General features: G+C 38.6%; 1 protein-coding gene and 1 long non-coding RNA gene across 2 annotated transcripts; both read left to right on the plus strand.

Annotated features, from left to right (window-relative positions):
* The first annotated feature begins 23,317 nt into the window (after positions 1–23,317).
* Positions 23,318–25,033, plus strand: LOC112167143 (protein HIGH CHLOROPHYLL FLUORESCENCE PHENOTYPE 173, chloroplastic). Its single transcript, XM_024304111.2, has 6 exons — positions 23,318–23,494; positions 23,665–23,823; positions 24,186–24,281; positions 24,375–24,490; positions 24,594–24,717; positions 24,866–25,033. The coding sequence occupies exons 1-6, from the start codon at positions 23,432–23,434 to the stop codon at positions 25,031–25,033; spliced, it is 726 nt and encodes a 241-aa protein (XP_024159879.2). The 5' UTR covers positions 23,318–23,431.
* Positions 25,034–25,287: 254 nt separating this feature from the next.
* On the plus strand, positions 25,288–26,384 carry LOC121049501. Its single transcript, XR_005800502.1, has 3 exons — positions 25,288–25,436; positions 25,575–25,762; positions 26,014–26,384. It is a non-coding gene; the product is annotated as an uncharacterized LOC121049501 (long non-coding RNA).
* Positions 26,385–72,089: the final 45,705 nt, after the last annotated feature.

A 72,089-nucleotide genomic window follows, 5' to 3' on the forward strand; every position in this document is an offset into this window, starting at 1 on the left:
ATGAGACATTATGCCTTCCCAACTGTTTTTGGAAAATAATATAAATAAAGCAGATCAATCAAAATCTGGGACATCGATTGACTGAGCAAGTTTCTTGTTGCCATTAAAGTCTACAATTGTGAGGTTGACGTCTGGGTCATGGCCTCCTTCTTCCATATAGTGAGCCTCTTGTTCTTTAGACTCCCTATAGCTCTTGTAATTGGCTACTACTCTATTGCTTGCTTGGCAGTTTTTGTACCGATGCCCAATGACTCCACACCTATAGCTTGGTTCATTGCCAACTCTATCCTGTTTGACTGAAGGATTCTTAGGTGTGCTTTGCACTTTGTTTCCATGACCACTAGGGCCAGCATCACCATCTCTGCGCCATACATTGGGAGGGCCTTCACGGCCCATACCACGACCCCCACGTCTCTTGCCACGTGGGTAGGGATCAGCATGTCCAACGCCCTTTGCATTAAGGCTCTTTCCACCTTTCACTTTGCCATGCATAATTAGCCTCGGGAATTTTCTTTGTCCCAAAAGGCCTAACATTGTTGTTCAAAAGAACCTTATTATGCCTCTCAGCCACTTGCAGTAGATTGATTAGCTTATTGAAGGTTGTGATTCTTTTGTTGTCATACTCCAGCCTATACTGGTTTGCGAGTATAAGTGCTGCAGTAGGAAAAGTAGAAAGAGTCTTCTGGATCATATCATCTTCTGTGAGTTCCTTTCCACAGAAAGTTAGACGTGCCTTTAGGCGCAACATATCCTTATTAAAGTCATTGACCATTTTGTAGTCAAGTAAGCGGATTTCATTCCACTGAACGGTCAGTTCTAGGAGCAAGATGTCATGAATGTTCCCAAAATGTCCCTTAAGGGCATCCCACAGTTCTTTGGGTGTCTTCAACTGAAGGTACTCCCAACGTAGGCTAGGATCAATATGTCGTCTCAGAAACATTAAGACATTTTCTTTCACCTTGTCAGACGGTCCATCATCTTTGGGGTCAGTGGGAGTTTTGATGGAGGCAGTGTAGTCTTTTGCCACAAAGGCAATTTCTACATTAGAAACCCAACGGTGGTAGTCAAGTCCTTCTAAGTCAAAATTGTCAAAATCAGGTCGAGTTGGATCAGCCATCTACATAAACAAGAGAAAAGAAATAAATTACGCAGTCATGAAGTCATCCACGTGAATTATTTTCCAAAAATATGAATTAGATTTTAAGACCAAGATTCGTAATGGCCACATTTTTTTCGATGCTATGTGAAAATGCTTCATCACTGTGAGTGTGTATTTATAATGCTCATGAATTTTCATTATCATGATAAAACGGAGTTAATATGTTGCAAAAATAACCATAGCACATGTAATAATAAATAGAACATAGCATATATGAAAATAAAGTATATGGCATGCTCAAATTTCACAAATATTCAACAAAATATATGTTACACATAATAATAGCAATAATATATCATGCTTAAAATTCTACGAATAATAAAACAATGGCATAATATAAAGACAGGCTTAGGAATAATAAAAGCGTACATGAAATAAAACATGCTCATAAACAATATATAACAAAATATATATAATCATACTTAAAGATAATTATATAAAATATAAATAACAAGGCATGCTTAAAAAAAATCAATATTATCTAATTAAACATGCTCAAAAGTTCTAATTATAAACAATTAATTATACGATAGTATGAAATTAAATAAATAAAAGAGAACATACTTGGTTTGGAGAAAATAAAACAATCCCAACACACGCGCTTGTTGATGCAGGCGTGCATAATGATGTTTTTGGGTTTGAGAAAACTGGGCTGCTTCGTCTCTCTTTTCAGCAGTATGCCACAAGGCCTTTTTTTTTTTTCCTTTTTGGGCCGGGTCTTTACTTGGGCCTGGGTCACTATTTTTTTGTTGGTTGTTGTTGGGGTGGGTCCTTTTCTTTGGGCTAGGTAACACCTCTCTCTCTCTCTCTCTCTCTCTCTCTCTCTCTCTCTCTCTCTCTCTCTCTCTCTCTCTCTCTCTCTCTCTCTCTCTCTCTCTCTCTCTCTCTTTGCCTTTTTTGGTTCTCTGGTTTGCAGATGGGTGGTTGACTTAGGTCGTGGGCGATCGCTGGTGTCCAGAGCGGGATCTGGCCTTCTCAGTCAGCGATCGCTGATGTCTGCTACAGCGAGGTTGGGTCAGATGTTGGCCGGACAAGGGACACGGTGGAGGAAGATGAACTGGATAGGGAGAAGAACTAGAGACGCCAGTCTGTCGGACTAGGCGGAGGACGATACCGTGGGGTTCTGTCTGGGGAAGGACCCAGATGGGTACTGCGATGAAGAAGGATCTACGCAGTGTGATTCACAAACCGACAAAGAAGGATCTAGGTTTGGGTTCTGAGGCCGGGTTGATCGATGATGAAGATGGTCTACCGGTGTTCGCTAGAGGAAGATGGGTGCAGAGAGCAAATTAGCTGGGTGCTGAGAACAATTGGCTAGGTGAGGCCGGTCTAGATAGGGCCGGCTATGCGCCTGGAGTGAGGGTCAAGGGTGGAGGCTGCTAAAGGGGAAATTTTTTTTTTGTTTTGTTTTGTTTTTGTTAGTGGCGGCAAAGAAGAAAAAAGTTTTTCTTCTACTAGGGGTTTTGGTTTTGGTTTTTTTTTTTTTTTTTTTTGACGGGAGGAAGAAAGAAACTAGAAAACTAAGTTTTTTTCCTTGGCTATTGGCTCTGAGCGTGCTGATAACGTGTAAACGTAAAATGGAATTGGAATTGGTCTTCTCATTTCATTTCATAGTCTCTTTATATAGGGAGAGAATTACAACGGAAATATCAGTTACAATGATGACATTAAATACTGATTGATCCGTAATTCCTGCTGGTCACTGAGTTATGACCTATTCGACACCTAATTCACTGTATTTTCAACAATATCACTTAACTCACTCACTTTTACATCCGTCTTTCACTTAACTCACTATCGTTAATTCTACCGTTAAAAGCCATTAAAATTGAGGGTATATTTGTCTAAACACTAAAAAAATGCATTTCCAACTTTAAAAAAAATTCAAAAAAAAAAAGACAAATTTTTTTCAAATTATATTTAAATTAAAATAAATCCTTTTTATAAGAAATTTCAGAAATTGAAAAAAAATTTAATAGATTTAGAATTTTTTCAAGTTAAAAATGTATTTTTAAGCGTTTTAACAAAAATACTCTCAATTTTTACGGCTTCTAACCGTAGAATTAACGGCAGTGAGTTAAGTGAAAGACGAATGTAAAAGTGAGTGAGTTAAGTGATATTGTTGAAAATACAATGAATTAAGTGTCGAATGAGTCATAACTGAGTGACTATTTGTGATTTTTTGCCTAACAAATATGTCATATATTTGAATGAAAAGTAAAATAGATGTTCAAGTATATCTAAAATATATGTCTGACCCAGTATATCCAGAATATGTGTCTGACCCAAAATCTCGGTTACTTGTCGAAATTGTAATAGGGTTAATATCAGAGATATCTTCATAGATATCCAATCATTGTACGATTATGTTTCCATGTACAACTCAGATTCTATACTTATAATCCTCTATATAAAGACGCTTCTATTATCAATGAAAGACACAGCAATTTCTCTGCCAAATTTCGATTTCCTTAAACACGTTATCAGCACGAAGCCCTAAAATCGTAGCCTCAACCACAACCGCACATTTTGAAGCCCACGATCCTAGGAGCCCAGAACTGGCTGAAAAATCCCCGAACTGGTCACCAGAAGTCCCTGAACTGGCTTGGTTAGCCTCGCTCCAACCCTGCGCGCACCAGCCTTCTTGGGCCCCTGCGCTGTAATGCCCCGTACCTTAAAGTCTTTACTAGTTACTTTTTACCGTGGTTGACCGAGGAGTGACTTTTTCTTTAGTCCGGTAAATTAGAAAATTTATTTGAGATTGTCGTAGAATACGAAAAATCGAGTTCGTGGACACGTAGTTTGTTTAAATTGGATTTATATCGGAAAAGTTATGACCAAAAATAGAAATTTCTATTTTTGGCATGGTTTTTGTTTGTGAGCTTCTATTTGTAGTAAGGAAGGAATAAAACAGATGGAAGAGAGAGAAAGGGAAAGAATCAGAAAAAAAAAAAAAGGGAAAGAGAGAGAGCACGGGTAGAACCCGAGTCACCCCCCCTTTTCTTTTTTTTTCTTCCGTCGCTGCTCTCCCTCTCTCCGGCGATTCCGTCGCCGTCCGGCCACCCCAGGACGAAAGCTTGGGCACGGCGTGATCCTCGCTTCCTTCTCCTTCTAGCCATGTAAGTACTTCACCTTGGGTAGCTTTGGTTTTGGAGATATGAGGAGAATTGTAGAAATGGAAAAAAATGGATTTTTGCTTTGATGTCCGGTTTCCGGCGATTTCCGGTCGGATTCTTTGGGGGTTTTGGTTGTTGGGGAAGTACTGAACGTATTCCTAACCTTGTTGCAGCTCGTTTTGATCGGTGGAAGAAGATTTGAGGGTGTTTGAGACTGTGAACAATACCGTGAACAGTAACTCTCGAATTCTTGTTTGATTTTTCTGGTTATTTCTACTTGAATTTGGTTGTTGTTGCAGGTATAGGAACTGTTAGTTGTAGTCTATGAATTGTTGTGTTAGATTTAAGGTTGTTGGTTAATGAGTTTCCTTGGAGTTTGATGTTGGTTGTGGTTCTAAGGTGGTTAAGATTATTATCTTGGGTTGAGAATTTGTTGTCATGTTTTTGGTGTTGAGTTGAGAGTGTTGAGAGGTTGAAGAAGTATATTGGGTTTGGAATGTCAAAGAGAAATTTGGAATTTTTGGATGTTTTAAATGTTTTAGTTGATGAATCTTTTGACTTAATCTCTTGGTAATTTATTGTCAATGTTATTGTGGGATTGGTCTATATTGTTGAGGAATTTTGGTGTTGAAATTGTGGTTTGGAAAAGAAAATTTAGAGAGAATTTGAGATTGTTAGAGTTGAAATTGTGATTTTTGCAAAGGAGAAAAATTAAGAAAGAATGTGGAATTGTTGGAAAAGGATTTATATTATAAATTGGTGGTAAATTGTGTTGAAGGAAGTGAATTAAAAATTTGTTAAGTTATCGAACGGTCTTTGTGAAGGTTTAGATTAAGTGAGGTCATGGAATGGTTAAGGAATCGATTTAAGAATCGATTGAGTGGTTATGAGTTGGAGGGCATCGAGGTTGTAAAGGAATGATAGAATTTAATCCCAAATTAAAGGATGGGAGTTTTATAACAATTTGTGAATAACGGATGCTTATTCCGAGGGGAATGAGTTGTTTTTGAGAGTATTTCATTATATGGTTAATTATATCCTATTCAATTGTGACAGGACGTACTGAGCCCTCGAGCGAGGAGGACACAGGCAGGCAGCAGGGTTAGCTCCGGGACTCACTTGTGAGTGGACTTTCATTTTTTTTAAAAATAATGCATGCAGCATGGAAATAAGTTTTCAGTTGATTTATTATTTTGAGAAAATGTGATTTGTGGAAAATAAAGGATTTAAAAAGGAAACAGTTGACAAGGAGGCCAGTTTTGGCGCATGCGTATCTTACCTAGTTGGCAGTCCCTTCTAGGTAATAGTCTGGTCGCCAGTCCCGTCCAGACTACAGCTCGGTTGGCAGTCCCATCTGATGTCTCATCTGGTTGGCAGTCCCTTCCAGATGACTTGAGATAGTTAGTCGGCAGTCCCGTCTACTACTTGTGACTAGTTGGCAGTCCCAACTAATCACCGCCTCCTATTCCGGTTGGCAGTCCCTTCCGGTGCGTCATCGGGTGGCAGTCCCTCCCCGATGGCATGAGATGCCTAGGAAGCAGTCCTTCATAGTCATCAACTGAGTTCTTGGAAAAAGAGTGAGTTGGAAATTTCTTATGAAGTCTCGCTACATGTTTGTTTTGTTGGAAAGAGAAATGGGAAAGCATACCATAAATTGTTTGATTCTTGTTCGGTTTTGTCCACTCACTCTAATGGATTTTATATGTTTTCCCCTGGGCCCTTCGTTTTCAAATGCCCAGATTTCAGATTAGCAGAGATCGCGTCCAGGCTCAAGGACTTGGAAATCAGCGCTTCCGTTTTTTTGTCCGTAGGTTATTACTTAACCTACCTTGTATGATATCGGCTTAGTTTAGTGTTGCTCTGATAAACCTTTTCTTTTAAGTTTGATGGATGTTGTCGCTTACGGAGGATTATGTTGGGATTTGAACTTTCCGGATGTGATATATGTGCTTGGATTGTAAATTTGATATAGTAGGTTGAGTAGAAGTTATAGTTGAAAGCATGTCCAGGTTTGTGAAATTTTGGGTAGCTCATATTTAGGGGAGGTTCTGCCGAATTTTCGGTAGGATTTCGCTTAATGTGGGCCTGCAGGCTCGTATCCAGGTAATTGGGGTGATTCCTGGGTCGGGTCCTGTCATGCGCCCTCGTCGACCCCCACTTCTCGCACGCCTGCTCAAGCTTCTGTTGACAGCTCCTCGACAGATCTCGGCAGCCCTCGCTCATAGCTCTGCGAGCTAGCCTCGCTAGCCCTCGACAGGTCTTGGCAGCCCCACGCCCTACCTCACTCAGCCCCGTGCAGCCCTGCAGCAGCTTCAACGAACCCCCGTCGACCCACCACCGTCGGCCACAACCAAATTCCGACGACTTTCCGGCAATTTTTTAGGTATGTTTAATAACTTCCCGTTTTTGAAGTTTCTATTATGTTTCTCGGGGACTTGCAACCTCCCTTCTTCTATCCCCCATTCTTCTTCAAATGGGAGACCTAAGCTGAACTGTGGGGGTTGAGCTCACTCAAAGCTTTGAACTTGTAGAGTCCTCCAAACTTAAAGTTTATTGAGAAGATATGATCGACCACAAACACATCATTATTTCGATCTAATCCAACCCCTCTTGGAATTGAATTTCTTGGGAGGGACTACATTCAAAATTAGTTATTGTTTTCGGGGTAGCCTTTTGCTCTGAAACTAACCAACTTTTCTTGTTGTTTTTCAGGATGAGTAACCTGAACAAGTTGAACTTTGCTCTACTGGAGACAACATGTGCAGGATATCACAAATGGGTTCGTGATGTGCGCCAACATCTTAAGGCTGAAGGGATTTTGAGTACGATCCTTGAGCCAAGTCATAATGTGCTTACTCCTCAACAAGCTAATGTTTTGGAAGCGAATAGAGCTAATTTGGAGGCAAACTAGGCCAATGCCATTATTCTCATGACATGCCACATGAATTACGCTCTCCAAAATGAATACCTTAATGAAGAGGACCCTAGAAAGCTATAGGTAGAACTCGAAGAGCGATTTGGCAACATTCGTGTCTCCCTGCTTCCTAATTTAGAAATGAGATGGCACAGCCTCCGCTTATGTCATTTCAAGTTTGTACCTGACTGCAACTCGGAAACCCTTCGTATCAAGTCTTTGATGAAATTCTGTGGAAAGAACATCACTAATACGATGTTGATCGAGAAGACTCTCTTTACCTTCCCCGTCTCTGCATTGATGATTGCTAAGAATTATCGGATTGATGTTAATGCCGAACACATCACAAGGTTTCATGAGCTTATTGGAGCCATGAACGTGGCTGAAAAGCACGACAACATACTTGTAAGGAACTATAACTCTAGACCCGTGGGAACCATATCTATTCCGGAGTCTAACTATAGTAGCGCCCTTAAGAGAGGACGCAAGGAGCAAAACCCTAAGGAAAGGGATAATTATGGACGTTTTGGTCCATATTCTCACCCCAAAGAGGAAGAAAACTGCCAAGATAGGTGTGTACAAAACCTTGGAGGTCAACGAGTGAAGAGAGAAGGAGGCCGAGCCTCCAGCTATGGTGGTGACGCCACCAAGGTCAATAGTAGTCCTAATCGTGCCCCTAAAGCGCCTCGCTAAGAAAGCCTGACCATAAAGATGTTTGTCTTCGGTGTGGAATGTCCGAACATTGGGCCAAAGCTTGTAAAGCATCCTAGAATGTTGCAAACGCTTACAAGATTTATCATGAAGTAAGGGAAGCAAATTACATGGAACAAGAAGATCAAGATGGCAATCTCGATTTGAGGGTGGAAGACTTTAAAGGCCAAGATTAAGAGAGTGGCTATTTTGTTTAAGTCTTTTATATTTTCCAAGAGATGTAGGCAATTGCCATATTATTTTTGTAGTAAATGCCAATGATTTAGTCTTTCTTCAAACTAGGCTCATCCAAAGTAAGTGTGATATTTAGGAAGATTTTGAGATAAGTGGTACTTCAGCGAACCTTACTCCACCGACATTTCTCTACTCACCTGGTCACATTTATTTTGGAGTTACCGAAAGAAGTTAGACGACTACCATTGTTTTACATTAGCTAGTTCATTGGATTAGATTTTCTTTGGCTAAAGAGACAACGATGTAATGCTGTTGGCTTATTAATAAAAGTTGAGTTCTTTTCATTATGACTCATTTTTAATTATGAGTTTTCTTTTTAGGAATGGATTCTGGAGAACTGCAATGTCTTGCGGATAGTGCGACTACGCACATCATTTTTCGCCATAGACAATTATTCTTGGAGATGTTGCCTACATGTTCCTCTATGACAATTATCAGGATTAGTTCAAGGACATGGAGTCGCCCAATTCCTCTTGCCAAATGGTACCTTGATAAATGTTGCAGAAGCTCTCTACGCTCTTAAGGCAAACCGTACCTTATTGAGCTTTAAAGATATCAGAGCCAACGGATTCTAAGTGGAAACGCATATTGAGAACGAAAAAGAGTTTCTTTGTATTACCTATAATAATTATGGATGAAAGCGCATCTTAAAGAAGCTTATGTGTCAATCTAGTGGACTTTATGTCACTACCATTCGACCTATTGAATCCAACAATGTGATAAGAGAAGATCTCTTGGATTCAGATACATATTGGTTTTGGCATGACCGACTATGACATCCTGGTCATGATATGATGATCCATATACTAAAGACTTCACACAGACATCCATTCTTTCAAGCGAAAAGAAGCAAGAATCAGAGATTGATTCCGAGACCAAGTGTGACCACCGCCACTGCCACCACTGACGCTGCCGCCGTCCACCGCCGGCCTAGGGCCATCGTCGTCCCTCCTCCTGAAGCCATGGTAGGCATCTCCCATGGCCATGACACCATGGATGCCAATTCCCATGGCCATGACGCTATGATCGGTGATGTAGTTACCAATTTTGCTTTGAATATCACTTCAGACGATTATGCCCAACCAAAATCCATATTGGTTACTTCTAAGGCCCCTCGCTCATTTTACAAAGCCTGTTTCTTAGGAAAATTAGGACTGAGACTGTTCTATGCAAAGGATCCCAAAATACTCATTCCGTTCTTGCAGAGAATCCAAGGGGATATCTGTGGACCTATTCAACCACTGCCTTTTAAATACTTTATGGTGTTGGTTGATGTGTCGACACGTCAGTCACATGTCGCGCTGTTGTCCACTCAAAATGCTGCTTATGCTAAACTCCTAGGCCAGATTATTCACCTATGGGCTCACTACCCGGACCATCCTATTAAGTCAATTCGACTTGATAATGCTGGGGAGTTTACTTCGAAAACATTTGATGACTATTGCATATCATTGGGGATTGATGTAGAGCATCCAGCTCCTCATGTTCATACCCAAAATAGTCTCACGGAAGTCGCCATTAAGCGACTACAAATGATAGCTCAGACATTGTTTATGCGCACCAATCTCTCTATTTTCGCTTGGGGATATGCAATACTGCATGCAACCACGCTAATTCGTCTACGACCTACTACCACCCAACCTTATTCTGTGTTACAGCTAGTAACTGGGTACGAGCCTGACATCTCGCACTTACGCATATTTGAGTGTGCCATTTATGTGCCTACGCCACCATAGCCTACTAAGATCGATTCACAGAGACGAATAGGCATATATGTTGGATATGAGGCTCCAACTATAGTCCACTACCTGGAACCGTTAACAGGCGATCTCTTTACTGCTAGATTTGCGGATTACCACTTTGATGAGACAGTCTTTCCATCGTTAGGGGAAGATAAGAACACAAATGTTCAGTAGGAACGACAGGAATTGTCGTGGTCTGTCCCCACTATGTGTCATCTCGATCCCCGTACCACACATTTCAAACTTGAAGTGCTAAGAATTATCGAGCTTCAGAGCTTAGCAGATACCCTGCATGATGCGTTTTCTGATACTGCTAAAGTGACAAGATTACATATACCTGCTGCAAATGTGTGTGCAAGAATTGACATCCCAAATACTAGACGTAACGCTGCACTTGAGATACCAGAAGATGGCGCCACTGACATATTGGCAGTGATGTGGCGTATATGGTCGTAGGTCCCATGAGAAAGCACGGTAGACAGTTGGTTCAAAGGATACCCACCCTAGAAAGAGAGTGAATGAGGCAAAAACAAATCCTTTGATCATCCATACACAAAATCCGTCCTATGAGAATGTTCCGGATTATGGTAATGTCCAAGAGACATCATTGGGGGACTCCTCAATGTGAGAACCTATCTCTGAGAATGTAGAGATCTCTGCGAATTACAATATTATACATGAGACGTGAGAAAGAAGCTCCATCATCATGGATGATGTATTCACGTATTCTGTAGCGCGTGAGATTATTGAGACTGATGACATCGAACAACGCTCTATTGATGAATGCTAATATAGAGCTGATTGGCCAAAAATGGAAAGAAGCGATCTAGGCAGAACTTGATTCTCTAGCGAAGAGAAACGTATTTGGGCCAGTTGTACCAATACCACCCAACACCAAACCGGTTAGTCACAAATGGGTATTCGTTAGAAAGCGTAATGAGATCAACGAGATTGTAAGGTACAAATCTGGCCTTAAGGTACAAATCTCGCCTTGTGGCCCAAGGCTTCTCCCAACGCCCTGAAATCGACTACGAGGAGACCTATACTCCCGTAATGGACGTTATTACGTTATACTACTTTATCAGTTTGGTTGTTTCTGAAAAACTGAACATGCATCTCATGGATGTGGTTACTGTGTATCTATATAGGGATCTAGATACAGAGATATACATAAAGGTCCTGGATGAACTTCAGTTACCCAAGTCAAGTGGCTCTAAACCACGAAGCGCGTTTGCAGTAAGGTTGAAATGCTCACTAGCTATATGAATTGAAGCAATCTGGACGAATGTGGTATAACCGTCTAAGTGAACACTTGACTGGGAAGGGATATGTTAACAATGAACTATGCCCATGTGTGTTCATAAAGAGAAACAGTTTCAGATTTACAATAGTAGCAGTTTATGTTGATGACATGAACATAATTGGAACCCTTAAGGAGTTAAGGGAAACCGCTGAATACTTAAAATCCGAGTTTGAGATGAAGGACCTTGGGAGAACATGGTTTTGTCTCGGTTTAAAACTTGAGCACCGTGAAGATGGTATCCTGATTTATCAATTAGCTTATACCCAAAAGATGCTTAGGCATTTCAATACTGACAAAGTTAAGCCTTCAAGAACCTCAATGGTTGTCCGTAGTCTTGATCCAAATCTATTTCGTTCATAGGATAATGATGAAGATGTGCTAAAGGCAGAAGTGCCCTACTTAAGTGCAATAGGTGCATTATTGTACTTAGCTCAATGTACAAGACCGGACATATCTTTCACCATGAACTTGTTAGATAGATATAGCTCTGCGCTAACACGACGCCATTGGACTGGTGTTAAAGAAATCTTTTGATACCTAAGTGGTACGATTGATATGGGCTTGTTCTATCCCAACAGAGAGACGATGGATTTGGACCCATCACATGTTAGAGACGTGACCAATAGTGGTTTAAGTTCCCTCTCCCCATCCCAAAACGACATTAGTGTTTTGGAAGGTTTCGCTGATATTGGGCACCTCTCTGAACACAAAGGTCATTCCCAAACTAGTTATATATTCACCATGGTTAAGACCGCGATATCTTGGATGTCTACAAAACAGACCCTTGTCGCTACTTCTTCAAATCATGCAGAGATTATTTCTCTTCACGAAGTGGTTCTTGAATGTATATGATTTAGATATGTAATTATGCATGTTCGAAGCAATTGTGGTTTGAAGTCAACCGCAGATGAGCCTACCAGCATTTATGAGGATAATGCTGCTTGCATTGATCAAATGAAGCAATGCTACATCAATGGCGACAACACCAAGCACATATCTCCCAAATTATTCTACAATCAGTAACAATAGAAGCTCCTCAAGATCAAAATAAACCAAGTTCGATCTGAGGACAATGTGACAGACTTGTTTACTAAGTCATTGGCTAAATCCACGTTCGAGAAACATGTTGCAAGCATTGGTTTGCGGAAGTTATCCGAATTCCCATGATCGTAGTCATCAAGGGGAGAAACAAACGTCAGGGGGAGATGTCTACATGTTTGGTCTCGAAACGTGAAGGGTGTGGTGTACTCTTTTTCTTCTTCGACTGATGTTATTTTTGTTCCACTGAGTTTTCGTTACTCGACAAGGTTTTTGAAGAGGCAACAAGAGGAGCACCACGTTTGGGCGGCACCTGGGGGAGTGTTTAAGTATATCCAGAATATGTGTCTAACCCAAACTCTAGGCTACTTGTCAAGGTTGTAATAGGGTTAATCTTAGAGATATTCTCGAAGATATCTTAGTAGATATCCAATCATTATACGATTATGTTTTCATGTATAGCTCTGATTCTATGCTTGTAATTCTCTATATAAAGAAACCCTTATTATCAATTAAAGACACAACAATTTCTCTCGTAGATTTCGATTTCCTTAAACAATAGAGAATTTATTACAATTTTTAGACTTTTTATATTAACCGTCTTACCATTTATAGCCCATTTGTCTCCTTAAAAAAAAATTGTTATATTACACATGCAAACATATTAATTGAATGCGATTAGATTGAGAGTATAATTGAAACTAATGGTCCGGAATTGGTTTCAAATAAGAAGCCAATAGCACTGAGTCATGTGCTCACCATCAGCCCACTTTTTTAGCAACCAAATACTGCATGCACGCGCTAAAAGACAAAAAAATGGTGGAGACACACTAGCTTTTTGCGTCTTTCTCTTCCTACCATTGCCTGACGTCAGCCACATCTAGACTTGGGCCAGGCTAGCAACCAGCTTCCATGGGTCACTTTCTGGGAAGTGACTTGGGTCACCTTGGGTCAAGAAAAAGACAACTTCCTTTTTCCCAGTGGAAGAAGAAAATGGCCCATGCTTACTGATGTGGTGACCTATCGCATATGGAGACCAGGCTAGAAGGCACCGATGAACTTGCTCTAAGTTTTGGTTTCACAGGCCATGCCTGTAACAACTCATAGGTTTATTGTACGTTTCAGTTGAGTTCAATAACTAGAAAGATAATTTGCTGATGCATTTTGCATAAAATTGGTGTGATATCAGCATAATTGAATGAATGAAGTTAAATAACTAGAGATTTTATTTTTCATTTCTTTTAAAGCATTGCAGCATATTATATACCCAATTTCTTTGAAAGGGCGGATCCAAGTGTATAAGTGAGTGGAAAAACTAATTATTCTCTCTAATACGAGAAAACCCTAAAGAGAGGAAAAACTCCCTTACCCTAAAAACACCTTTGCTGCTTTCCAAACGTCCTTGTCCAGTAGCGGCCGACTTAGTGTCCGGTTGTTGCCGGACCCAAGGAAGTTCTAAGTCCTGGTTTCTTGAGATAGCTGGTTTCAATGGTTGCACGGTGGTGGTAATGGTGCTGGCTGTGTTCTAGTTGAAGCGTTGTTGTAGCTGGGGCGCTTAGGATCACTGCTGGGGGAGTCGACGAGATCTGGTTTTTGTTTCCAAACAATGGAGACAACGAGAACATCATGATAGAGTCAGATACCGGCTGGAATGCAGGGGTCCGTACCCTCTGCTTTCCAGGGCTGTTGTTTTGTCCTTTTGTTGGAGGCGGCTGATCGAGGCTGCAAGGCAAGTTGGAGTGCGGAAGGCATGTAGGGCGTCGTGGCTGTGGTGTCCAGCAGAGGGGTTGAGCGGCGTGGTGCAAGGGTGTGGAGATGGAGCTGTAGCTGTGTCACGCCCCTAATTTTTAACACAATAAAAATCAATATATAATCCCATAATTATACATGCGTGATCGTTCAGCCATCAATACAAAAATACCTGGAAACTTTTTCCCTTTAAACCAAGTACATACTGATGCCCTGATCCCTCAAAAACAATATACATTCGCTCCACAGAGTTATATATTACACAAGCTTACGAATTAAATTGTCAACAACAAAATAAAACGTAAATGCTCCTCAGAGCTCACTATAAGCGGAAGTCTTAATAACGGTAAAATCATATGAATGACTTCCTACCATTAAGCTGCAAGCACGCTACCTCAGCATCAGCCACGATTATCCTGACCTGTAACAATAACCCCGACACCATGTGAATGGTGCACCGGGTTGCCACACAACAAACCCGGTAAGCTTTTGCAAGCCCGTATGAGTAACTCAAAACACACATGCACAACTCACCCAACGAGGAAACCCATCAACTCATAAAAAGGGACACACACCTTGTTTTCTCAAAACAGCACATTCTTTTCCCAAAAGAAATAAATACAAGTCACCCCGTGACAGAATCATACTAATTGAAACTCTGACAATTTACATGTGATACACAAATCCTCCCAGGACATTTAAAAGAAAGCATCCTCGAAACTCCCTTTTAAAAACATGTACTCATGAGCATCAGATAGCTCCCCGCTACCCCCCATAATGTACTAACAACAAATCAGTCCAACTAAGATACGCAACACATCAACACACCCTCAATCATACCTATCGTTAACCTAACAAATAGAATATGATTCACAAGTCCTCTCAGGACATTTTAAAAGAAAAAATCCCCGAAACTCTCTTTTAAAAACACGTACTCATGAGCATCATATAGCTCCCCGCTACCCCCCATGATGTACCAACAACAAATCAGTCCAATCTAGACACACAACACATCAACACACCCTCAATCATACCTATCGTTAACCTAACAAATAGAATATGATTCACAAGTCCTCTCAGGACATTTTAAAAGAAAGAATCCCCGAAACTCTCTTTTAAAAACATGTACTCATGAGCATCAGATAGCTCTCCGCTACCCCCCATGATGTACCAACAACAAATCAGTCCAACCTAGACACACAACACATCAACACACCCTCAATCATACCTATCGTTAACCTAACAAATAGAATATGATTCACAAGTCCTCCCAGAACATTTTAAAAGAAAGAATCCCCAAAACTCTCTTTTAAAAACACGTACTCATGAGCATCAGATAGCTCCCCGCTACCCCCCATGATGTACCAACAACAAATCTTGACACTTCCCAAACAAGAGGAATTCCCTATTCCTAACACATTGTCTCCCTAAAAGTCAAGCCTCAAGCAATAGAATGAAACCTATCAATCCCTATTGCATAAATCACCCCTCTACCCACAAGAATATACATATTTCACGTAAATAAATATATATACACACGTGGTCATTCATTCAGGAATGCCACTAATACCAATAATTGTTTGCAGTTAACTAAAAAACTCTTAAAACAATAAAGTTATTCCGTTCATTAATTAACCTTGTGAGGTTACTCACCTCGAAACTCCCGCTGTGTGTTCAATACAGAACAAGACAGCGACACCACAAAACAACCGTCCAAGGATACCTCGTCAAGTACCTAATTACATACGGTTTCAACTTAGTAACCCACAAACGATTTAAGTCTGAAACCCCTGTTTTGAACTAAAATCCCCAAAGTGACGCCAATTGAGGCGAAACCACATCCGAGACCACCCAATGTCTCCGGAATACTTCTACGATCGATATGCCAAAACCACAAGTCGATCGAACGCTCGAATCCTCACGGATCAAAATATCGAACAGTCCGAAACCGTAAAAACCCTAACATACTCATACGATCTCCAAAAATTACAAACAATATATCGAAATGCTCGTATCGACGAGTAGATCGAACTCAGGAATAGAAACTATCCCTGAGGTGGCCGGAAACCTCCGAAAAACACCAACATAGTGGCAACTTTGCCGCCAAACCAAACTCGAAATTTGGTAAAACTTCAAACACCAAAGTTCTTCATCTAAACCCCAATTTCAACTTTCATAACTACAACAAAGTCCAATTATAAACCAATTGATCGAATTTTACCTTAGAACAAATCAAACCGATTGAAACCATAGAATTTCAATTCCAAAATTCGACATCCACAAGTTGAATCGATGCAAGCCACTTTGGGAGAAGCATCCACGTTCTCAGGGCTCCAAAAGCCCTCAAAAACCACCGGCTATGGTGACCGGAATCACCGACTCCGATCAAGGCAATCTGCAGCTCTTCTGTGGCCTCTTCTCGACCTTGCCACGCCCTCCACAGCTCGACCCACGATGAAGCACCTCCACAAACGTGTAGACGAAGTCGAGGCGAACAAAATCCCCTTTTGAATCGAAGCAAATGGTGGCCGGAGGAGGGAGAACGACGTCGGCGAAAATGGAGGCTGCGCACGGGCTCAGGAGAGAAGAGGAAAGCTCGGGTTTCCTTTTTGGGAAATCTGGGCTCTTTTGCAATTTTCCCAAAAATTCGTCCTTTTATACTAAAATGAAAAGTTTTTCCAAAGCCCATAATTTCCTCATACAAACTCCGATTGACGTGTTCCAATGTCCACGAACTCATATCGACGCGCTCTACAACTCTCGTGAATGAAGTTTTCGGAGAATCCCAACGAATAAAAAGTCAAACTTCACACGACCACCTAAACTGTGAGATTCGAATAATTATTCGTCTGAAACACTTCCGCTCCATACACGAGCCATGAAACCGTCCAATAACCACCAATTAAATTCCGGAAAATCCTCGGAAAATAAATACGAATTTCAGGGGCATCACAAGCTTGGCCTAGGGCTGGCTTTCTCTAGAGTCATTTGGACCACTATTTAGTTAGTTTTTCTTTTTAATAATTTCTTATTACTTGTAGGGACCTATGAGCACTGGTTATATAATTAGTGGTCTATCGCTATGTATCATCGTGGTAACCCCACAACCTCTTATCTGTCTAGCCTAGCCATTGTCAATGGAGAGATATGTAATGGTCATTCTGGCTTGAGATTTAATGAAAATTATTGATGGATTGATTCAATAAAGAAAAAGTGTATAAGTGAGTGGGAGAATTTTGGGCTAAAAAAAAAAAAAAAATTTAAAGGGGTTTGAAACCTAACCTAGCTGGGAGGCTAAAAAACAAATTATATATGCGCTATGTTTTGTTTTGGTAAATGTATGTTGGCTTCATCAATCCCACCTAAACTTCCAAATACCGAAGTCGAACTCTTCAGCTCTCACATTCTCTCAGACCTCAGTCTATCTCTGTCTTTTACTCTTCTTTTTTCCAAAAGACCTCAATTTCAGACTTAAATACAATCGGTAACCACTTTAACTCCCGAAATTGTAAGTTTGTACGTCAATTTTGTTCAATCTCATCAATTCAATTCGGAAAAATTTTAGGGCTAATGATTGATGTTGAATTCAATATGGTTAATTGGTTATCTTTCTCAGATACATATGTCAAGCCTGGGGCAGAGACGGTCATAATCGTTTCTGTTGAGAATATATACATCCCACATGGGAAAAATGGGACCTTGCCTATGGGTTTATAAGGGTTTGGGTCACTCCATCCATTGCCAATTGGTTTTGGATGTGAACCCCAGATTACTTTATCATGGTATCAGAGCGGGTTACCCACGTGTGCATGCCTAACGGCCACACGGGCTCCACGTCACCCAAAAAGTTATCCACGTGTATGGCTTGAAAATTCGCCACACGTGCGGGGGCGTGTTGAGAATATATACATCCCATATGGGAAAAATGGGACCTTGCCTATGGGTTTATAAGGGTTTGGGCCACTCCATCCATTGCCAATTGGTTTTGGATGTGAACCCCAGATTACTTTATCAGTTTCTTCAATCGCACCTCCTTTGCCTTCAAGGAATCGTGGGTCACGCCCACGAGCTAAACTGCCAAAGGGCTAAACTGCTCTTTTTCTTTAAAAACTTGGATTCTGCTGTGTTTTTGAATTCCGAACACTTGATCCTTCTGTTTTCCTCTACTTTCATCAGACACCAATAATAAACCCTTTTTTTGGGTGGGCATTGTGTTATCCTAAATAATAACTATTTACAACGTAAAGCAGATTGAATAACAAATGATCAAATTGGAGGAGCACGGTACACCAACACCAACCAGTTCTATAATTAATGAAGAGAGGAACGGTGAGTGGATAGGTCACTGCTTTTGAAATGAATGTTTTGCTAGATCATTATAGTACTTTTGTGGAAGGTTCTCATAATATGTGCAATTGCACGTATATGATTTATATGCAAGAATAAGCAAATTGTGTGACTTTTGCCAATGTAAAAGAAGATGTATAAGATTGAATTGCACCACTGTTTTTCAATTTTCGGGGAGGAAATGAAAATTGTCGAACTGCTTTACATCTTTTATATGAATCACATCAATTTTTTTTTTTTTGAGATAGGGGAAGAAACTAGAAGTTGCACATGAACCTTGATGTACTTATTTGTAACATCAAATTGACTTCTTGTTAAGGCGTCTTGTAATCTATAAATCTGTATTCAAGTCCGTAAGCAAATATAAAGAAAATATGATTACTTTGTACTCCTCAATGTATCACAATAAGCAAAATGGAAATAAATATCAAAGCAAACTCAAGTCCGTAAGCAAATATGAAGAAACTATGATTACTTTATACTCCTCAATTATGTATCACAATAAACAAACATGGAAAGAAATATCAAAGCAATCGATAGTCTTTTGGTCATGATTTTTCAGCTCGCCCAAACTACAGGTTTTCTTGGTCTTAGTTTTCCCGGGCTCCTTTATGGGGCTCCAGCTTGTATTTTGTTATATCTGTGGTGTGTCTCATGTAAGTTGGCACTCTTGTACTAGTGCTCGAGGTGAAGGTTTTATGTCCCCCTCGCAGTACATTCTTCTTCTTTTTTTAATAATATTCAGGCGTGAGGCTGAGTCTCTCAGTCAGGCTGGGTTCCAAACCCTTTAAAAAAAAATAACTTCTGGTTTTTTTTTTTTTTGGTCTGAAAAAGCAATCGAGAGTCAAGGACATAAATTATACTCTTTATACAAAACCCCCTTTGGGCAACTAAATAGTAAGCCAAAGTTGGTTTACCATTTTGCCCTCGTTTGTTTTTTCATTACCACGCTACCATTCAGCCCTTCATTTGGTGTTCACCTGCGTTTGGTCCCTTGGTGCACGTAGGGTACGTGGGTTTCACTTGGTGCATGTAGAGTGACGATTACAGCACACCCATTTCAGCTTCTCTCTTCTCAAATTGAGAGAGAAAAACTGCGGGTGCGAGAGAGCAAAGATATACAGATATGTTGCGTGTAACTTTGGTTCAGCTAGCTCTGCTTATATTTATAGGAGAAGAGAAACTCTGGGTGCCTTATTATAATTGCTATCCGTCTTCCTTAGTTCCTTTCAACACTTTCCTGCATTTTCGACCTGAACAGATTACGGGTGTTATGTTGAAGTTGGGGTTTTGGGTGAGAATGTGTAAACCATGTGAAATTGTAACGAGGGTTTTGAGAATTTGGGAATCGATGGACTACTGCATTTACAAAGGTGCTAAACGAAATTGGGTTGTTGAAGGTGTGCTTTTGTTTTGATCAACGAAGGGTCTCTGTCAATTCTTTTCAATTTTCACTCGATCTTTATACTAAAATTTTGTTCTTTGTAGATTTTTTTTCTGTAATTTTTGGCTGGTAATATGGTCTAATTGTCCAAGAATATTAGTGTAGCTAAGTATAATTAGTGCATAAATTGTCCAAATTTCGTTCGTTTTTTTTTTCTTTCAATTTCTGGACATGTGTACTGTTCTTTGTTTGCTGATTATACGGAAGAGGACTTTATGTGGGGTACTGGGGTTAAGCACTTCTAAGAGTTTTCGATTAATATTTCGACTCTAGCAAAGTGTCCCACAATGCTCAATTTGAGATGAGACTATATTATAGCATTTGTAGAAGTTTGGGGAACTTCCTGACCTGGACAGCCTTTGTTCTTACGACGCATGTAATTCTGTGTTTTTTTTTTCTTAGTAGATATATGTAACTTATATCTTTGTTTTTAGGCCCTTGACTCTGGTGAAGAAATGAAGTCTTTATTTGGGAGTTTAGAAGCACATTACTAATACAAGTGAGAGCTTATTGAAAGAATCATTTCAAAACAAACTACTACTGCACGAAAGAACTGACAAAGGCTCTTTTGCCCCTTCTTGAGCTATCTAATTACTAACAAAAAAAACTCACAGCAAAGTGCGGGTTGTCTTGCTAGTTAACAACTTAACATAGTATATGGAAGCACAAGGTACACTCTACTTCCAACTCAAAAATAGGTACATTGTCATAGTTTCATTTACACAAAATTAAGAGTTTTTATCACCACTAAGGTCAAAACTTTCTTGCACCCACTATGCCAAAAATTGCATCAGACTACGCTTTTTAGACAACGAAAAAAAAAATTCCGTTGTGTGTTGATTGAAAATGCTTCATACAACAGATTTAGTGAGATTTTGTTGTATAAGGACGCCAGAAATCAGAAATCTGTTGGTGCATGATTATTGTACAACACTTATAAGAATTTGTCTGTTGTCTGAATGAAAAGAAATTTCCCTCCCACCTTCCTCAAATTTGGGTCGAAATTTTAACTCACGTTGTACAACAGTATAGCTGTATATGTTGTATGAGCAAAATATCATACAACACATTTTTGGTTTGCGTTGTGCAAGTTTGGAAGAAAATTAGATGTTCCCAAAATGAGAGTCTTTAGCGCCAAAATGGTTAATTTTTGGGTGAAATGCGGGTACATGATTGTAAGATCCTACAACGGAATTACCTATTTTGTTGTGTGAATGTGCCTAGGCGGGAGAAATGAGTTTGTGATTTGCACTAGGCGGGAGATTTGCTTGTTGGATCCCTAGGATGAAGTTTCAATGTAAACTATCAGACAACAAAATTTCATTTATGTGTTGTCTGAATTGATTATACAAGTTAAAAAAAGGCGGAGAAAACGAAGTTAAAAATTTCGACACGGGGGAAACAAAATTTTCGTTTCCCACACTTCGTTAGTTTTCCCACTCGCTCTGGCAGCTCATTTTCACCTCACTCCCTTATCCCTGAAAGAACTAGCACGCGACCCCTCTCTGGCTCTTCCCCGAAACCCTAGCCCTCTCCTCCTTCCTCTCCCGCTCTCTTTTAAGTGAACGAGATAGAGGACGACCCTTTATCGATGAGATGGACATTCTGGGCGGCTCTGAAGATGGGGACGGATTGGACCTTGAGGGCCAGTTGGTCACGGTCTGTCTGGGAAGCAAAGAGATCGAGGTGGAGGAGGTATTGGTTTCTGGGGTGGTAGGTGGCATCGAGGAGGCGTAGGATCTGACCCAAGTCGCCTTTAGACCAGGAGAGGAGGTGGGCCAAGGAAGGAGGGGTCGGGTCGGAGGAGTTGTTGTCGTGGTAGACGACGCGGTGGATCTGTTGGGTCGGGAGAGAAACTGGTCGGGTGGGATATGGGGGTTGGGGGACGAAGATGGGGGAGGAGGAAGAAGAGGGTGGGGAGAGTGTGGCGTAGGTAAGGGAGGCGGAGGAGGAGGCGAGGGTCAGGAAGACGAGAAGGGTGAAGAGGTAAAAGGCAAAGAGTGCGGGAGGAGTGCGGAGGAGAGGGAGGCGGTGGTGGCCGTGCTCCACGGCGCGTCAATTATGCTCCGGTTGTCAACCAATTAGGACTGGTTCGTCAGTCTCACTGTTGATGACTACCCTTTTCTCAAACAAGACGGTACTGCTTGGATTTTAGTTCATTGTTTCTGGGTTGCTGGTGATTTTTGTGTTTTTGATATGCTTTTTTGTTTGTGGCTTGTCATTTCGATCTACCTAAAGATCAGAACTTTGTGAACCATTCATTGGCTGGAAAGAGTAAGGTGCATTTGTTTTTTTTTTTGTATTTGTTGTTTTCGAGTTTTGTGTTATTGTTGTTTTGAATGTTGTGGTGGATGCTGAAGCATGTGAGGAGCCTGCTGAAGCATGTGAGGACCCTTCTCAGCCCCTCTCTTCGACCGTTGAGGCGGCGACGGCCATCGCTCTCATCGACTGTAACTCGGTAAGAAGTTGTCTGGGTTTGACTTTCTAGGTTTTCAATCGATCTCTCTCATGAACATCTCCATGAATTTCTGGGTTTTCAGACAGCCTCGAACTCTGGGTTGCTCTCTTCCTCAAGCAGCAAAGCTGAAAAGTTTCCACATATTCGATTTCTGATTCTTCAAAGTCTGTGTCTTGGGTATGTTCTCAATCTCTTTTTAATTGGTTTCTGTTTTGGACTCCTACTTTTTACTCGTAGATTCATATTTTCAGTTGTGATTTGCTTTGTTGGGTGAGGTAAGGTGTGAAATTGGATATTGATTAGACCTATAGTAGGGGAAGAGATAGGTCAGAGTTTTGTTAGCTGGTGAGTTTTCTTTGGATGGTATTGTAGTTACTGTTAGCTGGTTGGATGGTATTGTACTTACTGTTAGCTGGTGAGTTTTGTTTCTGTCAATAGTTCTGCAAATTTCAGTTTTTTGTTGTTGTTGTGTACGTGTGTATCATCTTTATATCTCTACTATTGGTTCTGAGATGCTCAAATGGTGAATTACTGTCAACGGTAAAACATGTATTTTCAATTGTTGTGTACGTGTGGAATCCTTCTCTCCAATAGAAGCTCGGTAAAACATGTATTTTCAATTGCTATTGGGAAATTATCAATCATGGCCTGTTTATGGTGGCTTCAGGAAATAAATTCCTACTACTGACTTAATGGATAGAAAATCTGGATTCCTCTCATTGTATTGCTATTCTAATGTGCATTGTAGCTATTTAATTTCTTTGGGATACCCAGACATTCATGCGTGTAGTAAGTAATTCCACTTGAATGCTGCAGGTGTCATATAGCCTCACAATCACAGAGTTCGTTGGGGAAGTTCATCGAGTCCTTAGCATTTTCTTCCAGATTATGGTATTGGTTTCTTAGTTAACTTAATTGAGCTTTGGATTTGATTTATCTGGTTTATCTATAATCATTAAAAGATGAATTTCCCGGTTAGTTTATTTAGCTGGACTGTTGAATTTCAGGGTATTGCTGGTTGCCTCGTATTTCCGGAAAAAGTTTGCTGGTTGCTGCCACTAGTTGATTGAATTACTAGTTGTGGTAAGGTCCGTTCTTTGTAAACTCTAGACTTTTGTTGTCTAGTGTTTTCTTACTGGTGATTCTAGAAAACTGTAGTTAGTAGTTATTTTTTTCATATGGGGTTGCATCAACTCAATCATTTAATATATTTTGTATGTCTCCTTTAGGAGTTGTTTCCACTGCAAATAACGGTGGGTTTACAAGCATCAGAACAAAGGTAAACAGGGATGCTTTCTCTTGATTGTTAGAACTTTTTACCCAGTCATGAATGTTTTTGACATCTGAAGTTACTAAGTCCTTGTCAAGTGTAATATTAAGTTTGGCAGTCAAGATACAAGATATTCTAAATTTCTTGCTTTCCTTAATTTACTTGTGGCTTGTTTTTAGAATCTATCAACACCTGAGGATCTCTCTGCATATGATGGTTTAGAGCTGCGCCTTAAAGGTGATGGTCGTCGTTATAAACTAATTGTTCGGACAAGTGGTGATTGGGATACTGTTGGTTACACAGCAGGCTTTGACACTATAAAAGACCAGTGGCAGACAGTGAGTATCACAATGGTCCTCTCAATTTTTGGGTTTTTAAGACTTCTCTTTTAATCATTGTAACAAAATGTTCTCTTCGCAAACAATTCCAAGTTGATGCCGCAGAACAAATTGGCTTTCAAAACCTGATATGTATGTTCTAATGAAATTGCATTATGAAAAGTGGGTTGATATATGAGTCCAGATTTGTTTGTCAAAATCTGTTTTAGGACATTTTTTCATGAATTGAATCATGTTTGAAAACTCAATTTCTCCAACACTTCAACCTGCATTAAAGTTAGAAATTGTTTCAGATTACAAGATTATCAAAATCAAATATTGCAAATGTAATAAAATCTCAAACTCTTTATCATTTTTTTCAGGTACGGCTTCCATTTTCTTCTTTGAGGCCTATTTTTCGTGCAAAAACTGTATCAGATGCGCCACCATTTGACCCGAGCAATATTGTGTCACTGCAGGCAATTTTCTACTGCCACTTTTTCTCACTCATTCTTTCACTTTAAGATTTTATTCCATGTTTATCAATGAGAAATTCAAAAAAAAATTTGCAGCTTATGTTCAGCAAGTTTGAATATGATGGAAAACTCAATCCTACTTTTGTGGAAGGGGAATTTAAGCTCCCAGTTTCAAGCATAAGGGCATATCTGAAAGATCCTATAACTCCCAGGTTTGACACTCTTTTTCTTAGTGTTGAACTACTTTCTTATGGCTGAACATAATCAGCTTGGTTCTGCTTCTTTCTTTACATCATTTCCTTTGTTCACATGTAGGTTTGTACACGTAGGCTCTGCAGGAGTTACTCGGCCTGAGAGACCTGGACTTGATCTAAGTAAACAACCTCCTGCTGTGCGGTTGAACAAGGAATTGGATTTTATCCTGACTTTCAAATTGAAGGTTTATCCTAAACTAATGCGAACTATTTGTTTACTGCATCTTAGTACTCTACTGCTGTTTACATGTCACAAACTGACTCTTGCAATTAAATAAAAAGAAAAGTTTCAGATTTTGTTTCTCTCCATTTTCTTACATCTGTCAGTAACAGGGGGAGGATTTAATTCGGGAAAGTGGAATTCCATATACAATTGTGAGGCCTTGTGCATTAACTGAGGAGCCTGCTGGAGCAGATCTCATTTTTGACCAAGGAGACAATATAATGGTAAATGGAGGACTTATGTTCCTGATTGCTTGTATACTTGGTGAACATTCATAGCAACTTGATTTTTCATGTTGAAAATATCCAATGGAACTGTGCTTCAAAAGACTGGAATTTCTCTGGTTCGTGGACAGAAAATAATTGTTAATGCTCTGTTGGTAATGAAATGGCATATATGTGTTATATATATGCACTAATGCACGTAAGATATCAAGGGAATAACAATTCAATGGTTCACTGAATTGATGAACGACATTTTTCAGTTTATTTATCCATGTAAGTGTTTTAAAAGACTCTGGAATGCTCTCTTAGCCAGAATATAATTGTTAATACTCTGCTTTCCTTAATGTTATGATAATATGTGTTATATTATATGCAGGGTAAGATATCAAGAGAAGAGGTTGCTCAAATTTGTGTTGCTGCATTAGAAAGCCCATACGCTACTGGCAAGACATTTGAGGTTACACTCTTGACTTGTATCTCGTACTTTGTCTGTTAATTTGCTTTTGGAGTTCGATCAATCACCAGTTCTTTCTTTTTAGTCGCAAACTTCTAGAGTCTGGACAATGTCATGTGTCTATAACTACTCCTTTTGCAGGTTAAAAGTGTTATGCCATTTAGCGAGCCATTTACAGTAGACCCTGAAAATCCACCCCCTGAGAAGGACTGCGATGTTTACTTTAAAACTTTGAAGGATGGAATTACAGGAAAAGAAGTCTTAGAACAAAATCCTGTACCAGTATAATGCTTATGCAATATGCATAGAGCTATGTTCAACATTAACCTGTAAGTATTATGGAGCTAAATATGACTAAACATGTTTATTCTATAAGATAGTAGTTCTGTCAGCAATGAGAAGAAAATCTAACAGATATTTAATATTTTTCTCATGTGTACTGTCAAATAAAGCCTTAAATTAGTTTTAGGATTTAGATACTTATCAATCAAAGTACAGACATATAATTTCCTTGTAATACCAGCAAGTTAGTTCTTGAGTTTATTTTAACTGCTCTCCCTACCCTTATCTCTGATTGCAGGTGTATATATACCCCTACAGGAGTAAAAGGAAGAGGTTTCTAGAGGAACATATAACCGAAGAAGTTTAATTATGTTCCAAGTAGTTTAATTTAAATAGCTTCAATGATTATGACTTATGTTGTGGTATACATGTCTAGTGGGCGGCAAAGAGTCGGAACTCATATACCCAAGAGCAACTTGATGAGGTGCGCATTGAAGTGGCTGACTACTTGCAGAGTTTGCTATAGCTAGATCTTGACAAGCAATATGATTTTGAGTAAGGCTAGATTTTGCTGACCATTTTGTAGTAGATATATGTAGTGATATCAGGATGAATTGTGAACAAATTATGCTGCATGTAGTTATTGCAGTAGCGGTATATTCTACACTAGCCTTAATTACGCGCGCGCTTGATGCTGGTACATTTTTGCTAAGGAAAACATCTTTTTTGTGCTTCTCTGCTAGTACATTGTCATGCACCATGTGTTGCATGTTTTGGAACAATAGATATATATATGTATCAGCTTTTTGATGTCCCAAGTAGATGGGCATGCACTAGAATGCTTCTCTTGTTTAAAATGTTGGGTTCAATGATTAGTGGTTTGCAATGTTTATATTTGATGGTTTGCAATGTTTATATTTGGTATGTAAATGGATCAAATGCACAATTTAATTCAGGAATGGGATATGTTCAAAATAATCAGACAACAAAATAGACAAAATGATAATTACCCGTTGTTTGAATGACCAAAAATAGGGACAAATCACACTGCAATCATTCATATCATACATCGGTTTTTAACAAATCACTGTCTTCTAATCTATACTCACACAACAGAAGCAATTAAACTCTGTTGTCCGAGAGTTAATCAGACAACAGTTATAGTCCAAGAACTGAAGTTTGAATATCAATCAGACAACACACAAAATAAAAGTCTGTTGTCTGAGAAGCTCAACATACAACATCTTCAAAACTAGCACTGTTGTCTGAAGGCAGCGCCGCAACTGCAGCGCAGCTGCGCCTGGCATCTGCCGAGCCACCTGCCGAGCCATCTGCCGAGTATCACACAACACGCTTAACACATACCTGTTGTCTGTATGTTTCTCAGACAACTGTGTTCCACCGTTGTCTGATTTTTCATCAGACAACGGTCACCTCTACAACGGTGGCACTCCAAATCAGACAACAGTTTCTGTCTGTCGTCTGATACCACTTTTGGCATAGTGACCGGACAAAATGATACCCAACTTTTAAAAGTGATTAAAATGATACCTAAATTTTTAAAAACAAATCAACTTGATACCCAACTTTCAAAAGTGACAAAAATAATACGTAAAGATTTAAAAACAAATCAACTTGATACCTTTTGTAACTTCTCTGTTAAAATTGATCACATGTAGTGCTGTATTTTGTGGTGTTATAATAATATTTTACACAAAAACTGTCCACCACTAGGGTCAAAACTTTTCTTCACCGGACAAAATGATACCCAATTTTTAAAAGTGATCAAAATGATACCTAAATTTTTAAAAGTGATCAAAATGATACCTAAATTTTTAAAAACAAATCAACTTGATACCCAACTTTCAAAAGTGATCAAAATGATACCTAAAGTTTTAAAAACAAATCAATTTAATACCTCAGTTTATTTTTTAGGGCTAAATACTAGTTACTACTCTGTGGTTTTGGTCCAAAATCAATTCAGTCATTGGACTTCTAATTTCAATAAAAACACCCCTGTATTTTCAATTTTGATCTAATAGGTCCAATTCATTAATATTCTGTTATGAGTTCAAGTTATAGTTGGATTATTTGTTGAAAAACTATTTATTTAATAGATTTCTAATAGTAGGACTCACTCCAAAATTGACTATACAGGCCACCTCAACACCACATCATAAAACATAGGCCATATATGAGCCACATCAACAAGTTAAATGACTCAATTGTCTGAAGACTAACAAATTGGACCTATTAGTTCAAAATTGAAAGTGCAGGGGTGTTCTTGATGAAATTAGAAGTTTAGAGATTGAATTGATTTTGGACCCAAACTACGTAGTAGTCAGTATTTAGCCCTTTTTTTTTAACTTCTTTGTTAAATCAAATGCAAAATCAAGCACAAAAATTGAAGTGATTTGTGGTCAAAGGGCCATCAATCATCTATAACCCAATCTTCTTCTTCTATAGAATTAAAAAAATATATCTTCCATTCAATTTCAATTCTACCATCAATCGTAGAAACAAATAAAGTTCAGATGTTTCCCAACTTCTAAAGAAACAAAGAAAAATGGGAAGAGAGAGAGAGGCAGAGATAGAAGAAGAAGAAGAGAATTAACAAAGTAAAATAAAAAATAATTGAAAAATAGTTTTTTGTGTAAAATATTATTATAACCCCATAAAATACTGCACCACACGTGATCAATTTTAACAAAAAGTTACAAAAAATTAAACTGAGGTATCAAATTGATTTGTTTTTAAAACTTTAGGTATCATTTTGATCACTTTTGAAAGTTGGGTATCAAGTTGATTTGTTTTTAAAAATTTAGGTATCATTTTGATCACTTTTAAAAATTTAGGTATCATTTTGATCACTTTTGAAAGTTGGGTATCATTTTGTCCGGTGAAGAAAAGTTTTGACCCTATTGGTGGGTTTTACTCTTTTTTATTTTACTTTGCTGATTGCTTCATCTTCTGTCTCTACATCTCTCTCTCTCTCCCCAACTTTATTTGTTTCCAAAATCGTTGGTGCAATTGAAATTGAATGGAAGATTTTAATTTTGTAGAAGAAAAAGATTGGGTTATAGATGGTTGATGGCCCTCTGACCACAAATTACTTCAATTTATGGGCCTAATTTTGCATATGTGCATCTCTATATTCAGTTTTGGATTCTAATTCTGCAAATTTTTTGAATTCCAATTACACAAAGCTCACAGATTGCAGAAGAACGAGGAAGAATGAGAGCATAAAAAGAGAAAGAGAAAGAATTAGAGGATAATATTGTCATTTCAAACTAAAAATTGAGTGAAAAGTTGTATATACTCTTAGCTTTAACAGAGATGTGAAGTTGATCAATTTTTATAAGTCTAGGTATTTTTTTATCACTATTAAAAGTTGGGTATCATTTTGTCCGGTGCAAGAAAGTTTTAACCCTAATGGTGATCAAAAACCCCCAAAATTAATAACATAGCCATCTTATTTACAAAAATAAGTAATTGGGTTAGCCAACTTAACTCTAGTCATGTGACATACATTAACACCAAAGGGAGCGGATCCTCTCCTGAGCTCATTTTTTACCTGAGCTTTCATTTCGATTAGGACACGTGGTTATATTGAGATCCGATGACCTACAACAAACGTGGCTTTTTATTTATATACTTTATGTATCTCTCTCTCTCTCTCCCTCTCTCTCTCACTCTCACTCTCTCCCCCCTATACTTCTCTTCTCTCACACTGCAGTTCTCTCTCGTTCTCAGTTTTTCTTCTCCTCTATTCTCTCTCTCTATCCCAGTTTTGCTTCTCTTCATTTCTTTTGCACCAATTTAGATAACCACAAATTGGGTAACTACAAATTGGATAATTATATCAAATTAATGAAACATTCTTCCTTTCTTTTGCTTACTAGATGGAACAAGGATCTATACTTCTATGGATCTAAGTGATCAAGAACACTAGAACAGAGCCACGTGAGCAGTAGAAGCTCTCAGTTCAAAATCTGAAGCTCTGATTCGAAACCCACCCGAGGACCACCGAGGCCAATGAGAGAGAACAACACCACAATCCACACTTCCACTACCCGAGCTCGAGCGTCAACGTCGTCGCCGGAAAGCTTTACTTGGCAGCGGTTAAATGAGAGGGCATCGACTATGGTGTTCAAAATGCTCAGAAATTGCATTTATTTATGGAAGCTTAAAGAACCTATCCATGACTATCAATTGTATCATGTCCAGTCTTGGATTTAAACGAAATGCAGCAGTATAGGAAGGAGAGAGAAAGAGGTAAAGAGAATCTCATCTAATTGTGCAAGCTTCCCAAATCCCAAGATAGTATAAGACTATAAGAGATAAAGATGAAACAAAAAGAGAGCATACTCGATCAGAGAAATATACTTTATCTCATCTAAAATGCAAGTTCTTCAAATCCATAAAACCCAATTCAACCCTCTTGAATTGATCCAATTCTTCACTAGATCTCAAACAGACACGAACTTAGAAAATGATTCTAATTCTTGAAGATCGGAGATCAAAGAGCCTAACCTAAAAAGAGAGATTGATCTTATTCATTGACTGAAGCAGTGAAGCAGATCGAAATGCCAATCCCTCTCTCGAAGTAGAAGAAGAATGGGAGACGGAAAAAAAGAAGAAGGATAAACTGACAATGTAGACCATCGGACCTTAGTACAGCCACGTGTCCTAATCGAAATGAAAGCTAAGGAAGCTCAGGAGAGGATCCATTCCTAACACCAAATTATTGTTGTAGAAAGTTTAAGAGGTCTATTACTTGGTTATTATGTAATCCAAGTTGCTGAATTAGGTTTGTAAATAAGTCATATTGACATTTGTAACCTTTTATGAGAGGTACTTTGTCTTAAGATGCTTATATATAGATCAGGGCGGAGGCAGATAGACATGAGAGTCAGGCTCACACGCCCTTATGTTTTACATGGCACTTTTTTAATAGAGGTTTTGATCATTTACCCTTATTCTAGGGACCGTTCCCCCCTTTGCACCACTCACTTATTTTTTTTTTTTACCATTTACCCATAAAACTCTAATAAGGTCTTCCCTAGTATACAATTAAATTTTTTTTTTAGACTATTTTGCCCTCGCCCATTTGTTACATGGAGAGAGAGGCCATGGAAGTCTTTGCTGGAGTCTCGTCACTGGCCGCGGGACTCCCGTCACCAATCGCCGGAGGTCCCTAAAGAGATCATCAAAGATCTCATAGATCACCGGAGAGGTTTATTATCCCCCTAATAAACATTTATTGCCCCCCAATAAACATTTATTGGGGGGCAATAAAAGTTTATGAAACCTCACCGGAGGTCTCCAAAGAGGTCGTCGTAGATCTTATAGCCCATAATAAACCCTTATTGCCCCCAATAAAGGTTTATTTGGGGGAATAAAATTTTATTAGGAGAAAAGGTAGTTAATCTCCCTAAAATTAGACAAATAAAACTTTAATTGAGAAAGAAGATGAGGAGATTATATAAATTAATAAAAAAAAAAAAACTGATTTGGACACAGAGAAAATACTCTGGACACCCGATCAAATGATCTTGCGGTGACTCAACTCCTGCTTTCTCGTTTGCAAGCGGTGGTTGGAACTCGAGCAGATGCCTATACACAAACATGATTACGAAGACGACATTTCGTCGAACAAACGGGCGGCGATGCTCTAGATTGGCGAGAATCGAAGGAATCATCAGCTCGATGATCTCGGACATGTTCAATTGGCAAAGGAATCGGAGCATGACGCCGGATATATACTCGTTAGGGCTCCTAAGATTATTACAGAGGTTTTGGCAGATGAGGATATCTCCGGCAGAACTTTGCCTTTGGAATCTGTCTTGTCAATTATCTCGAGGTAGAGCAATAGAAGCTTTTGGACAGTGTGGTCCTTGGAGGGTAGAACGTAGCGGATTATGGTGATGAAGAGCTGGATTGTGTTGCCATTGAGCAAGATCATGATTGCTTGCTTGAGGGCTTTGATCTTGGCTAAGACATCGTTTCCTTCGAGAGCGGCGTGCCCTTGTCGAAGTGGACCAAGAGGATGCATGACTTCTCCATGACCAAAGGTGTGCTGAGGGAGCTGTGGGAGATGAAGAAGAAGAAGATATGCACCTTCGCTGACCTATCACCTTCGTCGACGTCATCATCGGCCTCATCGAGATCGAGTCTTGGAGGTCATAATAACTCACCGCCGGCCATCTAAACCAAAAACCGGAGCTGAAAGTCGTGCGCTGGCAGAGAGAGAGAGAGAGAGGAGAATGATGAGTGGCGGTAACTATAGTTTATTAATTAGGCTGAGGGTAATATTATCATTTTATTTTAAATTGTGTTAGTGAGGATAAAAAATTTTGGTTGGGGTGAGTGGGTTAATTTTAACCCATTTTGGTGCTTTGGGTCAAGGACCCTTTTTAATAATATGTGTAATATAAGTTCATTCCTTCGAGTGTCAACATCTTCTATGACCCACAAAAGTAGCTTCTATGATGACTATGTACCCCATAGAAACTTGGATTTAATTTGATGAACTGCCCAAATATATGTTGACATTCAACTAATAAGTATAATTAAGAATCTGGCTCCTCTAAGGTAAGAAGCCAATAAAGTTACATCAAGCTCATAAAATCTAAATACTTCACATGATCTAAGGGTCTTAATAGTTGGCATCTCACTCTACCACCCATTTTTGAAATTCTAGTCTGAAAAAAGGTAGGAATTTGACGTGATTTTAAAGCATAGGTTCTTTCACTGTGCTGCAACACTGCGTTTGCTCTCTCTCTGTGCTTCCATGGATACTCGTCCATAGTTGAACAAATATCATTGATGTTCAAATATTATGAAAGTATAATTATGAACATGTTGCAGTTAATCTAGTTTTGGTGTGACTGCTCTAAACATGAATATGAATCATTATGTAATAGGGAAAATATATTTAGTCATAAATTTTGTTATACCATTTTAATATTTTATTTATTATTGAAATTAAATTTGGGTGAATTTATTTGTGTCTTTGAATTCGGAATTTATTTTGAATTTTATTTGTAACTCATGGTGGTTTATTTTGATTTATTTTGTGTTTTTATTTCTTGTAACTTATGGCATTTGGTTACTACCCTATTTATTGTAGGGAGTGTCCTAAGAGCTTATAAATACCAGTATTTGTTGCATGCTCAACCATATCCATACTTTTACGTAATATTATTATGAAAAACTATTATTCACCCATTAACTTTCTTTCCAAAATTTCCCAAAGTGCCTTGTGTATTTTTTGACTAAAGAAATGTGTTTGTTTAGTGGAGCTTTGGATTTCTCCAAATTGTGCAGATTGGTGTGAGCCGTACAACTTCATGTTGGGCTGCTATATCCTGGAGGGGACAAGTCAAGAGATTTTTGGTGCACCAGCATTGTTCCATAGAGGGCTTGAATCTCCTTAAAGAGAGCGAGATACCCGCACCTCAACCTTTTCTCAGCGAGTTTCACAAAGAGAAATTATAATTTTTATTGTAATTTCACTAACAGATTTTGTATCCATATTCTGAAGAGGATTCCTTGTTGTATTAGTTTTAGATTCTATGTAGTCTTTGTACTCTTGTCCCTATATAAAAGACATATTATTAATGAAGAAGTACACCTTATTCTCTCTCAAATTTTCTCATTCTAGAACACCTTATTAGCACAAACCCTAAATTGAGCACCAAAAATCCTATAAATTCGTAAAACCCTAAATCTCGAAATCAGCATCATGCTCACCCTCCTTCTAGCTTCCTAGAACCCTCTATGCTTCTCTTGGGCGCCTCTACCTGCTTTGTGCTCCTCCTCTAGCACGCTCAAGCATGCTCAGCGCACCTGCAGCTTCCTGCCAGCTCTTTCACAGACCTAGCCACAAGGTTCTTCAAATTGCATAGCGCGCAAGAAATAAAGCTTTGAAAAATCAAGTAAATTTTTATAAAGGTTCCTACTTTATTACATTTCTGCTTTCCTCACTCGGAGATTCTAATATCCCTTGCCTACACCCACCTTTCTATCAAGTGGGATTCAAGCCAAACTGTGTGGTTCGTGCTGCTTTGAACTTTAGTTCGTCGAAGCCTTGAACAATTTTTGTTCCCGACTATTAACAAACGTCAATGTACTTCAGAAAATTACAATGTCTTGCAGATAGTGCGACTACGCACACTATCTCTGAAATAGGCAACTATTTTTGGAGATGTTGCCTACACATTCCTCTATGAAAACTATGGCAGGTCCTTCAAACCTTGTCCTTTGTCATGGAAAGGCCCAATTTGCTTTGCCCAACGGCACCATACTTACCATCATAGAGGCTTTCTAAACTTCTTAGGCCATAAATTTTTTTTGAGCTTTAGACATATTTGAGCCAACGGATTTCATGCAGAAACGCATTGTGAGAATGGGAAAGAATTCATTTGCATTACTTCTAATGATTACGATCGTAAATGCATCTTCGAGAAGCTTATGTATCTCCCTAGCAAGCTACATGTCACGACTATTAGAGTCATTGAATCTAATAATGTTATACGAGATGATCTCTTGTACTCCAATACATATTGGCTTCGGTATGACAGATTAGGTCATCTAAGTCATGATAGACCTGTATACTCAAAACTTCACACTAGCATCCTATTTTACAAGTTACACGAAGCAAGAATCGTATGACGATTCCTAAAACCACAAAATGTGGTCCCATGGTTTAGTTGATAGCAACCAGCCAACAACAAGCCGCTGGCCTCCAAGCAACTATTATCGCCGTTGCCACCGGCCAATTGCTGTTATCTCCGTTGCTTCTTCTCGGCCAACAGGTGTGTGGTGCCCTAGAAATTACTTATGCCTCTTCGGCTCAACTGACTTCCTCCATGGTTAGCACCAAGGCCCGTAGCTCGTTTTGTAAAGTCTGTTCCTTAAGGAAATTAATCCAAGACCGTTCTATATGCAAAGGATTCAAAAAACGCCTCACATTCTTACAAAGAATCCAAGGGGATATTTGTGGACCTATCTAACTAACTTGCAAACCATTTAGGTATTTTATGGTGTTGGTTAACATGTCAAAACGCGGGTCACATGTCGCGCTCTTATCCACTACAATCTAAATTTCTAGCCCAAATGATTCGATTATAGGCCTAGCACCCGGATTATCTGATTAAGTCAATTTGACTCAATAATGCTGGAGAGTTTACATCAAAAAATTTCTATGATTATTACATGTTCATTGGGATTAACATTGAACATCCAATTCCCCATGTTCACACCTAAAATTTTCTCGCTTAAGCCACCATTAAACTGTCACAAATGGTCACTTAAATGTTGGTTATGCACACCAACCTTCTGGTTTCTGCATGGGGCTATGACATATGCTCCCAGCTATACTCATTCCTTTAAGGCCTATTGTCACCCAACCTTTTTCTGCGTCATATAAGTGACTGGGTATGAGCCTAACATCCTGCATTTATGCATATTTGGGTCATCGATTTATGTGCCAATTGCACTGCCACAGCGTACCAAATTGGGCCCTTAATGAAGAATGAGTATATATGCTGGATATGATTCTTCTTTAATCATTCACCACTTAAAACCCTTGACATGCGATCTCTTTACGGCAGGATTTAGGGATTGTCACTTTGATGAAATAGTTTTTCCATCGTCAGGGGGATATAAGAACGTTAATGTTCAATAAAAACGGCATGAATTGTCATAGTCTGTCCCCACTTTGTCTCATCCTAATCTCTGAACCACACTTTCTGAAACTATTGTGTGGCGAATTATCGATCTTAAAAATGTAGCTAAATCATTAGCTGATGCATTTTGTGACATCGTAAAGTGACGAGATCATACATACCTGCTGCAAACGTGCCTGCAAGGATAGATGGCCAAACCACAAGATGTAGTGTTGTCTCAGAAGGAGCCGGCTACGGTGATGCCGCCCATGACAGTGGTGTGGTGGCCAATGAGACCACGGCTTCCGTAAGGAAAAGTTAGAGATTTTTGGGTTTTATGGAATATTGTCCGAGGAAAAAGGTAAATTCGGCATAAACCAATCCATTAAACACCAATGTTCAAAATCCATCCTATGATAATGCTTAGGATTATGGTTATGTCCAAGAGACATCGTTGGAGGATGCTTCAACGTTAGAATCAATTCCTGAAAATAAAGAGATCTATGTTATTTACACTTGTGTGAATGGAACATGGAATCAAAATGCAATCATCATTGATGATATATTCGCATACTCTGTTGCGCGCGAAATCATTGAGACTAATGATATCGAACCCCACTCCGTTAATGAATGCCAAAGCAGAGCATATTGGCCTAAATGGAAAGATGTGATCTAGGCTAAGCTAGATTAGCTAACGGAGAGGAAGGTTTTTGGGTCAATGCTACCGACACCTCCAAATATTAACCCGCTGGAAATAAATGAGTCTTCATTAGAAAACATAATGAGAAAAACGAGGTAATGAGATATAAAGCCAGTCTCATGGCGTAAGGATTCTCTCAACGCCTAGGCATTGTCTATGAGAAGACATATTCTCTCGTAATGAACGTTATAACATTCCGCTACCTTATCAGTTTGACAGTTTCCAAAAAAACTGAAAATTCAGCTTATGGACGTGGTTACCACAAATCTCTATGGGGATTTAGACGCAGATATATATATATATATATATATATATATATATATATGGTTAAATATTGTTTACTCCCTAAACTTTCAGGGAAAAAACAGTTCAACCCCTCTCTTTTTAATTTCACACATTTACTCCCTCATCTCTCAATTTTGGACCAATAGTCCATTCCATCCAATTTCTCGGTTAGGTCACTGTTGTGGTTATCCTTTTTGCTGTAAAATGTCTATCCTACCCTCAATTCTTTTTTTTGATTAATTATTTTTTCCTCTCTCTCTCTCTCTCTCTCTCTCTCTCTCTCTTCCCTTCTGCTTTTCTCTCTCTTCTTCCTCTTCTACCACCGATGGAATTGGGTGAAACCTAAGCCAAAATGAAATCCTTACCAGATGTATCTTCTCTCTCTCTCTGTCAGAAATCAAAATATGTCAAAAACCACAGCACAACAAGAAATCCATGTCTACTTGTTTCGAATTCAACCAAACAACACCATTTCAAGCTTAGTAACTCAAAATTTCAATCACAATCAGCCAAAGTTAAACAATTAATAATTAGTCTCCAGATATCATCTCAAGAAATATTCAAAATCAACAGCCATATGAATTCGGAAAACTCGATTTCAAAATCGGGTATAGGCCAAGCGCGACAGCTTCGATCCACTCACAAAAACCAACCCACCTTCAGCAGCACTTTCCTCATTGAAATGCAAGTCTTCTGTGACCCAAAGGGGAGGAGGCTGAGAGCGAAGAGGACGACATCGTCGTCAAAGTCTAGTTGAAGAGCACGACGGCACTAGCAGCACAGGCGCAAACCCAGTAGACGAGGATGATCAAGAAAACGATCATGAAGATTGGGTGCCATAAGAGGCTGAGGAAGATGATGAAAAGCATATCTCCGCCACCATCGAACTCATCGAGGTGGGATCAAACTAAAAGAAAAAAATTGGGAATTTGTTTATGGAGAGAGAGAAGAGAGGAAAAGAGAAGAGAGGAAAAGAGAAGAGGATCACCGGCCGACGTCATCTTCACTCAGCCGCCACCGAAAAACATCCCCAAGCCCACTGGCCGACGTCGTCTTCTCCCTAGATCAGATCAGCTTCTGCCTGGATTGGATCATCTTCTCTCTCAGCCTAGATTTCGGGTTCGAATCGGAGCTCCAAACAGCTGCTCCACGGTAGAGCAGAGGCTGGTAGCAAGACAAGGTCGGTTGGGGTTCACAGCTTGGCGAGAATTTGTGAGAGACTAAAGGAAGAAGAAGAGATAAATAGAAAAAAGGACAAGGAAAAGCAGAAGGGAAAAGAGAGAGAGAGAGAGATAGGAAAATAATTAATTAATTAAAAAAAAAGAATTGAGGGTAGGATAGACATTTTACAGCGAAAGGGATAGCCACAACAGTGATTTAATCGAGAAATTGGATGGAATGGACCTATTGGTCCAAAATTGAGAGATGAGGGAGTAAACGTGTGAAATTAAAAAGGGATGGACTAAACTGTTTTTTCCCTGAAAGTTCAGGGAGTAAACAGTATTTAACCCATATATATATATATATATATATATATATATATGTATATATGTGTATATATATGTGTGTGTGTGTGTGTGTATAAGGTTCCTGATGGACTTCAACAACCGAAACAAGTAGTTATTGGCCACGGAGCTCCTTTTTTATTAGATTGAAAAGCTCACTTTACGGAATAAAGCAATCCGGATGGATGTGATATAATTGTCTAAGTGAATACTTGATCAGAAATGGATATGTCAACAATGAATTATGTCCATGTGTTTTCATTAAGACGAAAAGTTTTGGGTTTGCTATTGTTGCGATATATGTCAATGATATGAACCTAATTGGAACTCTAAAAGAGTTAAAGGAATCCACAGAGTACCTGAAATCTGAATTCGAGATGAAAGATCTTGGGAAAATACGATTTTGCCTTGAAATTTAACTCGAGCATCATGCCGATGAAACTTTACTTCATCAATCAGCCTACACACAAAAGATGCTTAGGCGCTTTAATGAAGATAAAGTCAAACCTAGTAGCATGCCCTATTATTGTCCGAAGTCTTGATCCTAAAAAGGATCCATTTCGTTTCAAAGAAGATGATGAAGATATGCTAGAGGCCGAAGTGTCTTATCTAAGTGCAATAGGTGCATTATTATACTTAGCACAATATACAAGACTAGATATCTCATTTATGGTGAACTTGTTAGCTAATTATAGCCGTGCGTCAACGTGTCACCATTGGATTGGCATAAAAAAACATCTTTCAAAACCTAAGAGATATGATATATACATGCATATTCTATCCCTACAGAGAAAGAACATATTTTGATCATTATGTGATGGACTCGAACTCCAGACATAGAAGCACTGAGGCCGCTGGATGGAAGTCCCCCACCTCCGGTAGAACCATTAGTACCGCCGTCTGCAGGTGTACCACCGCTACTACCTTCCCCAATTGAAATCCTCGTGATGTTCTGATGGATTGCTGATGTTTGACCTGCACAAAGGTCATTCCCAAACTGGTTATGTATTTACCATGGAAAACATCGCGATATCACAGAAGTATACTAAACATACCATTGTCTTTAGTTATTCGATTTATGCAGAAATTATTGCTCTTTACGAAACAGTTCCTAAATGTATATGTCTTAGATCCATAATTATTCATATTTAAAGTACATGTGGTTTGAAGTTAACCACAAATTAACCTACGTGCATATATGAGAATAATGTAGCTTGCATTGAACAAATGAAGTAAGGTTTGATCAAAGGCAATAACACAAAGCATAATCGCTAATGTTCTTTTATAATCAACAACAGCAAGTCTTCCTCAATATCGAAGTGAATCATGTCTGATATGAGGATAATGTGGCAGATTTATTTATAAGTCACTGTCTAAGACCACATTCGAGAAACATGTGCATAGCATTGGTCTATGACAATTATGTGATCTCTCACACTTGTAGAAATCAGGAGGAGACATTGACATCATGGGAGGTTTGATACCTACATGGTATTCTCAAAATGTGAGGTTATTTTTATCCCAAAGAGTTTTTGTTACTCGGCATGGTTTTTAACGAGACAACGTGAAAAGTGTCATCGACATTACTTGATGTCACGTTTGGACCACAAGAAGGAGTGTTGCAATTAACCTAGTTTTGGTGTGACTTGTTCAAATTGGAATATGAATCCTTATGTGATAGTGAAATTATATTTAGTCATAGGTTTCCTATCCATATTCTGAATAGGATTCCTTGTTGTATTAGATTTAGATTTTATGCAATCTTTGTACTCTTGTCCCTATATAAAAGGTCTATTATCAATGAAGAAGTATTATTCTCTCTCAAATTTCCTCATTCTAGAATAGAACATGATTAGGTAGTCAATGCAAGGTGTGGATCATTGCTAACTAAGGATATTTAATCGATTTGGGGTTTCATAAATCTTGTTATTGATACGTGTGGTTTGTCCACACCTTTGAAAAATTAACTTTGAGAGTTTAAAGTTTTCTTATTGGAATTTGAAACAGATGCAATTGAATGATTAAAAGCTTTTCTTTTCTCTAGCCATGGACAGGTTTCCATGGAAGCATAGAGAAGCAGTAAACACATATGCAACACAGATAAAAAAAAAAATTTCTTCGTCTTCTTCTTTGGATTGGGTTAATGTCAAGTTAACAAATTTAACTAAAATTCCATTGGTTTAGTAAGGTGTCAACTATTAAGACCTTTAGATTATGTGGAGTATCAAGATTTTATAAACTTGACGTAACTTTACGCATTTCTCAATTTAGAAGAGCTGGATCCATTATCTTCTTCATTTCTATTTTTTTCCAAGTTAAATTAACTTATCTAATGTGCAATGCAATGTAATGGCTCACCTAAACTAATAGCAAGAAAAAGTTGTTATAGGAGCTACATCACAAGAACACATCCATAGCACATCATCTTCTAAAACTACGTCAAAAACAAAGGAAAAAAAAAACTGAAAAACTTGAATGAGATAAAAGAAAAAAATGAATCTTCTGTTATCATTCCTTAGATGGGTTTGGACCTGTAGAATTGCCAAGCTGCTAATCATATGGCTTCTTTGGCTCACAGGAGGATGTCCCCTTTAGACTGGGCTCTTCATCCACCTTCTACTCAAAGGCGGATCTCCATACAAGCTTGGTTGGGCTGAAGCCCACCGAAGATTGTTAGAATAAATCACTGAGTATATGTAATATGTATGTATGTATGTATGTTAAGGACTTGCAGACTTGGTTTGGTGTTTTAATTAATACCAAGCCCACCCAAGTTTGAATCACATAAATAGCAATTCTTTAGCTTGAATTCTACTAAATGTTTTTTTTTAACCTCTTTCTCCCAATGTATACTGGGCTCGAAGTTTGAGGCCCAATAAACTTTGTATTTTCTTGATTTCTTCTAAATGTTTTTTTTTTCTTTCTCCCAATGCATGCTGGGCTTGAAGTTAAAGGCCCAATAAACTTCCTATATTCTTGATTTCTTCTAAATGATTTTTTTTCTTTCTCCCTTGTGTGTGGCTTTGGATCTATTTGGTCTTTAAGGCCTTCATTGTGTGTGTATTTGGATCTAATTGGTATTTAGGTTTGTAATTTTTTGTTTACTTTGAGCTTGCATTCTTTTGTGGATGTTAGGTCTTTTTTTTTCTTTTTTTTTTGCAATAGTTTTAAGGAATCGTCTATAATACATTAATGTACCGATACATTAAGTAGACTAAGTTTAATATAGAGGTAGACTAGCTCAGTACATGGGTAGACATGCATGGAGTTAGTCTAACCTTGTACCGAGCTAGTCTACATCTATATTGAATTTAGTCTACTTGATGTATCGGTACATTAATGTATTGAAGTATTTTCATAGTTTTAGTTAAGTTATTTTCTCAATCTCATGGTTATTTTATTTAATAAAAAACGATTCCAAAAAAAATTTCTTTTCGGTAATTGATTAAATAGTAGTTTTAGCATCTTAATAAAGTATATATCATATATATATATATATATATATATATATATATATAAATACTAGCATTATGCTAAATTTTCTATCACTACAGTAAGAAAAAAAAATCAAGGTAACTTAGTTTTGAATCGTGGATCCGCCACTGCTTCTACTTTCACTCGTATTTTACTTTATGATGCTGGACCTGCTCCTACTTAATTTCCCATTAATCAGGCTCTGCAATTTGTTCTGTTTCTATTAGGTGAGGAGCTCTCCTTTTCAGTCTATTTTTAGGTTTCAGTTTGTTTCGTTGTTGTTAGTCTCTATTCTTGTAGTCAATGCAAGGTTTTACTAGACCAGAAGAGAGAGAGAGAGAGAGAGAGAAGAAGAAGAAGCCGAAAGTTATGCTCATTAGGTTATCAGATTTATACGCAATATAAGACACCATTGCACCATTGATGTGAACATATCATGGACTTAGTGGACGTTGTTTGTACTTTATACTGCGGAGAGATAAGCTCATCTTTGATTTCTTGCTTTCCAATTAAGTTTTTTAATCATAGCTGAGTCACTTTTCCCCTTGCATTAGATAACACTTTAGTGTAATGCCCCATACCTACTAGTTACTTTTTACCGTGGTTGACCGAGGAGTGACTTTTTCTCTAGTCCGGAAAATTAGGAAATTTCATTGAGATTGTCGTAGAATACGAAAAAAATCGGGTTCGTAGATACGAAGTTTGTTTCGATTGGAGTTTTTACAGGGAAGTTGTGATTAAAGTGCTTAAGGTATTTTTTTTTTTCCTTTTAAATTTATTAGTTTTGTTTTTTTTTTTAAAGAGGAAATAGAATAATTAAAAGGAGAGAGAGAGAGTGAATCGGGAGAACCCGATACCGACCCCCCCCCCCTCTTCTCTTTCTCTTTTTCTTCTTTCCGTTTCTGCGCACCGGAGCCGAATTCCGGCCGATTTCCCCACCTCTGGACGTCGTTGAGCTCGCCTCCGGCCACCACAGCCTCCTCTCCTCACCCTCTGTCACCTCAGGTAAGAGTTTTTCGTTGGGTACTCATGTTTGGAGCTATTTCGGGTGGATTGCCGATCGGGGGATTGGGAATTCTGACTGGGTCTTCGATTTCCGGCTGTTTCGGCCGGAAATCTTCATGGTTTTGGTTTCCTGTGAAGTGCTAGATATGTTTTCAACCTCATTTTAGCTTGTGGAAGTGAGATTGATGTTGAAGTGTGGTGATGAACAGTAAACACCGAATTTCCAGATTTTTGGGTTGAATTTTCGACCCCTTTCTGCCTAGTTTCAGCTATTGTTGCAGGGTTGAAGATTGTTGAGTTGTTTTTAAGCTAGTTAACTGTTTGTGAGGGTTGTTTTGTTGGAAATTGTTGACTGTTGCAGGTTTAGAATTGGTTGGGTGTGTTGTGGTGTTGATTTTGGAATAGATAGGTTATTTTGTATCGATTTTAATCTCTGAGTTTTGTGTTAAATTTGAAATTGTTGGATATTGAGGTTTTGTTGGATTTGGATTGTTGAACATGGTTGTTGGATTTGTCATGTTGGTAGTGTTGGGTGAATTCTCTTGTTAAAGGACTATTGTGAATTATTTGTTACGTAGTAGAGTGAATTTGAGAAGGTGGAGTTGGAATCGTGAATTAGAAAAAGGGAAAAATTAAGAATGATTGTGGAAATTTTTGGAAGGATTTATATTATCGATTGGTGGTAATTTGTGATGAAGGAGGTGAGATTAAATTGATTTAGTTATCGAAAGGTTCTTGTGAAGATTTAAATTAAGTGAAGTCCTTGATCGATTGAGAATCGAATTAAAAATCGGTTGAGTAGTTTGAGTTAGAGGGCATTGAGATTTTAAGGAATTATAGAATTAATCCCAAATTAAAGTGTGGGAGTTTTATAACAATTTGTGAATAACGGATGCTTATTCCGAGGGAAATGAGTTGTTTTTGAGAGCATTTCCTTATTATGGTTAATTATATCCATGCAATTGTGATAGGACGTACTGAGCCCTCGAGCGAGGAGGACACAGGCAGGCAGCAGGGTTAGCTGCGGGATTCACTTGTGAGTGGACCTTTAATTTTATTTAAATAATGCATGCAGCATGGTATTAAGTTTTGAAATGTGATTTTATGGAAAGAAAAGGATTAAAAAGGAAACAGTTGACAAGGAGGCCAGTTTGGCGCATGCGTATCTTACCTAGTTGGCAGACCCTTCTAGGTAATAGTCTGGTTGGCAGTCCCTTCCAGACTACAGCTCGGTTGGCAGTCCCATCCGATGCGTCATCTGGTTGGCAGTCCCTTCCAGATGACTTGGGGTAGTTAGTCGGCAGTCCCGTCTACTACATGTGGCTAGTTGGCAGTCCCAACTAATCACCGCCTCCTACTCCGGTTGGCAGTCCCTTCCGATGCGTCATCGGGTGACAGTCCCTCCCCGATGGCATGAGATGCCTAGGAAGCAGTCCTTCCTAGCCATCAAATGAGTTTCATGGAAAAAGGATTGAGTTGGAACTTCATAGGGTTCAGCTGCATGATGGTTTTGTTAAAAAGAGAAATGGGGAAGCATACCATAAATTGTTTTGATTCTAGTTTCGGTTTTGTCCACTCACTCTAATGGATTTTATATGTTTTCCCTTGGGCCCTTCGTTTTCAAATGCCCAGATTTCAGATTAGCAGAGATTGCGTCCAGGCTCAAGGACTTTGGAAATCAGCGTTTCTATTTTTGTCCGTAGGTTATTACTTAACCTACCTTGTATGATATCGGCTTAGTTTAGTGTTGCTCTAATAAACCTTTCTTTTAAGTTTGATGGATGTTGTTGTTTGGTTTGTTGTTACTTATGGAGGATTATGTTGGGATTTGAACTTTCCGGATGTAATATAGGTGCTTGGATTGTAAATTCGATATTGTAGGTTGAGTAGAAGATATAGTTGAAATCATGTCCAGGTTTGTGAAATTTTGGGTAGCCCATTTTTAGGGGAGGTTCTGCCAAATTTTCGGTAGGATTTCGCTTAAAGTGGGTCCCGCAGGCTCGTATCCAGGTAAGTGGGGCGATTCCTGGGTCGGGTCCTGTCAGTTGGTATCAGAGCACTAGGTTATTAGATTATGTGGCCGATATCTTCTTATAGTTGTCTTACATGCTTGATAGTATTCAGTACCTCCCGAGTGATGGCCCGACTGCAGCGGTTCCCCATCATATACTCTTCGGTGCTGACGTACCAATCAAGTATGTAAGATAGTTGTTATTGGTATAAATGACTTGGTGTAACTCAGTTATGGGAATTTCAGGTGGAATGAGACCCGGACGCATATCTCATGTTGGCAGGAACCATTCACCCGCTGGAGAGGGTGATGATGAGCAGGTTCCTCGTGGGTTGTTACGGACCGTGGAGCGGTTGTTTGAGCGTTTTGCAGCTGCACTCCCCAATCCTAGGACTGACTATACTGTGGGGCGTGCCAGACGCCATGGGGCGTATACTTTCTCTAGTGCTCCTACGGAGTCCGTAGCAGGAGACTGGATCACCCGCATGGAGAGAGTATTTGAGTCCTTGGGTTGTCCAGCTGCTAGGAGGGTTCCTTTGGCTATTGACCTCCTAGACGGGGATGCATGGCTTTGGTGGCAGGGTACCAGGAATATGGGTTTTGACCCAACTACCATGACTTGGGAAGAGTTCAAAACGGAGTTCTCAAATCGGTATTATAATCAGGCATCCCAGCACCGTCTCCGATTTGAGTTCATGCAGTTGAAGCAGACTGAAGAGATGACTGTGTTACAGTATGAGGAGCGTTTCATTGCTTTGTCTCGGTTTTCCCCTGAGTTGGTGGCCACAGAAAAGTTGAAGGTTGATCAGTTTATTAATGGCCTCCTACCTATATATCAAGATTGGTTGGCGCCTCATGATTATCCGACTTTTAAGTTAGCTGTGGAGGCTGCTATGAGGTGTGAGGCTAGATATCTGGACGGTTCCCGACCTTTGGAGATTGGCGGTCCTAGTCAGGGACCATCTAAGAGAATTGCCTCTAGTTCGGGTTCTGCATCGTCATTAGGCAGTAGACCGAGCAGTTCAGATTCTAGCTCTCGTCAGCGTTTCAGGGGACGCTTCAGGAGGCCTGGGCAGACAGGTAGGAGACAGTTCAGGGGTGGCACTGCTAGTTCCAGTGGAGGCTTTGGTAGACAGGCGATTCCGAGAGACTATCCCCAGTGTGCTACTTGTGGTAGACACCATGCGGGCCCGTGTCAGGCAGGTGTGGGGACTTGTTACCAGTGTGGCCAGTGGGGTCACTACAGGACAGAATGCCCTCAGTTGACCCAGGGAGTCTTCACTACAACTAGTCAGAGTATGGGTCAGACCTCTGTGGGTGCTACTAGTTCGGGTTCTCATGGCAGTTTATCAGGCAGGAGCAGCACTCAGCCGGGTCGTGGACAGAGAGGGCGTCCAGTGACCCAGGCCCGTCTTCATGCTATGACCCAGCAGGAGGGTCGCACTGCACCGAACGTCATTATGGGTATGTTAATTGTTTTTGGCCAACCAGCTTTCATTTTGATTGATCCGGGAGCCTCTCACTCCTTTATGTCTAAGAGGTTTTCTTTCTTTGCTAATGTGCCCCCATCTCTCCTACTCGGAGAGTGGCATGTTGTTCTACCATCGGGGGAAAGACATAGAATTGAATGGGTACATCGTTTTTGTGGAGTGTTTGTAGAAGGAGTTTTCTTAGAGGCGGACTTGATTCCATTTGAGTTAGTGGAGTTTGATGTAATCCTAGGGATGGATTTCCTTCGGATGCATCATGCCTTAGTGGATTGCTTTTGTAGTACTGTATTATTTTGGAGTCCGGGTAAGCCAGTTGTCACCTTTTATGGTGAACGGGAGGTTCTCCCATCTTGCATGATCTCAGCTTTAACTGCTAAGAAGATGTTGAGTAAGGGTTGCCAAGCTTATTTGGCACATGTGGTGAATTCAAATGCCGAAGTTATGGATCTTAGCCAAATTCCTATTGTTGGTGACTATCCAGATGTATTTCCAGAAGAATTGCCTGGATTGCCCCCGGTGCGAGAGATAGACTTTACCATTGATTTACTTCCAGGTACAACACCCATCTCTCAAGCACCTTATAGAATGGCACCGGCGGAACTGAAGGAGTTATATATACAGCTGCAGGAGTTAATGGATAAAGGGTTTATACGACCTAGTGTATCTCCCTGGGGTGCACCTGTGTTGTTTGTGAAGAAGAAAGATGGTACTTTGAGGCTTTGTATTGATTACCGGAAACTAAACAGGGTGACTATAAGGAATAAATATCCCTTGCCCCGCATTGATGATTTGTTTGACCAGTTGAGGGGTGCTAAAGTTTTCTCAAAGATTGATTTGAGGTCTGGTTATCATCAGTTACGGATTAAAGAGGAGGATGTAGCCAAAACTGCTTTTCGATCACGTTATGGTCATTATGAGTTCCTTGTTATGCCTTTTGGGTTGACTAATGAACCCGCTGCTTTCATGGATCTCATGAACAGGGTATTTCGCCCATATCTTGACCGCTTTGTGATTGTGTTCATTGATGACATACTGGTTTATTCTAAAAGTGAGGAGTTACATGCTGAGCACTTGAAGATTGTGTTGGAGACTCTACGGCTACACCAATTGTATGCTAAATTCAGTAAGTGTGAGTTTTGGCTTGACCAAGTGACATTCTTGGGTCACGTCATTACAGCTGCTGGTGTTAGTGTTGATCCCCAAAAAGTAGAAGCAGTGTTGAATTGGGAAAGACCTACCAATGTAACGGGAATTCGTAGTTTCTTGGGTCTTGCTGGTTACTATCGACGTTTTGTGCAAAAATTTTCTAGAATTGCCTCTCCTCTTACTAAGTTAACGAGAAAGGGTGTCAGATTTGTTTGGTCTGAAAATTGTGAGCGGAGCTTCCAAGAACTTAAGAGTCGGCTGACTAGTGCTCCAATTCTATCCTTGCCTGATGATAGTGGGGAGTATGTAATTTACAGCGATGCCTCTAGACAAGGCTTGGGCTGTGTTTTAATGCAGCATGGTAATGTGATTGCTTATGCTTCTAGACAGTTGAAGCCACATGAGTTGAATTATCCCACACATGATTTAGAGTTGGCAGCTATTGTACTTGCTCTTAAGCTGTGGAGGCATTATTTGTATGGAGCCAGATGTCAGATTTTCACTGACCATAAAAGCCTCAAGTATGTGTTTACACAACCGAATTTAAATTTAAGACAACGAAGGTGGATGGAATTGATTGAAGATTATGATTGTACCATTGAGTATCACCCCAGTAAAGCGAATGTGGTGGCGGATGCACTTAGTAGGAATCCATCCGTGACCTTGTCATATTTAAGGGCCACTCGAGTACCCCTATTGTCAGAGTTGAGGTCTACGGGGGTTGAGTTATCGGTTGATGAGGTTGGTACTCTGGTGGCTAGTTTTCATGTGAGACCAGCATTTATTGATAAAATTCGAGAAGCCAAGCCTCTTGATCCAAGAATTGAAGGGATTAAAGAAGGTGTTCGTGGTGGTTGGCAACTTGAGTTTTCTATTCGAAGAGATGGAACATTGATGTTTGGGAAGAGACTTTGTGTTCCTAACGTTGAAGCACTTAAACGAGAAATACTTGATGAAGCTCATAACTCCGCATATGCCCTGCATCCTGGTGGTACAAAAATGTATCGGACTCTCAAAGAGTACTATTGGTGGCCAAACATGAAAAGAGAAATTGCAGCTTTTGTGAGTAAATGCCTTGTGTGCCAGCAAGTGAAAGCGGAAAGGCAAAAACCGTCGGGGTTGTTGCAACCTTTGCCAATTCCGGAATGGAAATGGGATCATCTCACCATGGATTTTATTTACAAGTTACCTCGTACGCAGGATGGTAATGATGGTATTTGGGTGATTGTAGATCGACTCACCAAATCAGCTCATTTTCTGGCGGTTAAGGAAACCTTTAGTTTGGATAAACTGGCAAAGTTGTATGTGGACGAAATTGTAAAGCTTCATGGTGTTCCCGAGTCCATCGTTTCTGATCGTGATGCTCGATTCACATCAAAGTTTTGGAGGAAGGTTCACAAATTTATGGGAACAGAATTACAATTTAGCATTGCTTTCCATCCTCAAACTGATGGACAATCTGAGCGGACTATACAGACTTTGGAAGATATGTTGAGGGCTTGTTCTCTACAATTTAAAGGAAGTTGGGATAAGCACTTGGCTTTGATGGAGTTTGCATATAACAACAGGTACCATTCAAGTATTGGTATGGCTCCCTACGAAGCTTTGTATGGGAAACAGTGTAGGACCCCCTTGTGTTGGGATGAAGTGGGAGAAAGACAACTTATTGGTCCAGAGATCGTTGAAATCACAACAGATAAAGTTAAGGTGATCAGAGAGAAACTCAAGACGGCTCAAAGCAGACAGAAGAGCTACGCAGATAAACACAGGAAGCATCTTGAATTTCAAGTTGGTGATTGGGTATTTCTGAAGTTATCTCCTTGGAAGGGTGTGGTAAGGTTTGGTAAACGAGGGAAACTAAGTCCAAGGTATATTGGTCCCTATGAGATTGTGGAACGAATTGGTCTGGTCGCTTACCGCTTGGCTTTACCTCCACAACTATCTCAAGTACATGATGTATTCCACGTCTCCATGCTTCGCAAGTACATCACTGATCCTTCACATGTGTTACCAGATCAACCCATTACACTTACAGAAGATTTAACATATGAAGAAGAACCAGTACAGATCCTTGATCGTCGTGAGCAAGTGCTCCGAAGTAAGGTTATACCTTTGGTTAAGGTATTATGGAGGAATCACCTGATTGAAGAAGCTACTTGGGAACCAGAGGATCAAATGAGGCAACAGTATCCACATCTTTTTGCTTGACAGGTACAATTTCGAGGACGAAATTTTATAAGGAGGGGAGATTGTAATGCCCCGTACCTACTAGTTACTTTTTACCGTGGTTGACCGAGGAGTGACTTTTTCTCTAGTCCGGAAAATTAGGAAATTTCATTGAGATTGTCGTAGAATACGAAAAAAAATCGGGTTCGTAGATACGAAGTTTGTTTCAATTGGAGTTTTTACAGGGAAGTTGTGATTAAAGTGCTTAAGGTATTTTTTTTTTCCTTTTAAATTTATTAGTTTTGTTTTTTTTTTTTAAAGAGGAAATAGAATAATTAAAAGGAGAGAGAGAGAGTGAATCGGGAGAACCCGATACCGACCCCCCCCCTCTTCTCTTTCTCTTTTTCTTCTTTCCGTTTCTGCGCACCGGAGCCGAATTCCGGCCGATTTCCCCACCTCTGGACGTCGTTGAGCTCGCCTCCGGCCACCACAGCCTCCTCTCCTCATCCTCTGTCACCTCAGGTAAGAGTTTTTCGTTGGGTACTCATGTTTGGAGCTATTTCGGGTGGATTGCCGATCGGGGGATTGGGAATTCTGACTGGGTCTTCGATTTCCGGCTGTTTCGGCCGGAAATCTTCATGGTTTTGGTTTCCTGTGAAGTGCTAGATATGTTTTCAACCTCATTTTAGCTTGTGGAAGTGAGATTGATGTTGAAGTGTGGTGATGAACAGTAAACACCGAATTTCCAGATTTTTGGGTTGAATTTTCGACCCCTTTCTGCCTAGTTTCAGCTATTGTTGCAGGGTTGAAGATTGTTGAGTTGTTTTTAAGCTAGTTAACTGTTTGTGAGGGTTGTTTTGTTGGAAATTGTTGACTGTTGCAGGTTTAGAATTGGTTGGGTGTGTTGTGGTGTTGATTTTGGAATAGATAGGTTATTTGGTATCGATTTTAATCTCTGAGTTTTGTGTTAAATTTGAAATTGTTGGATATTGAGGTTTTGTTGGATTTGGATTGTTGAACATGGTTGTTGGATTTGTCATGTTGTTAGTGTTGGGTGAATTCTCTTGTTAAAGGACTATTGTGAATTATTTGTTAGGTAGTAGAGTGAATTTGAGAAGGTGGAGTTGGAATCGTGAATTAGAAAAAGGGAAAAATTAAGAATGATTGTGGAAATTTTTGGAAGGATTTATATTATCGATTGGTGGTAATTTGTGATGAAGGAGGTGAGATTAAATTGATTTAGTTATCGAAAGGTTCTTGTGAAGATTTAAATTAAGTGAAGTCCTTGATCGATTGAGAATCGAATTAAAAATCGGTTGAGTAGTTTGAGTTAGAGGGCATTGAGATTTTAAGGAATTATAGAATTAATCCCAAATTAAAGTGTGGGAGTTTTATAACAATTTGTGAATAACGGATGCTTATTCCGAGGGAAATGAGTTGTTTTTGAGAGCATTTCCTTATTATGGTTAATTATATCCATGCAATTGTGATAGGACGTACTGAGCCCTCGAGCGAGGAGGACACAGGCAGGCAGCAGGGTTAGCTGCGGGATTCACTTGTGAGTGGACCTTTAATTTTATTTAAATAATGCATGCAGCATGGTATTAAGTTTTGAAATGTGATTTTATGGAAAGAAAAGGATTAAAAAGGAAACAGTTGACAAGGAGGCCAGTTTGGCGCATGCGTATCTTACCTAGTTGGCAGACCCTTCTAGGTAATAGTCTGGTTGGCAGTCCCTTCCAGACTACAGCTCGGTTGGCAGTCCCATCCGATGCGTCATCTGGTTGGCAGTCCCTTCCAGATGACTTGAGGTAGTTAGTCGGCAGTCCCGTCTACTACATGTGGCTAGTTGGCAGTCCCAACTAATCACCGCCTCCTACTCCGGTTGGCAGTCCCTTCCGATGCGTCATCGGGTGACAGTCCCTCCCCGATGGCATGAGATGCCTAGGAAGCAGTCCTTCCTAGCCATCAAATGAGTTTCATGGAAAAAGGATTGAGTTGGAACTTCATAGGGTTCAGCTGCATGATGGTTTTGTTAAAAAGAGAAATGGGGAAGCATACCATAAATTGTTTTGATTCTAGTTTCGGTTTTGTCCACTCACTCTAATGGATTTTATATGTTTTCCCCTGGGCCCTTCGTTTTCAAATGCCCAGATTTCAGATTAGCAGAGATTGCGTCCAGGCTCAAGGACTTTGGAAATCAGCGCTTCTGTTTTTGTCCGTAGGTTATTACTTAACCTACCTTGTATGATATCGGCTTAGTTTAGTGTTGCTCTAATAAACCTTTCTTTTAAGTTTGATGGATGTTGTTGTTTGGTTTGTTGTTACTTATGGAGGATTATGTTGGGATTTGAACTTTCCGGATGTAATATAGGTGCTTGGATTGTAAATTCGATATTGTAGGTTGAGTAGAAGATATAGTTGAAATCATGTCCAGGTTTGTGAAATTTTGGGTAGCCCATTTTTAGGGGAGGTTCTGCCGAATTTTCGGTAGGATTTCGCTTAAAGTGGGTCCCGCAGGCTCGTATCCAGGTAAGTGGGGCGATTCCTGGGTCGGGTCCTGTCACTTTAGAACCATTGATGTGAACATGTAAGACTTCAGCAACAAAATTATACAATGTATTTGATACTTCGTGCTTGCTTATGCAAGCCTAATCCATACTACTGAGGTCACTGCTTGCCTAAGCCCTCATGTTGTAAGACCATATACATGCTCACAATCATATGCATACAAGCTTGACAATAATCACATAAGAATCAAGACTTACCTTCAGCAATTACTGGCATGGATTCCATCTCTACAACTGCACAACAACGATCACTAGAATATAGCCTTTTGTTGCTTACCAACCTTGCTTCTCAATGGACAGAACTAATGCAATAATCGTGGTGGCAACAGGGACCAATTCATCTTATTTATATAGGTGACTTAACCCTCAAGAAGCTTCCCATTAAAGCATTCCTTATCAGATTAGGTTTCCTAGTTAGATTCTTAATGTAACACTTCATTGTAGTCTTTCTTGCAAACCAAGAATTGGATTACTTACCTTAATGAATTGATATACTCTTTCATTAAGTTACAAGTATTGATTTAAGTTTGTGTCCATGTTAAACTAGATTTGACATTTAGCTAATTATCAATATACTTAATGTTAATGTGTGACAAGTCCATATTTGATTCTAACAATCTCCCCCTTGGACTAACACATATTAACCTTGATAACTTGCACCAGAAAATGCCATAATCTATTTAACTTACTGAAGTGCGCGCCAGACAACAATTCGAACCAGAATTCCATTCCAACATGGTCAGATCACAGTTACTTATGCAGAGCAAGAAACAATATACATTCTAACAAAAATGCAGAGTTTCAAAACCACAACACAAGCTCCTGCAATCCACATATGTAAAACCAGAAGTGATACAATATATGTTAATGTGTATCAACAAGTAAACATATATTAGGTCCTACTTTATGTTTCTAAAACCAGAAACTCAAGCAAATTTACTAAACACTGATGGCTTAAAAATTATTGCTTGAACCTTAACATCATGCTATACATGATTTAAGCCATCTGATAGCAAGTATAACTTTAAGTACAAAATCGACAATTTTCAGAACATTTAATAAAAGCTGCAGCAATAACCAAAATCTGAAAATAACTCAAGAAATTTTATTGATAATAATAAACTGCCATTACAAAAAAGCTGTGATAAATAAAGTCAAAAGATCACAACTGAAAATACAAGAACTCAAAAACCTTAGAAACTTAAAGTGCTCAAACCGGACTAATTGCTCAAACTGGACTAACTCTATACTGAACCTAAGCATCTAAATTAGCTAAAATTCCAATGCTTGCTGTATGCTTCTAGAATGCAACCACTAACAATGCCTTGGTGAAAGGATCTGCTAGCTGTGAATTTGTGTCAATACTCAAAACAGCTATTTCACCATGCTTTACTCTTTCTCTAACACTGTAATACTTTAAATCAATGTGTTTAGAATTATTTGATCTTTTGCTGTTCTTGCTAAAGAAAAATGCAGCCTCATTGTCACAATAAATCACAAGTGTTCCAGCCACAATGTGACTCAATACTTTGGTTTGCATGAGAAAATTCCTAATCCAAAGTCCTTCACACACAGTTTCATATACTGCAATAAATTCAGCTTGCAAAGTAGAAGTTGAAACAAGAGTTTGCTTCATGGTTTTCCAAGCAATAGCACCTCCTGCAAGCATGAATACATATCCACAAGTCGACTTCTTAGAGTCTAGATAATTCCCTGCAAAATCAGAATCTGAATATCCAATGAGTTTCAGATCCTCCACTTGCCTAGGCACTAGCATATAACCCTTCGTGAGTTAGTTCTCTGCAGGTACCTCAACACTTTCTTCCCAACTACCCAATGTTCATGGCCTGGATTAGACTGGAATCTTAACAAAATCCCTATTGCAAAAGACAAGCTTGGCCTAGTGCAGACTTGTGCATACATGAGATTTCCTACAAGTCTGGCATAAGTCTTTGACTCCATATTTTCCTTTTCAACATCACTTTTGGGACTTTGCTTCTTGGTTAACTTATCCCCTTTGGACATGGGAACTTCTCCAGCTGCACACTTCTCCATACCAAATCTCTTTAAAATTTTGGTAACATAATTCTGTTGAGACAAACCAAGTAGTCTTTGTGCCCTATCTCTTTTAATCTCAATACCTAGTACATAGGATGCTTCTCCTAAGTCTTTCATGTCAAAATTCTTTGACAGAAAATTCTTAGTGTTTTTGAGCAGTTTTAGGTTACTGCTAGCTAAGAGTATATCATCCACATAGAGAACTAGGAAAATAAAATTGTTCCCAACTGTCTTCAAATAAACACACTCATCCACAAGATTTTATGTAAATCCAAAATTAGAAATCACATAATCAAATTTCTTGTACCACTGTCTAGAAGCTTGTTTTAGGCCATAAATTGATTTTCTTAACTTACACACTAAATTTTCACTTCCAGCTTGTACAAATCCTTCTGGCTGCCTCAAATAAATCAATTCATCTAGTTCACCATTCAAGAAGGCTATTTTAACATCCATCTGAAGCAGCTCCATATCAAAATGAGCCACTAAAGCCATGATTATCCTAAACGAGTCTTTTGTAGAAACTGGAGAAAAAGTCTCAGTAAAGTCAATGCCCTCCTTCTGTGTAAAACTTTTGGCAACTAACCTTGCCTTGTGTCTCTCTACATTGCCATTTGCATCTCTTTTGGTTTTGAAAACCCATTTACAACCTATAGGCTTCTGGTTGGGGTCAGGTTCAACTAATTCCCAAACTGCATTTTGACTCATGGAATTAATTTATGCTTCCATTGCTAGCTGCCATTGATGAGATTCACTACTTTCAATGGCCTGATTTAAATGTAGTTGGATCATTGTCCTCTGCACAGTCCATTTCAATTTCTGCTTTTTGCAGATAAACAATGTAGTCACTCTCTTCCCCCTCCCCTCCCCCCCCCCCCCCCCCCAAAAGTTGGTTTTCTTGCTCTCTGTGATCTTCTAGGCTGAGGTTGTTCAGGATTAGGTTGAGCTACAGGTACTTGATCAGTTACTTGGTCAGTTGCTTGACCAGTTACAGGTACTTGATCAGTTACTTGATCAATTACTTGACCAGTTACAGGTACTTGATCAGTTACTTGGTCAGTTACTTGACTAGATATAGGTACTTGTTCAGTTACTTGACCAGTGACTTGATCAGTTACATCTGACACAATTTCCTCAAAATCTGAGGTTAAATCCTCAAGGTTTGTATTGTGAACTTTTTCACTTAGAAACTTTACTTGATGTGTTTCAAAAATTCTAGGTGAATGATGAACAGAATATAATTTATAGCCTTTAGATTTATCTAGATAACCTATAAAATAGCAACTAATGGTTTTGGGGTCAATTTTATTCAAGCTTGGATTATAAATCCTAGCTTCTGCATAACATCCCCAAACATGGCAGTGATGAAGACTAGGTTTCCTGCCACACCAAAGCTCAAAAGCAGTCTTTTCTATAGCTTTGCTAGGTGTTCTGTTACAAATATAATTTGCAGTTTTTAAAGCCTCACCCCACAGAAATTTAGGCAAACCAGTTGTACACATCATACATCTAACCATGTTCAAAAGAGTCCTATTCTTTCTCTCTGCAACACCATTTTGTTGTGGGTTATAGGGTGTTGTATATTGAGCTTTAATTCCATTGTCTTGCAAAAACAAGGCAAATGGACCCTTTTGTTGGCCGGATTCAGTGTACTTGCCATAGAACTCCCCACCTCTATCTGATCTCACTATTTTGATTTTCTAGTTGATTTTCTACCTCAAACTTAAAGATTTGAAATGCTTTCAATGCTTGTGCCTTTTTTGAAAGTAGATAAACATAACTGTATCTAGAAAAATCATCAATGAATGTGATAAAATACACATTTCCACATATAGTTTGATGCCTAAATGGTCCACATAGATCAGTGTATATGAGTTCTAATAAATTTTGGCTCCTATATGTAGTCTTCTTTCTAGTATTAGTTATTTTTCTCTTAAAGCATTCCACACAGTCTGTTAGATCAGAAAAATCAAGTTCATCTAGGATGTTGTTTTTCACCAAAATTTTCAGTCTCTCTTTTGAAACATGGCCGAGTCTTCTATGCCATAAAAATGCAGACTTTTCATTTAGTTTGGTTCTTTTAACACCTGTTAAAGTGCTACTACTATTTTGTGTTATTTTCAACAAGTACAATTTCTTGTTGAGCCATTGAACAATTTAATTGTAAATAATCATTCATAATAACACCAAAACCAATTTGAACAGAATTTTTAGAAATAAGAATTCCATTACTATCCATAACAAGTCTACAACCAGATTTTACTAAAAAAGAAACTGAAACCAAATTCCTTCTTATGGAAGGTACATAAAAAACATTGTCCAAAACTAACAATTTTCCTAATCCTAAATCGAGTTTTAAGGTTCCAATAGCTTTGACTGCCACTCTCATGCCATTGCCTACACACAGGTTCACTTAATCACTTTTTGGGATTCTTCTCCTTATGAATCCCTGCAAAGAATTAGTAATATGAATAGGTGAGCCTGAATCTATCCACCAAGACTGTGGTTCAACATTTATAAGATTAATTTCTAAAGAAACAATTGTGTTAGAAAAAAATCTTACCCTTTTTGGCTAACCAATTTTTATAGCCAGTGCAGTCCTTTTTCATGTGTCCTACTCTTTTGCAAAAGTAGCACTTGAACCTAAATGGCCTATTTTCCTTGACCACTGCAGCTGTTGAACTCTTAGTTATGGGTTTGATAAGCTTCAACTTGTTCTGGGGCTTTTTCCTTTTAGGCTTTTCTATAGGTTTATGGCTGTAGCAAGTTCTTTTTCTTCCTTGATCCTAGCTTCCTCATCCACACAGATGGATATAAGTTCATCTAGAGTCCAGTTTCCCTTTTGAGAGTTGTAACTGGTCCTAAGATGACTAAAACTGTTAGGCAAGGAATGTAGTGCATAATGCACTACCTGCTCATCCCTAACCCCCATCAAGAGCTCCCTGAGTTTGCCATTTATATTGATCATCTTCATAATATGCTCTCTAACTCCCCCTAAACCCATGTACTTCAAGTCATGAAACTCCTTAGTTAGCCTAGCTGCTTCTGCTTTTTCACTTTCTTTAAACTTAGCACCTACGAGTTCCAAAAAATTTGATGCTAGCTCAGGCTCCTGTATACTTCCCCTGACAGTTTTAGACATAGAGGTACGAACGAGGTTCTTAGCCATTCTATTGGATCTATGCCACTTCTTGTAAAGACCATTTTCTTTCTTGGTGCTCTTTTCATTCAACTCTGCAGGCTTATCCTCAGTAAAGCAATAGTCTATGTTTTCATGCATTCCCATATAGTTCTCTACAGAATCTAGCCAAGCTCTACAGTTGGTTCCAGTTATCATCGAGACACTGTTCAAGTTCATGTAAGAGTTACCTAAGGAGCAAAACAAAATGCATGTGAGTTCTCAATTTGTAAAGAAAATAACTTTAAGTTTTCTGTGTTTTATTAAGCTTTAAGCAACCAAAACAAAAAAACATACAGGAAACCTAAGCAATCCATACTTGCATTCATGTCAGTCCATAACAAAAACAATGTTAAGCAACACTTTTGAGCAGAAGCATAACATCCTAGAGTTCTTTATCAATATACCATGTTCAATGAAAACAAGTTATCCAAAGAAATTTATCCACATCTTTAGACAGAAGAAAAATTTCTAAGTATCCATATTTATTTTCATCAAACATGCATACTGCTGTTTTGTATTCTGAAACCATACTTGACCACTTCTTTGGAAGATAAAACCGAAGCATAGTTTTAAAACACAAAACACAATTTCAATTTTCTTACTCGATTAGGTACAATTACTTGGTCAAGTACCTGATCAGTGTTTTTTGCCAACATCAATGAAGAATGCTTTGTGCATCATAATCACTTATGCCAACAGAAAACCACAAAACATATAAGCTCTTTTACTTTATATTCTATCTAGATTCATCCTTGTAAAAAAATAAGCTCTTGTATCTGTCAACTTTAACAATGTGTAAACAATTTCTGGGAGATTTTTGTTTTTCATATAGTTTTACACAATCACAGATACAATGCAATATCATCAATCAATTGAACATGCATATCAAATCACAACCACACATTCAAACACAATTGTTTCGATTCCAAGAAACCACAGAATAATCAAGAAATTGTAAATTTCATCCGGTCACCATCTACTCTAGCCTAACGCACGCCGGGAATGCTAATAAGGTTCTTGAGCACAATCGAAAACTTAATTATCATGCTATGAATCGAAAACAATTTTCACAGAAAAACCTGTTTTTGCTTTTTCCCCAATTTACTGCAAAAAATCTCGGCGGAAGCGTGAATTTGATAACCAGATGCAGCAATCGACTTTATTGGTTTCTTGATTCACAGCAGTTGGGATTTTGAATCCCTTCTCGAGATGAAAACATCTCGCGCGTTTCCCAATCCAGTCCCAAACCTTCGTCTTGATCAAAACTGACCGTTGAGATACAACGGTCACCTGTTCTTCATAGTCCGCGTGCTGTGACTAGGCCTTCATGAAGTAACTTACCTTGATTAGGTACCTGGTCAGTTACCTGATAAGTTACTTGACCCGTAAAGCAAAAACCTTTTTTTTATTTTTTTATTTTATGTTTTTTTTGCAAAACCCTAAAACGATTTTCATGCCAAGCAAAAACTGAATTCATATTTGTGAGCCTATGCTCTGATACCAATTGTAAAACCATATACATGCTCACAATCATATGCATACAAGCTTGACAATAATCACATAAGAATCATGACTTACCTTCAGCAATTACTAGCATGGATTCCATCTCTGCAACTGCACAACAACGATCACTAGAATATAGCCTTCTGTTACTTACCAACCTTGTTTCTCAATGGACAGAACTAATGAAATAATCGTGGTGGCAACAGGGACCAATTCATCTTATTTATATAGGTGACTTATGACATGACCCACCCCAGATTTCACCCCAAAATCCTAAGTGGCCCTGCGGGGCCCACCTTAGAAGAAATTCTACCAAAAATTTGGCGGGACTTCCCCTAAAAGTAGGCTACCCAAAACCTGTAGGAAAACATTTACACTTCTAAATTATCCATCCTTATTCTCCTGGAGCCACCCTGCTCCCCAAATTACAACATCAACCAAAAATCACATAACACAAATCACAACTTAAATAACATTAATTTCCTCAGGTAATCAGAGCAATTCTAACAGCAAGGGTAATCAAGGAAAACCTAAATCGAATAAAAAAGCGGAAGCCATGTTGACTATGCCTCAACTCCAATGTACGCCCGACCTCAACTAATTTCACTTGCAAACTGGGCATTTGAAACCGAAGGGCCCAAAGGAAAGTAATTGAAAAACATGTTAGAGTGAGTGGACAAAAATAAACGATTAAATAAATAAATTAAAAGAAAAGGAATTGTATTACTTCCCCACGAATTTAAATTCGTACAACTTCGATGCATGCAACGTTTATAAAACGTATGTCTTTAAAACTTGGAGTCTCATGAAAACATACCAGTCTCCGCTGGCTAAAAGAATCGGACTAGCCCCGCTAGTCAAGTAGCAAATAAAAGGATATGGGGAAGGGATGTCACCATACGGGTAAAGGAACCCCTAACCTCGACTGCCACCCACACATAGATTGTGTGAGGAGGAAACTAATAACCACGACTACCACTCATGTGAGGAGGAAAATAAATCACCTCGACTGCCACTCACAAACACAAAGTAAGTGAGGAGGAGAATAAGCTACCTCAACTGCCACTCACAAACACAAAGTAAGTGAGGAGTGCCACTCACAAACACAAAGTAAGTGAGGAGGAGAATAAGCTACCTCAACTGCCACTCACAAACACAAAGTAAGTGAGGAGGAGACCTAATCGAATGACCCGAGTATGGTGAGGAAAACATTCAAAATCCATAAAATCCGAAAGGCTTCCCCAATCTCTCACTAGAAAAATATATATTCCAATGACGTGACCCCGCACGCCAAAATATTCTCAAATTCGTAACCAAAACCGGAAATTAGTATAAGCAAATCTCAATTCCAAAAATCTCTCAAAAACTCCAAGAAACAAACCAAATCCAAAAATCATTAATTAGGCATTCCCAATGCCAAAACCGAAAGTCAAAAAATAAATGAGAAATCCAACTCCATCGAAAACTCATCTCGAAAATCTTCCTGAAATCCAAAGTCGGCGATAAAAAAATATATATATTTAATCCCGAAAATTCCTCGGAAAACGAATCGGTAGAAACCATATAATAATCATATTCTCCAAATCGAGGATAATAAACTTTAACTCAAAAATCCCATTGACATAGTAATAAAATATTTAAATCCGTTTAATATGCTCGATAAATTAAAACAATAATTTAAGTCACTACTTCAGTTCCCAAATCAAAACAAGACAAATTAATAATAATTTTCTGAAAACAAAATATAATCACATGGAATTAAATAACTAAATAATTAATACGGGAAAAACAATTGCATGCATCCTTATTTAAAAGCAACGGTCCATTCACAATACTATTCAGGTGATCACACATACAAGTTCCTTCATCGAGTAAGAGTTCGGTATGTGGCCCTGTACACAATTATTTTTCGTGAATAACTATTCAACAATTAAATACAATTCCCAAAATTCAATCCTCATAAATCATCTCTCCACTTCTTCTCGGATTCATCCCAACTTTTACCTCTAATACCAATTCGTTATCTTAAAGGTTCCAAAGCAGAACCAAGAGATATCCAACTGTCGGATTCTCGTAAATCGATAATGGAATTCTAAATTCCAGAAATTCATAATCGATTAAAAACTTCTCCAATTCTAACCAAATTCACATATTCAACCTCTACAAAAATATAGGATTTAACTAGCTAAAAATAGAATTTAAATTCTGTTTAAACGTCACCACTGTTCACGCGCGGCACTGTTCACTCGGCGGTCAACTTCTCCGATGGTCACCAAATTTTGGCAGCAGCTTTATCTCAACCCCCCTAGCATTTTTCTCAACTACACCAAGTTCAGAAAACAACTAGAACTACCTCAACAATTAAGAAAACAGTAAACCCCAATTTGTGAATAGTGCCCGGATTTCAATCTCAAAAATCCTCCAATAAATCTATGCAATATTATACTTAAAAGAAAACCCATGAGGTAAGGAAGAGATTTATACCATTTTTACTGCTGGAAATTGCCAGAATCGGCGCTGGAAGATGTCTCTCTCTCTCTCTCTCTCTCTCTCTCTGTTTTCTCTCTTGTTTCTGTTACAGGATGGGGAGAATGGCTGGAAATGGGGCTGATCAGCCCCATATAATTAAGGTGTGATGAAAAGACCAAAATACCCCTCACACGAAAATACTCATAACTTTGGCATACGAACTCCGATTTTTATGTACCACATATGCACGCGCTCGGTTTAATGTCTCCTACAACTTTCATGAAGGAAATTTTCTCAAATTTTGACCTGAACAAAAAGTCAACTTTTAGAGCCACTAAAAGTATCGAAACAAAGTAACAAGTGAAATTAGTTGTCGTTTACCGTCCAAGTGACTAGTGAACTGGTAAATTGAGGTACGGGATGTTACAACTTAACCCTCAAGAAGCTTCCCATTATAGCATTCCTTATCGGATTAGGTTTCCTAGTTAGATTCTTAATGTAACACTTCATTGTAATCTTTCTTGCAGACCAAGAATTGGATTACTTACCTTAATGAATTGATACACTCTTTCATTAAGTTACAAGTATTGATTTAAGTTTGTGTCTATGTTAAATTAGATTTGACATTTAGCTAATTATCAATATACTTAATGTTAATGTGTGACAAGTCCATATTTGATTCTAACACATGTGTCTAGCAGTGTTCTCCTCATTTTTCTCTAGAAGCTTTATGGTATCTCCACCACATTAGCCTGATGTTGACATTTTCAGAAGGATCATCATCAGAGTTCATCTAAATGCCTGATAATAGGTGACTACCTCTATTTGCAGCAATCTTATAAATGATACAACAAGCAGCTAGCTGAGCAATAACAAAACAGAAAAGCAACTTAATCCGCAACAACCCTATTCTAGTTTTGTGTCTTTGATATCGGGTAAAACTTTTGCAGGAGAGGGAGGGGGGTGGGGTGGGGACTACATTAGGATTAACCAAGTTGTAGGCTTGTAGCCCAGCTAGGTGGTCATTTTGGAAATGAAAAATTCAGTGTATAATTTTACACATTTTAACCATTAGCCTACCCTCTTTCACATAGATTTAGCCCTACAAAACCAACAATTTGAACTTTTCTAGTTTCATCACCACATTTGCACCAAATACATTGTTGATTTTGGCCAGCACAACTGATGATCAAACCATGCTCTCACCAATGATACCGGTGCGGTATCGAGTACTTACTGTACTTTGGTGCCGAAAGTCTCTACCTGATAGCTAAAATTAAAGCTGAGTAAATTTTCTTATTCATTCTTAAATTTTTTTTATTGTAGCAAGAATCTCTCACTGAAGATTAAGTTACTCTAAATTGCTTAAAACGAGTCACAAAGATGACTACCGTCTCTACTGAACAGCGGTTAATATCTAATTAGTTACCTAAGCTATACTTCTCAGAAAGCTACGAAATTTTACAAGTGTATACTAGAAATAGAGAAACTAGCACACAAATTTTTAGAATTTTTGGAGTTGATTTTCTATTTTAATAAAATACGAGAAGACAAAAAAACAGAAAATCAGATCTTGAGAGTTGTAATTTTGTAATCAATATGATATATAGGGGTTGTCTATAGTACTTGGATGTTTATCATACACTCATTTACATCTAATTGAACCAAAATTACAATTTAGTTGAACCAAATTTACAACATTGACAACAAAGTTATCACATTTACATATAATTGAACCAAGTACCACATCGACAACAATTTGTTCATAAACTTGTAAAAATATCGTAGGTGGAGTAATTACCTCTAATAGAACTAAAATTACCCAAAAAATAACTCTATTTACCACAATGACAACAAAATTGTTGTCAAATCTATAAATGACTGTATCACATACATGCAAGTACTGTAGAATTTCCCATGATATATATATAGCTAGTTAGGAAATCCACCCCTGACAATCAACATATAATATTTTGTTTAACCCTATTCTTTTTAATCTAGATGAAGATGCTCAGGTTGGCTCGGTACACTTGAACACAATGTATTACCCTTTTTTACAGTGTACGCTAGGCAGGAAATGCTATGCACATAGTCTATTTCCTTGTCAATTGAGATTCTGGGAACATGGAAGATTGCTACAACTGAACCCCATCGATGAACAACAACCAAACAATAAATCCAGAAATTTGGTAGCCTTATGACCACGTTGGGCGACCAAGATAGGAATTGATTAGGATACATAATTGGATTAGATTGGAATAAGTTGGATTGGAGAAGAAATCTTTAACCTTATACTTTGTTCGTTACACTAGATTTTGAATTGGATTGGAACTGAAACTCTATCCATTTCAAAAGAAGAAGAAAAAACTGAAAACAAAATATTTATAAAGAAACATTGAAGCTCAAAGTCTCAGACGAGAGGGAGAGAGAATTTCATTTCATTTTGAGTTTAATATTCCATTGATAACGTAAATACAAACTGTAGGAAAGGAGATTGCATCTACTCGTTAATGGAGCATGAGCTTAAGTTTTGCATCGGCAATCGGAGATGACCGGAGAATAAAAACATAGCTGTAATAGAGGTTGGAAATGGCCGAAAATTGCTCGGAGATTTCAAAATTTAGCTGAAGAGTTCTTAAGGAAACAAAAATTGTAGAGATCAAATTCACTACGACCAATCATTTTGAGGTTCCTCCCTATGAGGACGTAATGATGTTTTGGGAACCAATAATTAAGATGCAAGAGGAGGAAGATGTCGCGGGACTTTGCTGGAGATGTGTGAGTTTTACTAACTATGGCTGGAATTAACTGGAATTGGCCGCCAAAGATAGGATGAAGATGAAGGCTGGTTGTTGTTGTTGGCGAGTATATGTTTTGCGATAAGGTCACTGTCTGTCAAATTCTATATATGTGATACCCCGGAAAGTCGTTATTAATTTCTGATGATTTTTCAAAAATTATTAGTTGGTGGTCAGGCGATTACATGGTTTGGGGGAAAGTAGAATTATTTTCGGAAGAATAATTACTCAGAATGCGTCGTTTTCAAGAGCTCGAAGGTTGACTTTTTATTTGTTGAGTTTCTCCTAAAACTTCGGTCACGAAATTCTTAGAGCACATCGGTACGAGTTCGTGGACTTGTGATACGCGTAAATCGGAGATTGTATGATGAGAAAGTTATGGTCAACGGAAGTTATTTCTATTTTCAGAAATTTTCTAGTAAATAGAGTTTTTCCAGAAATTTTTTATAATTTCTAAACTTTTCAAATTGGGAAACTTCTCCCTTCCTTTTCTCTCTCAGCTGAAACCCTAATTCTCCCCAGAAAACCAGGTGAACTGGCTCGAATCCGGCCGATCCGTCCTGGTGGTATCTTCTTATTCCGGCGACTTTCAGTAGCAGGACCAACCTAGAATCGATCGCCAACACCTAGTCGTCAATTTCCACCAATCAACTACCCCGGGGAACCACTAAGCATGGCAGATCGAAGCCCGACAACGAGCGACGACGGTCTGCCAATTCCCGCAACGATAGGGCTCGAAATTATCTACTTTTTGACACTCTCTTCTTGGTGATTCCAACCATATATTGCAGTAGTGGGTTTAATAACCTAACTGCACTTGTACACTTGTTAGTCTTCCGCTGTGTAATGAGTGTAGTGTGGGTGTTTACTTATTGATTTGATATTTCAGTTTAATTTGTAAAATTTGTGTAATGTAATATGTGACTCTAAAAAATGAGTCTGTATTCACATTGTGGAACAGTGTTGGTTGCCTTTGTTTAAAGAAAAATTTTCACAGGTATTTAGTGTTAATGTCCGAACCATCACGCCCGGAGCACTTGTGTTTGATTTAGTCGTATTATTATTTGTGATTGAAAGTCGGGGCGTGACAATATCCACTTCTTATCTCACCTATTCAACGAGGTTAAATATCTTATTTTGATGGGAATTGAAATCTCCAATCCATAGAAATCTAGATTGCCAAACATGTGAAACAACTACACAGGAAATTTTTAATCTTTATCAAGCCGCTTAACCGGGCAAACTAACGCACTCTATCTGGCTTGATTAAGCAGACATACCAATCAATGTGTTGGAACAAACTGAATCATGCGAATCTCTAATTCAAACCCCCAAAACCCCAAGAAGAAGAAGAAAGAAGAAGAAGAAGGCTGCTTAACTGGGCAAACAAACACACTGTATTTGGCTTGATTTAGCAGACATACCAATCAATGAGTTGGGAACGAATCTGGATCATGCGAATCTCTGATTCAAGAAGAAGAAGAGGGTAAATTGGTCACTTACACTTACCCTTTTTTCGGTCTCCACGTGCTTGTCACAGAGCCATCACTAAAATTGGATGGAGGCATATCGTCGATATCAAAATATGACTTCAGGTATTACATTGGCAGAGTTGTGAGTGTGGGTATGTAAAGAGACTGATGGTCAATTTTTCTATTAATTAAATGGTACATTAATGGGACTACCTCGATATAGAGGTAGACTAATTCAAGCTAGTCTACTTATTCATGAAGTCAATCTACCTATACATTAAATCTAGTCTATTTGATGTATTAGTATATTAATGTACTATTGTAAAAGTAAAATGAGAATTGGAATTTGTCTACTCATTTCATTTTATAGTCCCTTTATATAAAGAGAAAATTACAACGGAAATATCAATTACAATGATGACATTAAATGCTGATTGATGGTAATCGCTAATTCCTTGATTCCCTCTCCGTCAATCACTTTGACGAAAGCACATAATGTGCTTTTCCTTTAACAATATAATTTTGAGGCCTTGACCACTTACCTAATTTTAGCCTAAAAATTGCACACTTACTCCACTAAGAGTTTTTTACTCCCATTTACCAAATCTAACATATATTGACAGCATTACCCTCATTTTAATTAATAAATTACACTTATCTCTCTCTCTCTCTCTCTCTCTCTCTCTCTCTCTCTCTCTCTCTCTCTCTCTCTCTCTCTCTCTCTCTCTCTCTCTCTCTCTCTCTCTCTCTCCTCCCCCCTCCCCTCTTCGATCTCTTCTCTCTCTCTCCTCCACCTCACTGATTTCTTCTCTCACTGGAGACTGAAACCGGCAACGTGTGCGGGCTTCGTCATCATATGCGGCTTCGTCGCGGAATGTGTATCAAACTATTGGAGAAATTTGACCGGACTGAGTCGGCAAGGCTGGGTTTGATTGAATCGGTGATGAATCAAAGATCCTCAAGCTTCGTGTCGATGGTTCTAATACAGAAAACTCAGCGAGGCTGACGTTTGCTGGAATTGTGAGATTGGAGAGTTGACGGTCGACCTCGACTGCATCTCCGATTACGAGCACCCCTGCCACGAGAAGAAAACCTCGGATGCTCCGCCGCTACGCCAAGGTCGTCATCAGACCTCCGATGCTCCGGGTCGGGGCTCTAACGCCGTTGTTCAGGCTTCTCTGCTTCTTCTTTCTTTCTTCTTTTTTCCCCCTCTTTCTGGTAAAATGTGTAGGAGGCCTCCAACGTTGTCCATGTTGTTGCAGTGGTTTGTTTCTCCAAAAAATTGGCCGACTTCAATATGGAATGTTGCTAGAAGTTATTGTTTTGTTTATTATGATTTGGTTGGGCAATAATAAGATCATTAGTGGGCAATAAAACGATTATTATTTATTGGAAGATAATAATAAGATTATTGGGGGGCAATAAAATATTTATTGGGCAATAATAAGATTATTACGGGGCAATAATAAGATTATTTGGGGGCAATAATAAGATTATTTACTAAACCTTTCAAAATTAAAAACATCTTCATTTTTCACTAATTATTGATCCCTAATAAATTTTTTATTGGGGGCAATAATATGTTTATTATGGGGCAATAATATGGTTACTGGGTATAATTAGGGGGCAATAAATTCAAACGCCGGAATCTGGTCACCAGTTCGGTAGCCGGATTCGGGATTCTAGTGATCGGTAGCCGGAGTCTTGTCACCGGAGTCCGGCAAGGTCTCCGATGACTTCTCTCTCTAAGTGACAAAGAACGAGAGGACAAAATTGTCTCAAAAATAAATAAAAAGGAATTAAAAAAAAAATACTTAATTGGGTATTAGGGAAATGATCTCTTAGAGTGTTTGGGCAAATGGGTAATCTCTTAGAGTGTTTAGATAAGTGGAGTTAATTAACCCCAAAATTAGATAAATGATCATTTTCTCTAGAATTTTTCTAATTAAATGAATATATATTTTTTAATTTTTTAATTTGGTTAGGTATATATTCATTTTGAGGGGCTGCTTCAAGATCCTAAAGTAGAATTAGTGCATGGACCTGACAGCTGACAGCTGACTATTTGGGACAATAAGCCTTATGAGACCATCTCCAATGGAGAGGTCAAATGCCATGTGGAAGCCCAACGGAAATTTTTGACAGCCCAAACCCTTCACCAACCGGCCTATTTTTTCCACGTGGATTTGACCTAACTCTCTCCTCTGTCAAATTTGACAGCCTCTTCCCTTTCTGTCATTTATTTTTTTATTGTTTCTCGATCACTTTCTCTCGGTGCGTCTCTCTTTCCCCTTTCACCATCTTTCTTCCTTCATCTCACCCAGAAACTCAAACACTTTGCATGTCTTCAAATCTCACCTCTCTTCTTGAATAACCAGAGCATGGATCAAAGATGCTCATATTCATCTTCAGATGCTGCGAATGAAGACTTTTGCTCGTAGATGAGAACAGAGTTGCTATAGCCTAAAGACTTGTATATCAGTAAGTATATGGAACGTGGTGATCTTTATTTATGTTGTTGTTTAAGGCAATTAGCAGAACAAAACAAGGCCTGTGGTATCCAGTGGCATCTAGTTGCAGTTTGTCTCTGTTTATTTCTTCAGTTTGTATCAATAGATCTGGTATTTATTTCTTCAGTGGCATCTTGATTGGTTTTGACTTTTAATTGGTTCATGATCATAAATTAGCTGTTAGCATGTAGTAAGCACAAGATTGCAGATGACTCGGGTGATCATAAAGAAGGAGAGTTTCAATCGGACCCGATCACTATATAAACCCCCCACAATGGCTCTTTCCGATTCGTTTACTTCCACACAAGAGAAGAATAAGAAGAAGAGCAACAAAGAGAAGTAGGGAAAGGGGAAAAAAGACTCATTCTTTCTAGGGGTTTTGCTTCCCTAGAAGCTTTCTTTTTTCCCCCCGGAAATTTTTTTATCTCTCTTTTCTCCCTCATCGGAGTTTTGGTTTCTCTACAGCAATTTTGGTTTGGTTTTCAACAATGGAGGACGACTATTACGTGAGCAGCGAGGACGAAGGCTATTACGATGACGAGGAGGATAATGATGATCCTGAGAATTTGGAGGAGGAGATGATGGCGTACGTTGAGAGTGAGGCTCCAAAGTGTGAGGTGTCATCGACCAAGGTAAACATTTCTGGCTGTTTTGATCAAATTCTAGTTCTCCATTTGTAACTTTACCTTTTGACTGTGCCATCATAGAGTTTTCCGATTTCTTTTTCAATCTAAAACTAATTTGCTGTTCTTCTTTTGTATCCCAGCGTCTTGTTTGGTTGTTGAGATTATTGTGCGGCTCTCCGTCTGCAATTGAGATTTTGGGGTTTTTATATTTTTGGTTGATCAATTAAAACCGTCAATGGTGTTTTGCAGGTAATCTCAAAAGAATCTCTCTTGGCTTTCAGATGAAAATTTTGCAAGGTGATATATAAAGTTTATGCTGCAATATTCCTCCGATTGTTTTTGAACACTACTTGGTCTTAATATGCAGCATTGCAGAATGGAGGTGGTCATGAAAGCCTTCTAGATTTTTTTGTTTGGATCAGTTCGTTGGTTTCCAGGGGTGCACTTGATGTTTATGTTTTCACAGAGTTTATGTTTCCTGCTATGTTTTCCCATATCTCAAATGTCTCATAATCTCAATTGCATCTCTCAATTGCACCATTCATTGTATGATTTTTCATTTATAAGATTAAAAAATAAAAAAGGAAAAACAACATAAATAGAATTTTATATATTAAAGTAATATTCAAATTTGACATAGCCATTGGAGTTAAGGGAGGTCAAAATATTGTTATATCAAAATTTCCATGTCATATGTCAAATTCAAATTTGACTCAAACAAAAAGAATAAGTCATTGGAGATGCTCTAATAAACTAGTTCTCACTTTGTGGCTGGTGGCCTTTATTTCTCAATAATATAATAGCGTTAGTCGGTGCTCTATCTATCCATTTGTTCATAAAGTTTAGGGCATTGACTTGACTTGACTCACAAGATTAAATTCATCACCATCTTTTTCCTGATAATTGAAAGCAAATGATAAACAAGATTCTACAGAGGATCACTTTTATTACCCCATTAGGAATATGTATGCATGTTTGTCCTAATTTCACACCATCTCTATGACAACTTCTCATCTCATAGTACGTGATTGTAGTCATTGGACATTGACCATCAACCCCCAACAACAAAATTATAATTTCTATCAATAGATGGGAACAACTTTAGATCCATACTAAATTAAATAAAAAAATTTCAGTCGAGATATGAGAATAAACTAAATATGTTAAGCAATTCTACACCACACCTTATTATTTCACTATTTCAATTCTTGTTCAAAATATACTTCAGTTATGCTTCAATTTGTTCATGCCATAACGAAGTCGTTAGATAAATATATTGAAGTGTATGACATGACATTGAATATATAATGCCAACAACATTTACATGCATCTTGGTGTTCTTCTGCAATAGAGCCTATAAAACACTTTTTGTTTTTGAGATCCTAAAGTCAGATTTTAGAGTACAAATTTATTTGTAGTGTGGGAATGGATGTGGCTACAATTAATTAAAAAAAAAAAAATTTCAATTCCACAATACTTCTTAAATCGTAACAACTATAAATGAAAATAGCATAAATATAAAAAAAATAATTATAAATTTATATATATTACACCTGAAGAACCAAAGATACAAACCCAAAACTCATAAAACACACAAATTGCCTCTTCCAAATGTGATTCCTCTCTAAAACTCGCCGAAACAACGATGGAAGGGGGTTTTTTAATTTTTTTTTTTCTGCAGACTTTTTCTTTTTCCTTTTTGTCCCAACAAAAACTGACAATAATAGGAAGACCAATATACCTATAAGACTGTAATCGAAAAAACATATCTATAAGACATTTTCATATCAGATGAGCTTATATGGGGCCACTGTGTTCTGCAAAACTGACCCAAAAAATTAGTTTTGCAGGAACATAATCAACACCCATGACCCATATTTGATTTCTACATCTAAAAACCAAATAACACACTTTTAGTCTAGACACCTACTGAAAAACAGAGCTGAAGTTGAAGATCTGGCTCAAAATGGCAGAAATCAAGAGCTTCAATAGATAACAAGGATATGCTGCAAAACCCAATTCAGAGAACCGGGCTTGCAATGAGAGTGTTCGAGTTTTGACATGTTGGTGGTGAGCCATGTCTGTCAAACATTGGGGCTGCCATAGGAGTTGTAGCCACTGAGTGGTGGTGTTGGAGAGGCAGAGCCTCCACCACCTTCAGCGGCTATCTTTTTGCGCTTGAACATGGAGACCACAGCTTTGAACATGTTTCCGAGAATCCGAGCCTTGATTTTGCCCCTCTTTGTTGGTGGAAGGCCAGTGGTTTTCTTCTTTTGAGGTGTTAGAGAAGCGGTTGCCATGGTAGGTGTGAGAAGAAGACAGTGAACAGAGCAAGGAAGTGGTTTTGGAATTTTTAGAACGGAAACGATGTGGAGACTGGAGAGAAGAAGATGGAGTTAGTAAGAGAAGCAGAAGAAGATTTTAAAGAGAAGTATGAGAAAATCTAAATGAAGTTGCTGAACAATGATTTGCTAAGGAGAACTCAGAACTGTGTGAAGAAGAAACAGAGAGAGCAGAGACTCGGTCGCTGCTTCCAGCAGAGACTGGGTCACAAAAGAGAAGCAAAAGGAATGAAGGTGGATAATATGGCCATGGGCTGTGAGCTTTATATTTATAGAGATCCCAAACAAGAATATTCTCTTCTGATTTGCTTTCATTCATCGGTTTGGATTTCGCCCAAAGAAGAAAATGCTTTGGCTTTTGAATATTTGCGCAAAGAAAAATTTTGTGTATCCGGATATGGATATAGAGCCGGATATGGATATAGAGAGTGATATGACACATCAAAAATGCAAACCAAACATTTTACCAAGTCTTGAATGCTCAAATCATATGATACCGGAGTATGTTATTTCACTTATTTGTGTAATAGGTAATTCAAAATCTTACCGCATACATGTTATGAGAAAAAGAGAGAATAAGAACGAAATTATAAAAACAAAAGTTATGAAAAAGAAATTTATCTTTATTGTAAATTTGTAAGATTCATTGATGAATATAGATGTTGTTTAACTTATTTCCTTTTAATAATTGTTCTACTTCCTTTTATGGATTTTGATTCCAACATGAATTCAATCCAATATGGACGTGGTGTAGTTTGCTCCCGATGATCCCTTAACACTAAACATATTTATCTATTTTTACCTACTTTTAAGTTGAACGCTACTACCATAAAATTTGGGGTATCTCTATTCAAATCGAGAAAAATGGTACTTATTCAACGTTTTGTTGTATTCTATATGGCATTACTGTGTATGGTTGTTTGTAGTTTTGTACTTTTTGATGCTGGAGGATAAGAATATTTTCTTTTCTCCTCCAAAAAAAAAACTTCTTCTTGTTGTGTAAGACTGCAAGGTTTCTATCGAAGCTGAGTCACTTGTTTTTTTTTTTTTTTTTTTTCTTTCAGATTGTCCTTTCCAGCTAGCATTCTCTCAAGTTCTCTCTTTTAAATCCTTGATGTGGATAACACAAACCAATAGGCTTGTAGCACACATACATCTGTAATAAAGGCTTGTACCAACAGCTAACTAGGGCTAGCTTGACTCCTTCACCGTACCATACCTCACTGCTGACCTAATAATCCTTCTTAAGTAGGGTCTCTGCTGGTTTTTTGCTTTACTTAGAGCAAGTTCACCGGTGCTGTCTTGACCAGCCTCCACTTGGGCAAGTTGAGGTGGTAAGTGAAATGGAAGAAAAAGTTGCTTCCATCAGTGGTCTCTTGACCAGCTTCAGAT

The sequence above is a fragment of the Rosa chinensis genome, chromosome 5 (assembly GCF_002994745.2).
Source record: "Rosa chinensis cultivar Old Blush chromosome 5, RchiOBHm-V2, whole genome shotgun sequence".
In the NCBI taxonomy this organism is placed as follows: Eukaryota; Viridiplantae; Streptophyta; class Magnoliopsida; order Rosales; family Rosaceae; genus Rosa; species Rosa chinensis.

Bases quoted from the DNA above. Each gene is read 5' to 3' on its own strand.
- LOC112167143 (XM_024304111.2), top strand. From the start codon at position 23,432: ATGTCTCCTTTAGGAGTTGTTTCCACTGCAAATAACGGTGGGTTTACA. The intron at 23,824-24,185 runs GTGAGTATCACA...CATTTTTTTCAG, and splicing joins TAAAAGACCAGTGGCAGACA to GTACGGCTTCCATTTTCTTC. The intron at 24,718-24,865 runs GTTTATCCTAAA...TGTCAGTAACAG, and splicing joins TCCTGACTTTCAAATTGAAG to GGGGAGGATTTAATTCGGGA.